General features: G+C 39.9%; 3 protein-coding genes and 1 non-coding gene across 12 annotated transcripts; 2 read left to right on the top strand and 2 right to left on the bottom strand.

Annotated features, from left to right (window-relative positions):
* The first annotated feature begins 27,007 nt into the window (after positions 1-27,007).
* LOC104249787 (uncharacterized) lies at positions 27,008-28,111 on the top strand. The gene is made up of 2 exons (XM_009806306.1): positions 27,008-27,610; positions 27,731-28,111. The coding sequence occupies exons 1-2, from the start codon at positions 27,008-27,010 to the stop codon at positions 28,109-28,111; spliced, it is 984 nt and encodes a 327-aa protein (XP_009804608.1).
* A 5,275-nt stretch (positions 28,112-33,386) lies between these two features.
* Positions 33,387-49,283, bottom strand: LOC104249307 (uncharacterized). Of its 9 annotated transcripts, none has more exons than XM_070174647.1 (12): positions 49,111-49,283; positions 48,868-48,999; positions 48,464-48,536; positions 46,542-46,660; positions 46,325-46,437; positions 44,959-46,004; positions 44,676-44,881; positions 44,414-44,497; positions 43,936-44,285; positions 43,730-43,856; positions 33,855-34,056; positions 33,387-33,753 (listed from the first exon to the last, which is right to left on the bottom strand). In XM_070174647.1, exons 6-9 carry the CDS (start codon positions 44,973-44,975, stop codon positions 44,161-44,163), a joined length of 432 nt encoding a protein of 143 aa, XP_070030748.1. In that variant the 5' UTR covers positions 44,976-46,004; positions 46,325-46,437; positions 46,542-46,660; positions 48,464-48,536; positions 48,868-48,999; positions 49,111-49,283; the 3' UTR covers positions 33,387-33,753; positions 33,855-34,056; positions 43,730-43,856; positions 43,936-44,160. The 9 variants fall into 9 exon arrangements, 3 of the variants coding, with proteins under 3 accessions (XP_070030748.1, XP_070030749.1, XP_070030750.1); XM_070174648.1 differs by having other exon boundaries at positions 33,855-33,981; XM_070174649.1 differs by having other exon boundaries at positions 45,947-46,004.
* Positions 49,284-65,391: 16,108 nt separating this feature from the next.
* On the bottom strand, positions 65,392-65,498 carry LOC138869816 (small nucleolar RNA R71). Its single transcript, XR_011400069.1, has one exon. It is a non-coding gene; the product is annotated as a small nucleolar RNA R71 (small nucleolar RNA).
* A 2,682-nt stretch (positions 65,499-68,180) lies between these two features.
* Positions 68,181-71,562, top strand: LOC138869384 (uncharacterized). Its single transcript, XM_070146997.1, has 6 exons — positions 68,181-68,872; positions 69,245-69,351; positions 69,577-69,724; positions 69,839-70,177; positions 70,997-71,061; positions 71,270-71,562. Exons 1-6 carry the CDS (start codon positions 68,181-68,183, stop codon positions 71,560-71,562), a joined length of 1,644 nt encoding a protein of 547 aa, XP_070003098.1.
* The last annotated feature ends 527 nt before the right edge of the window (positions 71,563-72,089 follow it).

The raw sequence follows: 72,089 nt of genomic DNA, 5'->3' as shown, positions 1-72,089 counted from the left end.
ATAAAATGCACACCCGAGTTTAGGAAGGTAATTTAAAATTACGCGCCTAAAGCAAGTACGTGCTTTCAAGTTGGTGAGGGCCATGGACAATTCAACTAATGGCACACCTCGATTCTAATTTTAAAGGAAGTTTCGAACTAAGCTTTTGAGGGCCATAAACTATATCTTATTTAATATGACACGCCTCAACTAATTAAAAAAAAGTCATGCTTAATTAAAGAGGTCTAAAGGAGTTTAAATTCTTATTTAAATTAACTTTATACAACACCACTACAAGCCACCTATGTGAAGTGCCATACTAACTTAACGTTTGGAGGGGAAACGAGTTCCAGGCTTGCAATAACAACAGACGACATATAAAGGGAAATTGGGCTCAAGATAAGGCCCAAGACCAAAGGGATCAACAAAGGCATTTGGGCATAACTGGGCCAACTACAAGGCCCAGCTGTGAGACTTGCTGCAATAGCTTGAAACAAGATGACGACATGAACATCTTGAACTCAGGTGGTGCCTTAAACGAAACTTCATAAAGGAAAACGAATCAACTACACCCAAAACTGAAGGACCCAGCTTGAGACTGGGTTGCTCGATTTGGACCTATGTTAAGTACCATTCGAGACCCAACAGCCACCCAAAAAACAGATATCAACCAATCAAACGAGATAGGCATCCCAGAAAGAAATACGTATAACTTAGCAGAGTACTGAAATAATATAACCACTTAAATCAATTCAAGCTGACTAAATGAAATCAATCATTAAAAGTGCTATACCAAATGACTACACTGATGATAGCACATAAGAGATGAAGAACTACCATCCGAACACTTAGCATCAACAGAAACGTATAAACCAAAGAACAACCCAAGTATTGTTAGTTGTTACCAGTTCCAAACCAAAGCAGAAGTTTCTCGCAACAAACACAAAAATAAGAACAAAACCATATGATTTTCTAAACACGACTTCAATGTTGAGCTTGATAACAAACATCATGAATAATACTTCCGAACGGAACAATCAGAGGCAAAAAAACTGACCAACAGTAAACAGAACCAGCACGAGAGTTACGAACGTTAACCTCGACAAATTGCAGACCTCGCCGAAAAACTTCTACCTCGACCAATCACTACTGAACCGATGAAGCAGCAGTAAAACTCAACAAAACTCCACAAACGGACTTGAGTCAATTTCTATTAAAATTAGAAAGGAACGAAACTCTGAAATTCACATAGACTCCATAACAAATCTGAAAATCGACATGACTGAAGCAATTGTATCTCCGTGTGCTTTCGCGTGTATGTGTGTGTGGAGGTCAATGGTCTTCATGGATTCTCGCCGGTTTTCATGGTGTTTCCAGTGAGTTTTTGGCCAGGTTCTCTTCTGACCTTTGGATTCTAAAGTCTAGCATCTCTTTTCTCTGAAAAAATCATGGAAACAGTGGATTTATTTTTGTGTATATAGGTCTTAGAGTAATTAGGCTCTTAAGAAGATGAGATTTTGCCTACGTATCTCACATCCGGTGAGAATCAGACCCGCGTAGTTCGCCCAGTTTTGACGGAACAAAAGAAAATATGACTTATTTTGAAATGACTTTTCTTTTGTTTTTCAAAATTTCAACAGAATTTCAGGGTAATTCAAATACCTACCTCTCACTCTCTTTTCTTTTCTCTTTTTTTTCGATTTTCATTTTTTTTCATTTTCTTTCCCTATTCTAGAAGCCAGTCAGCATGCAAGCCGAAATAGACAGATACGCAAGTAGCACGTAAGATGTATCAGGATGGTCTTTTAATTTGGGTGCACCTGTCCTAGACAGACCCAACCCCTATGTTGAGTCTCCAAAGTCAAATGCACATGATACAAGCAAACGTTCCTACTAGGGATCCGACATGAGGTCTTGTTATACTAGATTAAAACCTGAGTTTATTGTTCTAGACCTGGCTTACCCGAGCGGACAACTCGAGCCGAGGGGGGCAGCGTACCGGAAATACAGAAGCTTCACCGGCTTTGCAACTTGTCTGAACCTCGTTCTATTTAGGATATGACACTAACAGAAAGAAGTCACGCCAGTGTGCACTCCTTAGAAGAGAGAAGATAGGGGTTTCGTAGCAGTTTATATACAGTTCAAATAATATCAAAGCGGTAAAAAGCAACATTTAGCACATTAGGCTCAAACATGTAATAAAATCAGATAATAAATATAGCCAAATATAATAATTATTCTAAGCTCGAATTCTTGAACACTGAACCAGAGATTCTGGGTTCTTATCCCCAGCAGAGTCGCCAGAGCTGTCACACCTCCTTTTCACTACCCCCGAAGGGATATAAGGGAGTTTTTCCAATTTACGTGACAATCAAAACGGGATTATTTATATTAAATCAGAGTCTCCACTTGGGATAATTTATGGTGTCCCAAGTCACCGGTTGAAATCCCGAATCGAGGAAGTTTGACTCTGTTCTACAGTCCGCGAATACAGAAATTCGGGTAAGGAATTCTGTTAACCCGGGAGAAGGTGTTAGGCATTCCCGAGTTCTGTGGTTCTAGCACGGTCGCTCAACCGTTATTATTGGCCTAATTATTCTGATTTTAAAACACTTTTGAACCTATGTGCATTTTAACTTTAAACCGCTTTTAGTTATTTCAAGGAAGATTTCAGCGTCATCTAAAATACGTCTTTGGACCACGCCACATGAAATGCACCCACAGTCCGAGACACATTTTATTTAACATTGTCAAGATTTGGATTTGGGTCACATAAAATGCACACCCGAGTTTAGGAAGGTAATTTAAAATTACGCGCCTAAAGCAAGTACGTGTTTTCAAGTTGGTGAGGGCCATGGACAATTCAACTAATGGCACACCTCCATTCTAATTTTAAAGGAAGTTTCGAACTAAGCTTTTGAGGGCCATACACTATATCTTATTTAATATGACACGCCTCAACTAATTAAAAAGAAGTCATGCTTAATTAAAGAGGTCTAAAGGAGTTTAAATTCTTATTTAAATTAACTTTATACAACACCACTACAAGCCACCTATGTGAAGTGCCATACTAACTTAACGTTTGGAGGGGAAACGAGTTCCAGGCTTGCAATAACAACAGACGACATATAAAGGGAAATTGGGCTCAAGATAAGGCCCAAGACCAAAGGGATCAACAAAGGCATTTGGGCATAACTGGGCCAACTACAAGGCCCAGCTGTGCGACTTGCTGCAATAGCTTGAAACAAGATGACGACATGAACATCTTGAACTCAGGTGGTGCCTTAAACGAAACTTCATAAAGGAAAACGAATCAACTACACCCAAAACTGAAGGACCCAGCTTGAGACTGGGTTGCTCGATTTGGACCTATGTTAAGTACCATTCGAGACCCAACAGCCACCCAAAAAACAGATATCAACCAATCAAACGAGATAGGCATCCCAGAAAGAAATACGTATAACTTAGCAGAGTACTGAAATAATATAACCACTTAAATCAATTCAAGCTGACTAAATGAAATCAATCATTAAAAGTGCTATACCAAATGACTACACTGATGATAGCACATAAGAGATGAAGAACTACCATCCGAACACTTAGCATCAACAGAAACGTATAAACCAAAGAACAACCCAAGTATTGTTAGTTGTTACCAGTTCCAAACCAAAGCAGAAGTTTCTCGCAACAAACACAAAAATAAGAACAAAACCATATGATTTTCTAAACACGACTTCAATGTTGAGCTTGATAACAAACATCATGAATAATACTTCCGAACGGAACAATCAGAGGCAAAAAAACTGACCAACAGTAAACAGAACCAGCACGAGAGTTACGAACGTTAACCTCGACAAATTGCAGACCTCGCCGAAAAACTTCTACCTCGACCAATCACTACCGAACCGATGAAGCAGCAGTAAAACTCAACAAAACTCCACGAACGGACTTGAGTCAATTTCTATTAAAATTAGAAAGGAACGAAACTCTGAAATTCACATAGACTCCATAACAAATCTGAAAATCGACATGACTGAAGCAATTGTATCTCCGTGTGCTTTCGCGTGTGTGTGTGTGTGGAGGTCAATGGTCTTCATGGATTCTCGCCGGTTTTCATGGTGTTTCCAGTGAGTTTTTGGCCAGGTTCTCTTCTGACCTTTGGATTCTAAAGTCTAGCATCTCTTTTCTCTGAAAAAATCATGGAAACAGTGGATTCATTTTTGTGTATATAGGTCTTAGAGTAATTAGGCTCTTAAGAAGATGAGATTTTGTTGGGGGGGGGGTCTATCCCTTTGTGAATTGCCGCCGATCTCTATTTTTGTCTAGGGATCTCCCTCTCTATTTAGGCATTAGGTACTATTATATAGGGGTAGGGATTAGGTTAGGGGTATGGGCCTAGAAATCATGGGCTTGGGAATTATGGGATAAGTCCAAAATTAGGCCTAAAAATGGGTTGCTCGAGCTCAAGTTTTATTCTTTCCTCGCGAACGAGATTAAAATACGACCTCATTTATTAATTAGTCCTACTTAAATAAAATAACTGTTAAAATAAGACTAACCATTAAAATAGATTTTTTTTTTTGTATTTTCAAAATATTGTACTAAACGATAAAAAAAAATAGAAAAATCATTATAAAATTAAGATAACATTCCTAGAATTATTTTTGTATTTTTGAATATAGTAGACAAATTAAAAGTAACTAGATAAAAATATTAACTAGCTAAATAAGAGAAAATATTTTTTTGTAATATTTATTTCTTTTGTGATAAAATAAAGCAAATAGAGTCAAAATTAGTTGAAATAACTATAGTAGGCCTAAACAAAATATTTACACGCTAAAATACATAAAATCTTGGAGAGGGTCAAAAATCACATGTCTACATATATAACGCCGCAACCTTTTCCCATATCCCATATACATATATTTACATATAAATACGCATATATAACGCCATCTGGTCATGAGTCAATTTACATGTATAAATGAATGACATGCATGAAAATATGTAATAATCTCAATATTCTTTCCGGTTAACCTTTTTCAACTGCGTATTATTCTGAGACCCATGAACAGGAGATATAATAATATATCACATGGGGAATCAAGAACAAAGAAACTCCCAGTATTTCTATGAATAGAGTCGTTTATGAAAACCGTGTGTTTGCTCGTTTCTTCTGTATAACTTGGATCATGCCAAAAAGAAAGAAGGGATGGCGTTAACATACCTGGAGTAAGGAAAACTCCGTATAATATTCTTGAAGATTGCACCGTACTCTTTTGAAATCACAAAATTTTGATGGAATTATGCTTGTTCCTTGAATTATTTGAACGAAATGACGTTCTGCTTCTGTGAAATATGTTGAACGAAAAGAATGAAGCTTCTGCTTCTTTGAATGTTGAATGAAATTTTGCTTGGATTTTTTTTTGAAATTTAAAATGAATTTTGCTTCTGATGCTAACGTTTTCCTTGAACTAGAATGGATATATCCAGAATGAGTTATCAATCTCTTATCCTAATTACAAGTCTTATTTGGTTATATATTCAATGAGCTCTTACATAGCCACATGGCATAATGATTAATGAGTCATTTTTTGTCATGGTGGCCTTTTGCCACATTTTAGATGGGTATAATTTATAAATTTTTATCCATTTATTAATTAACTGGGTAATGTCCTGTTACCCGGTAATTAATTAATTACCCGCATAATTTAAAAATTATCTCGAATTACTTAAAATTCTATTTATTTTTAATATACTTTATACATCGTACTACTGTGGTCATATAGTACCTTATATGGTACTAGTCTATAATTATCAGGTATTATCGCTCGACTCGTATTTTATCCCAAATTGGCAACTTTCAACGAAACTCATTTTCTTTAATTCGTGTACCCTTTATCTTTTATGACACTTATTTATCGCTTGTTATAAATAGCGTAGATACGTTAATCTCAAGATAATCTCATCCCCAATTCTATGTTAATTAACTGAAGACGAAACTTTTAACGTACGAAAATGCGAGGTGTAATAATCTTCCCCCCTTAGAAACATTCGTCCTCAAATGTTCAACTCTCCGTGATCTATATAACTTTGGCAGGGTCGCCTTTGTTACAACACCACTACCAACTCTCCATGTAGAAGCTTAATAATCCAACACCACACAGGACCACAATTATCAACAACGACAATGGCCTCATACGACCAACGACAATAACCAACAAAAGAATTTGTACACGTACCTTATTGTTATGATGCCTCAGTCGGACCCTTCTTTGGAGGATAAAATAAGTAGGAATATCCAGACTTCATGTCTTCCTCGGCCTCCCAAGTCAGTTCTTCCATATTGTTGTTCCTCCAAAGTACGTTTACGGAGGCTACCTCCTTATTCCGCAACTTGCGGATTTGTCGGTCTAGGATGGCAACCGGAATTTCTTCGTATCACAAGTCCTCTGTAATCTGTACATCATCCGTGGGAACCACGCAGGTAGGATCGTCAATGTACTTTCATAAGATAGAAATATAAAAACCCGGATGGACGGACTTCAATTTCGAGGGCAATTCGAACTCATAAGCTACTTGGTCCACTCTCTGAATGATCCTATAAGGCCCAATACACCGGGGGCTAAGTTTGCCTTTCTTGCCAAACCTCATCACACCCTTCATAAGTGACACCTTTAAGAATACCCAATCATCATCAACCCTGAACTCTAAATCTCGTCGCCGCACGTCAGAATATGACTTCTGACGAGCTGTCAACAGTCGATCCTGGATAAGCTTTAATTTTTCTATGGCTTGCTGAACCAGGTCTGGCCCATGTAACCTAGATTCTCCAACATCAAACCACCTATAGGTGACCTGCACTTCTGTCCGTAGAGGGCTTCGTATGGAGCCATCTGAATACTAGAATGGTAGCTATTATTATATGCGAACTCAATAAGCGGCAGATGATCATCCCAGCTACCTTTGAAGTCTATTACACAAGCTCATAACATATCCTACAATGTCTGAATAGTACGCTCAGCATGTCCGTCTGTTTGGGGATGAAATATTTACTAAGACTTACTTGAGTCCCCAATCCCTTTTGGAAGGACCTCCAGAAGTTAGCTGTAAATTGAGCTCCTCTATCTGAGATAATAGATACATGGACACCATGTAGCCATTCTATCTCCTTAATATAATGCCTTGCATAATCCTATGAGGAACATGTAGTTCTAACGGGCAGAAAATGCGATGACTTTGTAAGCCTATCAATAACCAACCATATCAAATCAAACTTACGTTGGGTACGAGGTAAACCTACGATAAAGTCCATATTAATTACTTCCCATTTTCAAGTCGGAATTTCCATAGCTTGCAATAACCTACCAGGTTTTTGATGCTCAATCTTAACCTGCTGACAGTTAGGACACTGAGCAACAAACTCCGCTATATCCTTTTTCATTCCGTCTCACTAATCCACTTCCCTGATATCATGATACATCTTTGCCGCTCCTGGATGGACAGAATAATGAGAATAGTGAGTTTCTCCCATCACCTGCTGATGCAGCCCTGCAACGTTAGGCACGTATAATCGCGCTCGATATCTGAGGACCCCATCTTCTGTAATTCCAAATGGTGTCTTCTCCTTCTGAAGGGTGGTATCCCTATAATGAACTAACACAAGATTCTCGTACTGGCATTTTTTTACTTCAGTTACTAAAGAGGATGTTGTCATATCCTGAATAGTAATTCCAATATCACCTGAGTCCAGTAACCGAACTCCAAGACTAGCTAGCTGATAAACCTCATGGGCTATTCTCCTCTTTTCTGGATATAATTACGACGGGCTACCCATATATCTACGGCTGAGGGAATCGGCTACTACGTTCGCCTTCCCCGGATGGTATAAAATATCAACGTCATAGTCTTTATGTAGCTCCAACCATCTTCTTTGATGTAGATTCAATTCCTTTTCTTGAAGATGTACTGGAGTCTCTTATGATCCGTATAGATATCAACATGAATGCCATACAAGTAGTGCCTCCATATCATTAGTGCATGAATCACCGCAGCTAACTCTAAATCGTGGGTGAGGTAGTTCTTCTTGTGCTTTCTTATTTGTCTAGAAGCATAAGACACAACCTTACCATGCTACATCAGCACACAACCCAACCCAATGCCTGAAGCGTCACAATAAATAACGTCACCATCGGTCCCTTCTGGAAGCGTTAGAACCAGTGCTGATGTTAATCTGTCCTTTAATGCCTGGAAACTCTGTTCGTAAGCATCAGTCCATTGAAACTTTGCTCCCTTCTGAGTCAACTTTGTCAAAGGTGCTAAAAGGGAAGAAAATCCCTCTACAAATCTCCTGTAATAACCTGCCAAACCAAGAAAGTTACGAACCTCCGTCAGTGTTGTGGGTCTAGGCCAAGTCTTCATTGCCTCAATATTTTGTGTATCCACCCGGATGCCTTCACCCGAAATGATATGCCAAAGGAAAGCTACAGAGTTTAACCAGAATTCACATTTAGAGAATTTTGCATACAACTTCCCTTCTTGTAGAGCTTTGAGCACAGTACGCAAATGATCTGCATGTTCAGCCTCTGAACGAGAATACACCAATATATCGTCGATAAATACAATTACGAACAGATCTAAAAAGGTCCTAAACACACGGTTCATCAAATCCATGAATACTGATGGGGCATTGGTTAAACCAAACGACATAACCTGAAACACAAAGTGCCCATATCTAGTCCTAAATGCTATCTTCGAAATATCTTCATCCTTAACCCTTATCTGACGGCACCTGGACCTCAAGTCTATTTTTGAAAAACACTAGGCACCTTGTAACTGATCAAATAAATCATCAATCCTTGGGAATGGGTACTTATTCTTTATCATTACCTTATTCAACTTTCTATAATCAATACACATCCGTAAGGAACCATCTTTCTTCCTTACAAATAACACAGGTGATCCCCACGGGGATGTACTAGGTCTGATAAAGCCTTTTTCAAGCAAGTCCCTTAGTTGTTCCTTTAACTCTTTCAGCTCCGCGGGGGCCATTCTATAGGGAGGAATAGATACTGGATGAGTATCTGGTAGTAGGTCAATGGCAAACTTAATTTCTCACTCTAGAGGAAGACCTGGAAGCTCATCGAGAAAAACATCGGGAAACTCATTAACCATAAGGATGGACTGAACGGTTGGTGACTCCACTTCCACATCCTGAACCCGAACTAAGTGATAAATACAACCCTTTCTGATCAACTTCTTTGCCTTGAGATAGGAATTGAATCTACCTCTCGGCGACGCTGTATTACCTTTCCACTCCAAAATGGGCTCCCCTAGAAATTGAAATCGGACTATCTTTGCTCTACAATCAACGTTGGCATGACAAGAAGCCAACCAATTCATACCCATTATATATCAAGTTCTACCATATCTAACTCGATTAAGTTTGCTATGGTAGATCGACCATGAATTACTATTATACAACCCCTATATACTTGCTTAGCTATCATCGAGTTCCCAACATGTGCAAACACCTCAAAAGGTTTAACCAATTCAGGTTTTATTTCAAACTTACTAGCAACCAATAGGGTAACGTATGATAAGGTATAACCTGGGTCAATCAGTGCATATACCTCATAGGAGGACACTGATAATATACCTGTAATAACATCAGGCGATGACTCCTGGTCCTATCGTCCCGCCAACACATAAATGTGGTTCTGAGGATTGCTCGAGCTAGATGCTCCGCCTCTGCCTCTACCATGACTCATTGGTGCTTGTGGACCTTTCCCAAGGGGCATACTGATGATGACGAGCTAGCTACAGATCCCACTGGCTGAGCTACGCTTGCATCACCTCTCATCGGAAAATCCCTCATAATGTGGCCCGGATAACCACAAGTACAACAAACACCTAATCCCATACGACACTGCCCAGTATGCTGCTTACCACATTGAGCACATCGTGGCAAGGGCAGACTCATCTGATTTGACTCACCCTTATACTGAGAACCTGAGGCCCTCAAATTCTGACCAGACCCTGAATATGAGGAATGATCAAATATCTTACCACCAAACTGATGGAGCACGCTAGCCGATGGTTGAGTTGGATACCTCGGGTACTACTGCCTTTGGCCGCCTTGAAACTTACCAGAAGGACCCAAAGACGTCACTTTCTTATTCTGGGCCCTATCATGCTCACGATCGGCCCTCTATTTCTGTTTACGCTCCTCTACACCCTGAGTGTATGCCTGAATATGAGAGATATCCATGTCTGGTTGAAGTTACCCGTAACATCCTCTGCATTCTATCAATAAATACCTGAGGGTCCTCATTCGGATCTACCCCAGTAAATACCGGAGGGTCTAAATTAATGAAGCTACGAACCCTCGCACTCACGGGCCTATCTGTATGATCAATACCTACTTCCTGATGTCGAACCTGTGCGGCTACTAATCAGGTCAATAACTGAATATCATCTCTCATCTCCTAACCCGGTGTATCTAGCCGAGGTGCTGAATGCACAGGGGCAGGCGCTGGAGCTGGTGCCCCTCGGAGCTCTTCTGGAAAGGGCGGGAAATGTGAGGTTTGAGATGGAACCTCACTATGAGACTTTTCCCCGACCCTTAGTAACTCATGGCGCTCGACTAGTAGTCTCACCGGCCACGGACTTTCCCTTCTGGGCGGCCATATTCTTTGTAGGCATCGCTGAAAATATAACATATTGTTAGGAACATGAAATCGTGTATCGCACGATCTAAGATAAGAAGAGGGGATAACATCCTATATGTCCTGTAGTCTCTTGTTTATAAGTGTGGTGCAAAACACACCCATAAACAAGACTCTACTAGATACGGTCTGTAGACAACCCTAGGACAAAACGGCTATGATACCACTTTTGTCACGACCTAAACCGATGGGCCGCGACGGGTGTCGAGTCGTACATGTCAAACACCCCTAAGCATGCGTCTAGGATATGAACCTATATAACATCTGTTGAATTACGAAGATAACATACATGAAGGAAACCGGTCAACAAGGCATATGTACGTATACATGCAGAATACAGTAGGCGAGTCGTCAAGGCTGCTATAGACAACTATACATCCAATAACTGAAAGCCGACAAGGCCACATACAATCCAACTAGACATACTATCTACAGACCTCTAATGGAAACATAACTGTACAAAGACGGGACTGAGCCATGTCATATATATATATATATATACATATAAATAAACATATCGTACCAAAATCAAAAGCAGCTCCGGATCAAGTGGAGCTCGCCAACTCTCGCTAATCAGGGATCCTAAGAAGGGGGACCGTCAGCTTGCCTACCTGCACTTGCGGGCATGAAACGCAGGCCTTGTGAAATAGGGCGTCAGTACGAAAAATGTTATCACGACCCCAAACCCGAACCGGGTCATGATGGCACCTCTCATGAAGACAAGGCCAGCCGACACATTTCCGATTCAGTTTTAAGTAATTAAACAATAAGCATTTAGTCTTAAACATGATATAAATCCAAAAGTAAGCAGTGACAATACAAAACAATTTGCGGAATACAACCCAACACAGCCCGATACTAGGGTATCTCTAGTCACAAGCAACTACCAAATCTGGATAAATACAAGAAAGGTCTATAAAGCTACTACAGAGTCACTAATTAGAGAAAGGAAATGAGATAAGGGGGGTAAACACGGGACTGCGGACTCCAAGCAGCTACCTCGTGGACTCCGAAGTCTGCCAGGAGCTCTCAACTCGCGCTAGCAGGATCAGCAATGCCTGAATCTGCACACGGGGTGCAGGGAGTAAAGTGAGTACTCCAACTCAGTGGGTAATAACCATAAATAAACGACTAAGAGATATGAAAACACGTAAGGTACATTACAGGCTATAATGAAGCAGTAAAACTAGTAAAAATAGTGAATTAGTAAAGATATGTAAAATCATTTAAGTTTAGTCTAAGCTTCATGAAATGCCTATTCAACAATTAAATAGGTAAACATCAGACAAATAAGAAAGATAAACACATAAAGGTTCGCCCCTCGGGCACAATATCAACAAATCCCCCCCCCCCGAGCAACATCTCAGAACAAAACCATCCCCTCAGGCTATATCTCACATCACAATGGGTAACTGCACTCACTAGGGTGTGCAGACTCCTGGAGGGGCTCCTTACGGCCCAAACGCAATATCAAGTCATCTCGTGGCATCATCACTAGGCTCTCGGCCTCATATCAATCAAGCCACCTCGTGGCGTACATACCTCAGGCCCTTGGCCTCATAATCAATATCAAATGTTTCCTCACAACATAGGCTCTCGGCCTTACACAGTCAAAATCCTCACAAGCCACTCGGGTAATAGTAAAACATGATTCTCAGCCCAAAATATCATTTAAAAGATCATTTAAGTGTTAAAACAAAGTAAACATGGTTGAGTACGAAAACAGTGAAATATAACATGACTGAGTTCAAGTATAAAGTCAAAACAGTGAGGAAATATCAATAAAAGTCCTCTAAGGGTTCAAATAGTTGGCACGAAGCCCAAATATGGTATCCGGCCCAAATAATGATGATACCAAATAGATTTCAGTCAAATACGCGGTAAAATAGTCATTAGAGATGGACTAAGTCACAATACCCAATAGTGCATGACCCCATGCTCGTCATCTAGCGTGTGCGTTGCTTCAATATAGCTCAACGATGTGCAATCCGGGGTTTCATACCCTCAGAACATCATTTACAATCATTACTCACCTCTATCTGGTCAAATCTCTAGCTCGCGACGCCTTTGCCACTCGAATCGGCCTCCACTCGCATCAAATCTATCCAAAATCAGAACGAGGACGTCAAAATATGCTAAGGGAATGAAGCCCAAGCGAAAATAATCAATTTACAACATAAATCCCGAAATTACCAAAACCCAACCATCGGGCCCACGTCTCGGATTCCGATAAAAATCACATCAATGGATTCCTTATCACTCCCCGAGTTCATTCATACCAAAAGCATCAAAATCCAACCACAAATGACCCCTCAAATCCCAAATTCTAGGTCTCCAATTTCAAGCCCTAGTTCTTCAATTTTAGGCTTAAATTCCATGATTAATTAGGTAAATTTTACATTAGAATTGAGTTTTAAGTCCATGAATCTTACCTCCAAGTGATTCTCCTTGAATCCCTCTTCAATCCTCTTCAAAAAGCTCCAAAAATGCTCAACAATGGTGAAAATAAACCCCAAAATCGCGGACAAGACGACTATTTAAACATTCTGCCCAGGTCTGAAATCCTTCTTCGCGAATACAGTCAACGCCTCGCGTTCGCGAAGCACAAAATAACATTGACCAAAAATTCCTCTTCGCGATCGCGACCTGCCCATTGCGAACGCGATGCTTCCTCAGACAACTCTTCGCGAACGCACCCCTTCACTCACAAACGCAATGAACAACTTGACCTCGAACCCAACTGACCACTTTCCTCTACGCGATCGCAGAGCTTCACTCGCGAACGCGATGTTCAATCCCTCATCCCTTCGCGAACACGTAGCCTTCCTCGCGAACGCGAAGGCTAAAATTCCATCCTTCACCAGCTAACACTTTGCGAACACAAGGGCCTACTCGCGAACGCGAAGGCCATTTTCTCTGCAACATTCATCAGCAATTTCTGCAATTCCAAACATCATGGAATGGTCCGATTGATCACCCAAAACTCACCCGAGGCCCTCGGGACCTCAACCAAGAATGCAAACATATCACATAACCTCATTGAAACTTGTTCCAACCTTCGGAATGCTCAAAAAAACATCAAAACACCAATTTGCATCGGATTCAAGCCTAAGAATTCCAAAATCTTCTAAATTACGCTTTTTATCAAAAACCCAACCAAACCATGTCTGAATGACCTAAAATTTTGCACACACATCCCAAATGACACAACGGAACTACTGCAACTCTCGAAATTCCATTTCGACTCCTATATCAAAATCTCACCTATCAACCGGGAATCGCCAAAAAATTCAATTTTGCCAATTCAAGCCTAAATCTACTCCGGACCTCCAAAACTCATTCCGATCACGCTCTTAACTCCCAAATCACCTCCCGAAGCTAACCAAACCATCATAACTCACATCTGATCCCTCTAACATATAAGTCAACATTTGGTTGACTTTTCCAACTTAAGCTTAGAGACTAAGTGTCTCAAACCTTACCAAATCCTTTCCGAACCCGAGCCAACCAACCCGATCACATATAGAACCAATAGACAAAGAAATAAGAAGCAGAAATGGGGGAAACAGAGCGGTAACTCATGAGACGACTGGCTGGGTCGTCACATCCTCCCAACTTAAACAAATGTTCGTCCTCGAACAAGTCAAGAAACATACATGAAGCCTCGAACTGGTGAAGATATCTGCTCTGCATCTCCCGCTCGATCTCCCAGGTAGCCTCCTCCACGGGCCGACCTCTCCACTGCACTGTCACTGAAGCTATATCCTTTGAACTCAACTTTCGAACATGATGACCCAAAATAGCAACTGGCTCCATATCATAGGTCAAATCATCATCCAACTAAACCGTGCTGAAATCTAGAACATGAGATAGATTCCCAATATACTTCCGGAGCATAGAAACATGAAATACCGGATGCACACTCAACAAGTTGGGTGGCAAAGCAAGCTTATAAGCCACCTCCCCAATCCTCCGAAGCACCTCAAAAATCCCAATGAACCGAGGGCTCAATATACCTTTCTTCCCAAATCTCATAACACCCTTCATGGGCGAAACCTTCAACAGAACCTTCTCACCAACCATGTAGGACACATCCTGAACCTTCCTGTCGGTATAACTCTTTTGCCTCGACTGTTGTACGAAGCCTCTTCTGAATTACCTTCACCTTTTTCTAAAGCATACTGCACCAAGTTTGTCCCCAATAGCCTAGTCTCACCCGGTTCAAACCAACCAACTGGAGATCTACACAGCCTCCCATACAAAGCCTCATATGGAGCCATCTGAATACTCGACTGGTAGCTGTTGTTATAAGAAAACTCTGCAAGCGGTAGAAACTGATCCCATGACCCTCCGAGATCAATGACACAAGCACGCAACATGTCCTCCAATATCTGAATAGTGAGCTCAGACTGCCCGTCCATCAGGGTGAAAAGTTGTGCTCAACTCAACCTGAGTACCCAACTCTCGCTGCACAGTCCTCCAAAACTGCGAAGTAAACTGAGTGCCCCTATCTAAAATGATGGAAACTGGGACATCATGCAAACGAACAATCTCCCGGATACAAATCTCTGCCAATCGCTCTACAAAATAGGTAGTACACAAAGAATGAAGTCCGCGGACTTGGTCAGCCGATCCACAATCACCCAAATAGCATCGAACTTCTTCAAAGTACGTGGAAGTTCAACTATAAAGTCCATAGTGATCCTCTCCCACTTCCACTCTGGAATATCCATCCGCTGAAGCAAGCCACCCGGTCTCTGATGCTCATATTCATCTGCTGACAATTGAGACACCGATCTACAAATCCCACAATGTATTTCTTCATTCTCCTCCACCAATAGTGCTGCCTCAAATCCTGATACATCTTCGCGGCACCTGGATGAATGGAATATCACGAGCTATGGGCCTCCTCCAGAATCAACTCCCGAAGCCCATCCACATTGGGTACACAAATCAGGCCCTGCATCCTCAACACCCCATCATCACCAATGGTCACATCTCTGGCATCATCGTGCTAAACTCTGTCCTTAAGGACAAGTAAATACGGATCATTATACTGGCACTCTCTGATGCGATCATATAAGGAAGACCAAGAAACCACACAAGCCAATACCTGACTGGGCTCCGAAATATCTAACCTCACGAACTGATTGGCCAAGGCCTGAACATCAACTACAAAGGGTCTCTCCCCAACTGGATATATGTCAAACTCCCCATACTCACCGCCTTTCGGATCAAGGCATCGGCCACCATATTGGTCTTTCCCAGATGGTACACTATAGTGATATTATAATCTTTAAGCAACTCCAACCACCTCCGCCGCCTCAAATTAAGATCCTTCTGTTTGAATAAGTGTTGGAGGCTATGATGATTAGTAAACACCTCACAAGACACACCATACAAGTAATGCCTCCAAATCTTCAACACGTGAAATATGACAGCCAACTCCAAATCATGAACGGGGTAGTTCTTCTCATGGGGCTTTAACTGACGGGAAGCATAAGCAATAACTCTACCCTCCTACATCAAAACACAACCAATACCAACTCTTGAAGCATCACAATACATGGTATATGAACCTGAAACTGATGGCAGAACCAACATTGGATCTGTGGTCAAGGCTGTCTTGAGCTTCTGAAAGCTCTCCTCATACTCGTCCGACCATACAAATGAAGCACCCTTCTGAGTCAACTTGGTCAAGGGCGATGTGATAGATGAGAATCACTGAACAAACCGACGATAATAGCCTGCCAAACCAAGAAAGCTACGAATCTTTGTGGTTGAGGATGGTCTAGTCAAACTCTGAACTACCTCTATCTTCTTCGGATCAACCCAAATACCCTCGCTGGACACCACATTCCCCAAGAAAGCCACTGAACTGAGCCAAAACTCACACTTGGAGAATTTTGCATAAAGCTTCTCCTCCCTCAATCTCTACAACACAGCTCTCAAATGCTCAGCGTACTCCACCTGACTACGCGAATACACCATAATATCATCAATGAAGATTATGACAAACGAGTCAAGATAAGGCCGAAACACACTGTTCATCAAATGCATAAACGTTGTTGGGGCATTGGTCAGCCCAAAAGACATCACCAAGAACTCATAATGACCATATCGGGTCCTGAAAGCTGTCTTAAGAATATCCGAGTCCCTGATCTTCAACTAGTGATAACCTGAACGGAGATCAATCTTGGAGAACACTCTCGCTCCCTGAAGCTGGTCGAATAAATCATCAATGTGAGGCAAAGGACACTTGTTCTTAACTGTTACTTTGTTCAACTGCCCATAATCAATGCACATCCTCATTGTGCCATCCTTCTTCTTCACAAATAGAATTGGCGCACCCCAAGGTGACACACTAGGCCGAATGAACCCTTTATCAAGGAGTTCCTGAAGCTGCTCCTTTAATTCTTTCAACTCCGCTGGTGTCATACGATATGGCAGAATAGAAATGGGCTGAGTGCCCGGCAACAGGTCATACCAAAATCAATATCCCTATTCGGTGGCATGCTCGGCAGGTCTGCAGGAAACACATCAGAAAAATCCCTCACAACTGGAACATAATAAATACTGGGAGTCTCAGCACCGACATCCCTCACAAAGGCTAGATACGAAAGACAACCCTTCCCAACCATAAGCTGGGCTTTCAAGAATGAGATCACTCTACTAGGAACATAATCAGTCACACCTCTCCACTCAAACTGTGGCACACCCGATATAGCCAATATAACTGTCTTAGCATGACAGTCTATAATAGCACGACACGGAGATAGCCAATACATGCCCAAAATGACATTGAAATCCACCATACACAATAATAAAAGATCCACATGGGTCTCCAGACCCCCAATAGTCACCACACACGACCAGTACACACGGTCTACAACAACAGTATCGCCCATCGAGGTAGATACATGAACATGTGAAGCAAGAAACTCACGGGGAATACCCAAATAACGAGCAAAGTATGATGACACATAAGAAAAGGTGGATCAAAAAATACAAAGGCATCTCTGTAGCAGACTGAAACAATACCTGTAATAATAGCATCTGAAGCAATAGCATTGGGTCTTCCTGGAAGTGCGTAGAAACGGGCCTGACCGCCACCTGATCGACCTCCCCCTCTGGGGCGACCCCTAGCTGGCTGGGCGGGTAGTGGTAAAGTAACTAGTGCTAAAGCCGATGACTGACCCCTTTGCTGAGATGAACTTGCAAGATAATGAGTGCACTGCCTCCACATATGACCCATCTCACCATACTCATAATAACTCCCAGGTACTGGAGAAGGGGATTGAAGGGAACCCCTCGCACCGGAGTGATTAGTAGATGCACCTAGCATAGAAGAGCCCTGAACTGATGGAGCACAAGAAGAACTCTAAGCTGGAAGGGCACTAAGTGATGACTGGCCCTGATGAGAACTATGAGAACCATGACCTGATGACACCCCACGATAACTTGGGCGAGCTGGCTGAGCATGCCTGAATGGACGGCCTCTGCCATGCTGAAACTGACCTCTCGAAGGAATACCACTGTAACTACCAGATCATCGAGGCCTCTTGGCCTCCCTCTCCTCATGCTCCTGGCAATGAACAAACTCAATCTCCCGGGCAATGTCTACAACCTCCTTAAAGGTAGCACCAATCACCCTCTCCCTAGTCATGAGAATATGAAGCTGATAAGTGAGGCCACTAACAAACCTCATAATCCTCTCTCTATCTGTCGGAACCAACCAAATAGCATGACGATCTAACTCGGAGAACCTCATCTCATACTGCGTCACAATCATCTCTCCTTGACGTAACTGCTCAAACTCTCTACACAGCTCCTCTCTACAGGACTATGGCACATACTTCTCTAGAAAGAGAACGGAGAACTGCTGCCAGGTAAGGGGTGCTGCACCAACAGGACTACGCCTCTCAAAAGCCTCCTACTAAGTGAAGGAATCTCCAGAAAACTGATAAGTAGTGAAAGCGACCCCGCTAGTCTCCAGAATACCCACTGTACGATGCATCCTCTGACACTTATCCAAGAAGTCTTGGGCATCCTCGCCCTCTTCACCACTGAAGGTCGGAGGCTGAAGTCTACCAAACCTCTCCAACCTACGATGCTCGTCCTCTAGCATGGAAGGAACTACATAGTCCTAAGCAGCTACAACCGGCTGGGCTGGATGTGCTCCCAGCATCTGAAGTTCCTGCACGACCTACTCAGGTGTGCGAGCGGCGGGAGTCTGATTGCCTCCCCCGGCCTGAGAAGTAGCTGCGACTGTAGTGGCTAAAACCGCTTGATCTAGGCCAGTGCAAACTGATAGGATCTGAGCCAAGGCCTCCTGAAGACCCGGAATCACAATGGGCATAGCTGGTGCCTGAGCTGGTGCTGCTGGAGCATCCACAACTGGGACCCAATCCTTACTAGGGCAGTTGGTAGATCTGCAGGTGCTGCCCTAGCTACTGTGTGCGCCACACCTCTGCCCCTACCGCGACCATGAATGCGTCCTCGGCCTCTAGTGGCCACAGCTGGTGGTACTGGTGGTCGTCCATCCTAATCAGTAGCACGTGTACTCACCATCTGTGAGAGAATAGAATAATAGAAGTTTAGTACTCAGATCCACAAATTCGCACGACAAGAATTTCCAGAATATAAAGTTTTTCCTAAAGGTTCTACAGCCTATCGAGGATAAATACAGACGTCTCCGTACTGATCTGTGAGACTCTACTAAACCTGCTCATAACTCGTGAAACCTATGTAACCTAGGCTCTAATACCAACTTGTCACAACCCCAAACCTGGACCCGGTCGTGATGGTGCCTTTCGTGAAGACAAGGCCAGCCAACACATTTCTGATTCAGTTTTAAGCAATTAAACAATAAGCATTTAGTCTTAAACATGATATAAATCCAAAAGTAAGCAGTGACAATACAAAATAATTTGCGGAATACAACCCAACACAGCCCGATACCGGGGTGTCACTAGTCATGAGCAATTACCAAATCCAGATAAATACAAGAAAGGTCTATAAAGCTACTACAGAGTCACTAATCAGAGAAAGGAAATGAGATAAAGGGGGAGAAACACGGGACTGTGGATGCCAAGCAGCTACCTCGTGGACTCCGAAGTCTGATGGGAGCTCTCAACTCACGCTAGCAGGATCAGCAATGCCTGAATCTGCACACGGGGTGCACGGAGTAAAGTGAGTACTCCAACTCAGTGAGTAATAACCATAAATAAACGACGGAGAGATATGAAAATACGTAAGGCAATTACAGGCTATAATGAAGCAGTAAAACTAGTAAAAACAGTGAATCGGTAAAGATATGTAAAATCATTTAAGTTCAGTCTAAACTTCATGAAATGCTTATTCAACAATTAAACAGGTAAATGATAGAAAAATAAGAAAGATAAACACATAAAGGTTCGCCCCTCAGGCACAATATCAACAAATCTACCCCTCGGGTAACATCTCAGAACAAAACCAGCCCCTCGGGCTATATCTCACATCATAATGGATATCTGTGCTCACTAGGGGTGTGCAGACTCCTAGAGAGGCCCCTTACGGCCCAAGCACAATATCAAGCCATCTCGTGGCATCATCACTAGGCTCTCGGCCTCATATCAATCAAGCCACCTCATGGCGTACATACCTCAAGCTCTCGGCCTCATAATCAATATCAAATGTTTCCTCACAACATAGGCCCTCGACCTGTTATACCCTATGTTTTTGTACGTAAGAGTACATCATAAGTCAATTAATGTAAGCTCGGAAATGGAATCATCTTTGAAAAGTTTACAAAGTTAGTTCATTATGATAACGTGGAGGTTACAAATATTTAAGATCATTGATACCAAGTAGCAAGAGGGTTTGAAGGCTTAGAATCTAAACGAATTGAAGAAAATAAGTTTCATCGAAAGTCGACAAGTTGGAATGTTTTACCATGTACTTTTGGGGTGAAACTAGGGTTATTAACATTATAAGGAGATTATAATATGAGTTATTTTAGTCGTATGATAGTTGGTGTTATGTTTTGAAGTCAAGCGAGTTATGGAACAAAAGTTGGAAAAGGTCATCACAAGTTCCATTCATAATTGTGCTGAAAATTAGGCCAAATGTAACTGAGCTTTTCTTCCAATATACTTAGAATTAGGGGATGATCTACCTACAAAATTAAAGATCTATGAGTCTAGTTTCTAAACCATTAAATCATTTTTCAATAGGATATCGTAGTATAGAGATATTCTCAGTTTTGCGAGACTATGCAGATTGGTAGTGACAAGTAGGTGCATCACCTACTTGCCGAAATGAGAGGACAAAATTAAAAGCCCCAAAGTCGGCCAAGAGGAGACCTTTAAGGGACTATCAACTAAGTTATTTCACCTATCTTTCAGACCAAGAAAACCTAATTGAACCCCTGCAACTACTCCCCAAAAATCCCACACAAACCCTAGGGTATTTCGGGTGTTACGACGCGATTCTAGTGCTGAAAAGTCCGGACAGCTTGCTAGTTTCTCTTTCTCCTTCTTGTAACCATGTTGAGGAACTTATTTTTGATGAAAAAGGACCAGGTTTTGTGGGTTATACTCAGTACAAGGTAAGTTTATGCTTCTCCTTCCATTATCTATGCGTTTGCGAGTTGTAACTCGATCGTAAAGAATAGACCTAGCTAGTTTCGAAAGAATGGTATGTTGTTTGTTCTTGTGTAATGGTTGGATGGTTGTGAACTTATTTCTAAGTTGAATTCATGGCTGGTTTATTGGATAAGAGTTATAATGATGTACTTTTGTTTGTATTTCTCAATTTGAAAGAAAAGATAAGTCGAAACGTGTTTAAGTAAACTGAAAAATTATTTTAGGTTGATGAACTTGTGGGATATTTTTGGGATGTTTTGTGTTGGTATTGGGTTGTCTCTTTTACTAATGTTTTAATGGAGTTGAGAGGAGGAAGGTTGTGTAGAAACACCACATAATGGCAAGGTTGTTTGTTGGTCGTTCGTCGTAATATTTTCGGATTGTTTGACACTATTATGGCTGTCGTGTTGTGTATGAAGTGACAGGGGTATGTTGGGCTGTTTATGATTGTTTTGACTAGTGTGAAGTCGTATATATAGGGGAGGTACTGTCCGTTTCATTATAAAATAGGTTGTGGTCGATACATAATAGTTACGACGCTTAAACAATAACGAGAGTGTCATTTCTTTTATTGTAAACTAAGGAGCCGTGAAATTGCATAGCTTGAGGTTGGGAAGAATATACAAGGTATGTTAAGGCACTTATTTCTTTCTTTTGGCATGATCTAAAGTGACATGAACATAAACGGTACGCTAATTCATAGCAGATCTACTCCTAGAAACTAAGGTTGTCCATGTTGTTCTTTCCTTATAAAGTTATTCTAAACAAGTGTGTATGATCCTTAAATCCTACTAAGGTTTATATTGATGGTAGGGATGTCCATAATGTTCTTAAGTCACTCCAAAAGGTTTAGAACGTGATTCCATGAGTCGAGCATGCATTATATATATGTATCTATTTTAGTCTATCGAGCCGCGCTATACTCGGCCGGGTACGGCACCTATTGTGCAACCACTGATCAGTTGGGTTTACCGAGCTCCACGTGGCCGGGTACGATTCTACCGAGCCTTATAATGGTCGGGTACGTTTTTACCGAGTCCTCTTTGAGGCTAGGTACGATATGATGATGATGATGCCCACAGAGGCATATGCTTTTTAAAAGTTTATATATATATATGTATTATGCATTTCATGTCAGTAGCTCCTAGAGGCACTCAGATGTTACAAGTTGTATCTTCTCTATCTTTCTTTACATTACTGTTCTTGTTTATACTTTCCTACCTTACATACTCGATACTTCATTCATACTGACGTCCCTTTTGCTAGGGGACGCTGTGTTTCATGTCTGCATGTGCTGATAGACAGGTTGACATTCCTCAAAGTAGGCTATCAGCTCACCGGAAGATGCTGGTGCACTCCACTTGCTCCGAAGTTGCCTATTTGGTCAGTATGCTTTGGATATGTATTGATTGGTATGGCGGGGACCTGTCCCGACCTTTATGATATTATGTACTCTTATAGGCTTGTAGATAGATGTCAGGTGTATGGATACTTGTATGGCCTTGTCGGCTTATGTTTTGAGTTTACAAATGGTCATGTCGGCCTTATAGGCCCGTATGTCACATGTATAAGTTTGCATATCATGTTGGGTCGTCATATGTTAAGTATTCCCTTATGTTTCATTCTTGTTATCTCATGACGAGTTTTCTGGATCATTTACCCATGATAGTATGATAAGAAAGATATGTTACATTGGTACTCGATCGAGTAAGGCACCTGGTCCGTCGCGGCCCTTCGGTTTGTGCCGTGACACGACCTTACTTAGTCAAAATCCTCACAAGCCACTCGAGCAATAGTAAAATATGATTCTCAGCCCAAAATATCATTTAAAAGATTATTTAAGTGTTAAAACAGAGTAAACATGGCTGAGTACGAAACAATGAAATATAACATGATTGAATTCAAGTATAAAGTCAAAACAGTGAGGAAATATCAATAAAAGTCCCCTAAGGGTTCAAATAGTTGGCACAAAGCCCAAATATGACATTCAACCCAAATAATGATGATAAAAAATAGATTTTAGTCACATACGCGGTAAAATAGTCATTCAGGACGGACTAAGTCACAATCCCCAACAGTGCACGACCCCACGCTCATCATCTAGCGTGTGCGTCACTTCAATATAGCTCAACGATGTGCAATCCGGGGTTTCATACCCTCAGAACATCATTTACAATTATTACTTACCTCAATCGGTCAAATCTCTAGCTCGCGACACCTTTTCCCCTCGAATCGGCCTCCACTCGCGTCGAATCTATCCAAAATCAGAACGAGAACGTCAAAATATGCTAAGGGAATGAAGCCCGAGCGAAAATAATCAATTTACAACATAAATTCCGAAATTACCAAAACCTGACCCCCGGGCCCACATCTCGGATTCCAATAAAATTCACATCAATGGATTCCTTATCACTCCCCAAGTTCATTCATACCAAAAGCATCAAAATCCAACCACAAATGGCCCCTCAAATCCCAAATTCTAGGTCTCCAATTTCAAGCCCTAGTTCTTCAATTTTAGGCTTAAATTCCATGATTAATTAGCTAGATTTCACATTAGAATCAAGTTTTAAGTCCATGAATCTTACCTCCAAGTGATTCCCCTTGAATCCCTCTTCAATCCTCTTCAAAAAGCTCCAAAAATGCTCAACTATGGTGAAAATAAACCCCAAAATCGCAGACAAGACAACTATTTAAACATTCTGCCCAGGTCTGAAATTCTTCTTCGCGAACGCAGTCAACGCCTCCCGTTCGCGAAGCACAAAATAACATTGACCAAAAATTCCTCTTCGTGATCGCGACCTTCCCATCGCGAACGCGATGTTCCTCAGACAACTCTTCGCGAACGCATCCCTTTACGAACGCGATGAACAACTTGACCTCGAACCCAGCTGACCACTTTCCTCTACGCGATCGCGAAGCTTCACTCGCGAACGCGATGCTCAATCCCTCAGCCCTTCGCGAACGCGTAGCCTTCCTCGCGAACACGAAGGCTAAAATTCCATCCTTCACCAGCTAACCCTTCGCGAACGCAAGGGCCTACTCGCAAACACGAAGGCCATTTTCTCTTCAACACTGACCAGCAATTTCTGCAATTCCAAACATCATGGAATGGTCCGATTGACTACCCAAAACTCACCCGAGGCCCCCGGGGACCTCAAACAAACATGCCAACATATCCCATAACCTCATTCAAACTTGTTCCAACCTTCGGAATGCTCAAAACAACATCAAAACACCAAATTCGCATCGGATTCAAGCCTAAGAATTCCAAAATCTTCTAAATTACGCTTTTGATCAAAAACCCAACCAAACCACGTCCGAATGACCTGTAATTTTGCACACAAATCCCAAATGACATACCAGGACTACTGTAACTCTCGGAATTCCATTCCGACCCCTATATCAAAATCTCACCTATCAACCGGAAATCGCTAAAAAATTCAATTTCGCCAATTCAAGCCTAAATCTACTCCGGACCTCCAAAATTCATTCTGATCACGCTCCTAAGTCCCAAATCACCTCCCGAAGCTAAACAAACCATCGGAACTCACATCCGATCCCTTTAACACATAAGTCAGTATCCAGTTGACTTTCCAACTTAAGCTTCCTCAAAAGAGACTAAGTGTCTCAAACCTTACCAAATCCTATTCGAACCCCAGCCAACCAACCCGATCGCATATAGAACCGATAGACAAAGCAATAAGAAGTAAAAATGGGGAAAATAGAGCGGTAACTCATGAGACGACTGGTCGGGTCGTCACAAATAATGAGTATGTAAGGCATGAAAATTAGTACGTAAAAGACATAGATGAAACATGGAATATAGAAACACGTCTTTAAATCTGAATAACTTTATAAATTCTAAAACATTTATAATGTCATGCACGTGCGTATAAATGTCATGCCATGCATAGGTATGGGTGTATATTATATCATCAAGCCACTGAGGGCATCCTATCATATCATCTCGGTCACTGTGGGCAACATCATCAACATATACCAGCTGATCAGGTGGTGGTGCGTATATAACGCCGTAACCTTTTCTCATATCCCATATACATATATTTACATATAAATATGTGTATATAACATCATCTGGTCATGGGTCAATGTACATGTATAAATGAATGGCATGCATGAAAATATGTAAAAATCTCAATATTCTTTCCAGATAACCTTTTTCAACTGTGTATTATTCTGAAACCCATGAACAGGAGATATAATAATATATTACATGGGGAATCAAGAACAAAGAGACTCCTAGTATTTCTATGAATAGAGTCGTTTATGAAAACCGTGCGTTTGCTCGTTTCTTTTGTATAACTTGGACCATGCCAAAAAGAAAGAAGGACTATGCCAAAAAGAAAGAAGGGATGGCCTTAACATACCTGGAGTAAGGAAAACTCCATATAATATTTTTGAAGATTGCACCGTACTCTTTTGAAACCGCAAAATTTTGATGGAATTATGCTTGTTCCTTAAATTATTTGAACGAAATGAAGTTTTGCTTCTGTGAAATATGTTGAACGTAAAGAATGAAGCTTCTACTTCTTTGAATGTTGAACGAAATTTTGCTTGGATTTTTTTGAAATTTGAAACGAATTTTAAAAGATGCTAACGTTTCCCTTGAACTAGAATGGATGTATCCAGAATGAGTTATCAATCTCTTATCATAATTACAAGTCTTATTTGGTTATATATTCAATGAGCTCTTACATAGCCACATGGCATAATGACTAATGAGTCATTTTTTGTCATGGTGGCTTTTTGCCATATTTTATATGGGTATATTTTATAAATTTTTATCCACTTATTAATTAACTGGGTAATGTCTTGTTACCCGGTAATTAATTAATTACCCGCATAATTTAAAAATTATCTCGAATTACTTAAAATTCTATTTATTTTTAATATACTTTATAAATCGTACTACCGCGGTCATATATTACCTTGCATGGTGTTAGTCCATAATTATCGGGTATTATCGATCGACTCGTATTTTACCCCAAATTGGCCACTTTCAACGAAACTCATTTTCTTTAATTTGTGTACCTTTTATCCTTCGTGACACTTATTTATTGCTTGTTATAAATACCTTAGATACGTTAATCTCAATATAATCTCATCCCCGATTCTATGTCAATTAACTGAAGACAAAACTTTTAACGTACAAAAACGTGAGGTGTAACATATACGTCGGGTTCCGTAGCATCAGGAGTATAGCAAGTCGAGAGTTCCAGGTTTTATTCGTGGGAATTGGTACCTCCCGCCTCCTGCTTCTCTGTCTCCTATATTAATTACTTTGTTGCCGTAGTTTTTCGTACTAGTCTAGTCAGGCTAGTGGGCTTGTAGCTACTATTTGCTCCATTTGTTGTTCTGTGTGGTATTGTTTTCTCCTTTTCATTTTTAGACCTTCGTAGGTATAGAGATTGTGGTTTGTAATGGCAGAGTAGGGTCATGTCCTCGGGGAGGTCGGGTGGAGAGGGGGTAGGGCAAGGGTCAGGGGGTGGGACGGGGCCCAAAGGGGGTAAAGGGAACAAGGTAGCATGTAGGTTGAGAATTGGATCGTGGAATCATTGACGGGTAAGTCTATAGAGCTGGCGAAGATTCTCTAGAAGAGGAGGGTCAATATAGCGTGTGTGCAGGAGACTAGGTGGGTAGGATCGAAGGCGAGACATGTATAAATTGTGGTTCTCCGGAGTCGTGAAGGTTAACGGAGTGGGCATTTTGGTGGATAGAGAGCTTAGAGAGTCGGTGGTAGAGGTTAGATGGGTGAATGACAGGTTGATGATGATTAAGGTAGTAGTTGGAAGGAGCACTCTGAATGTCATTAGCGCTTACGCGGCGCAAACGGTCTTGGACGAAGAGGTTAAAAGGCATTTCTGGGAGGCACTGGATGAGGTGGTGCGGGGTATTCTGCCAGAGAAGCTATTCATAGGAGGGGATTTCAATGGTCATATTGGGTCATCTGCTGGTGACTATGGTGAGGTGCACGGTGGCTTCGGCTTTGGTGATAGTAACAGGGGTGATTCCTCACTGTTGGATTTTACTAGAGCTTTTGAGTTGGTGATCGTTAACTCGATGTTTCCGAAGAGGGAGGAACATTTGGTTACTTTTCGGAGTATGGTGGCGAAGACTCAGATTGACTATCTCTACCTCAGGAGGTGTGATAGGGGATTGTGCAAGGATTGCAAGGTGGCCCCGAGTGAGAACCTCGCAACTCAACATAGGCTCCTAATGATGGATGCCGGTATCTTGATGAAGAGGAAGAAGAGGTTTGTACTGGGTCAGTCGAGGATCGGGTAGGGAGCTTTGTCTAAGGATGATGCGCAGGAGTTGGTGGGGTGGCTGACAAATATAGGTGCCTGAATGAGTGGTGGGGACGCTAGCGCTATGTAGACGGCGACGACGGACTGTATAAGGGAGGCAGCAAGAGATGTGTTGGGAGTTTTGAAAGGTTACTCTGGAAGGCACCAAGGCAAATGGTGGTGGAATGATGTTGTCCAAGGTAAAGTGGAAGCCAATAAAGCGGCTTACATTAAGTTAGTAGAGAGCACCAACGAGGATCAGAGGAGCGATAGAGAAAGATATAAGGAGGCTAGGAAGGAGGCGAAATTAGCGGTCACAAAGGCTAAGACTACTACTTTTGGTCGGCTTTATGAGGAACTTGGGGGCAAAGCTGGGGACAAGAAGTTATTTTGGTTGGCCAAAGCGAGAGAGAAGAAGGATCGCGACCTGGATCAAGTGAGGTGCATCAAAGATGAGGATGGTCGAGATTGATGGAAGAGGACCAGATTAGGCAAAGATAACAGTCGTACTTTCATAAACTTCTGAATGAAGATGGGGATGGAAACATCATGTTTGGGCAATTGGATCACTCTGAGAGTCACCGAGACTTTAGGTATTGTAGGCGCATTAAGGTTGAGGAGGTCATGGGTGGGATGGGTAAGATGAGTCGGGGCAAAGTTATCGGACCAGACGATATTCCGATAGAGTTTTGGAGATATGCGGGTAGAGCAGGCTTAAAGTGGTTGACTGGGTTGTTTAATGTTATCTTTAGGACAAAGAGGATGCCTGAAGAGTGGCGGTGGAGTACAATGGTTCCGATATACATGAACAAAGGGGATATCCAGAATTGTAACAACTATAGGGGTATCAAATTACTAAGTCATACCATGAAAGTTTGGGAGAGGGTGGTGGAAGTGAAGATAAAGAGGACGATGTCTATATCAAAAAACCAATTCGAGTTCATGTAGGGTCGTTCTACTACGGAAGCTATCCACCTTATCAGGAGGTTGGTGGAACTATACAGGGATAGGAAGAGGGATTTGCATATGGTGTTTATTGACCTAGAGAAGGCGTATGACAAGGTCCCTAGGGACATCCTTTGAAGGTGTCTGGAAGTGAAAGGTGTGTCGGTGGCTTACATTAGGGCAATAAAGGATATGTATGATGGAGCTATGACTCGGGTTAGGACTGTGGGAGGTGACTCAGAGCCGTTTTCGGTAGTTATGGGGTTACACCAAGGATCTGTGCTCAGCCCGTTCTTATTTGCTCTGGTGATGGTCGCACTGACGTACCATATCCAAGGAGAGGTGCCATGGTGTATGTTGTTTGCTGATGATATAGTTTTGATCGATGAGTCGCGAGGCAGCGTTAATGGGAGACTGGAGGTATGGAGGCAGGCCTTAGAGTCTAAAGGTTTCAAGTTGAGTAGGACTAAGACGGAATATGTGGAATGTAAGTTCAGCGACGTGACGGGGGAAGCGGATGTGGAAGTCAGGCTTGACTCACAGGTCATCCTCAAGAGAGAAAGTTTTAAGTACTTAGGGTCAATTATCCAAGAAGATGTGGAGATCGACGGGGATGTTACGCACCGTATTGGGGTGAGGTGGATGAAATGGAGGTTAGCGTCTGGAGTCCTGTGTGACAAGAATGTGCCACCGAAACTCAAAGGTAAGTTCTATAGAGCGGTGGTTAGACCGACCATGTTATATGGAGCTGAGTGTCGGCCAGTCAAGAATTCACATACCCAGAAGATGAAAGTAACAGAAATGAGGATATTGAGATGGATGTGTGGGAACACTAGGCTGGATAAGATTAGAAATGAACATATACGGGAGAGGGTGGGCGTGGCTCCCATGGATGATAAGATGTGGGAAGTGCGGATTAGATAGCTCGGTCACGTACGAAGGAGAATCCTAGAGGCACCGGTTAGGAGGTGTGAGCAGTTGACTTTGGCAGGTACAAGAAGAGGCAGAGGGTGGCCTAAGAAGTATTGAGGCAAAGTGATCATGCAGGACATGGCGCAGCTTCAGTTTCGGAGGACATGGCTCTTGATAGGAACAAGTGGAGGTCGAGAATTAGGATGGTATGCTAGGGGATAGTCGAGAGTTCTTTCCCTCTTTGTACCGGATAGTCTGATAGAGTTTTGGTTAGGTTTGCTAGCGGTCTATGTTGTGTTCACATTGTTATTTTACATAGTTTTGTGTTATTGTCCTTTCACTTATTCGTTATTGTTATTTTCTTTCTGGCATCTTTTGTTGTTATATGCCTTTTCTGTTGTTTCTTTTATGATATTATTATCTCTACTGTTGAGCCGAGAGTCTGCCGAAAATAGCCTCCCTACCTTTTTCGGGGTAGGGGTAAGGTCTGCGTACACTCTACTCTCCCCAGATCCCATTAGTAGAATTTTACTGGGTATGTTGTTGTAAACGGAGCTGCATAAAATCTAAATAAAATAGATTAAATCGGTATTCTACTACATCTGATGAACAAAATTAGTCTGGAGAAGAAAAGCTCTGTCACTGTGATACAATTTTGAAGTTTGACATCGAGTCTAATTCAAAGCCTGATAGAGATTCAAATGGTGACTATGTCAATCATGCTTCAACACTCAGGCTGATGGGATATTACTGGCTGATATGTATATTTCAATGTTAATGGAGTTGTAATCAACATAGGGTCAAGCTATGATGAGTTAATTTCAATCATTGCTCGGCAATTATCTATAGATACCTCTGTTAAAATAATAGAGATCAAATATATAGTCAGTGACAGGTACCCTCCCATGAAAATTCACAATGACATGGGGCTATGAGTGTATATAGAGACGAAAAGGAACTGCAAGGAGTTCGGAATATATCCATTATGTATAACATTGAAGGAATTCGCGTTGGACTGGAATACGATAGGCGATAATATCATTGCAGAGTCCTTCGAAAATGCACAAAATAGCCTGATACAATTACCATACAATGGTGATACGTTCAGCAGTGTTTCTGACAAAGTAAATTTTCTTGAGGTGGATCCATGCGATGACAATGGTGGTTGTGAGTGTTAAATAATAGTAGACACACTACCTAAAAGTATTGAGGTTGGTCAGATTTACCTAGACAAATATACGATTGTCAGTGCGATGAAGCATTATGCAGTTGTGAACAAATTCCAATTCAGGGTAAAAAGGTCATGTGAAAACAGGTAATTACTTTTGACAAATATACAAATATAATATTAACATTCAAAGAAATGTATGTATTCCTGGTTATTGTATTTAATTTTTGTATTGTTAGTGGATTAATTTCGCTTGATGCTTAAGTAAGTGGGTTTGTGTCAATTATTCAGTGCGACAAAAGGCTTTACTTTTGTATTACAATTGTATAACTTTTGTATGGTCATATTTCATCGTTTTTGACTTCCCAGCTACTGCCTCGAGTGCCTTAGCAAGCATTGTGCATGGAAATTTAGGTCTACAAGCCTTAACAAATCAACCATATTTAAGGTAAGGGAATTCAACAGTGTACACACATACTCATTGATGGATAATACTTATACACGTCGGCAAGCAACTGCCAAGGTCATTGGGAGTATTATCAAACCAAATATGCAAATCCTAAAACTATATACACACCGAAGGACATACAATTCGACATGCTGAAGGAATATGGTGTGAACTTAACATACATGCAGGTCTGGAGAGCACAACAAAATACTTTTCAAATATTGAGAGGTGATCCAAGTGAATCCTACAACCGACTACCTAGCTATTTATATATTTTGGAGAAGACTTACCTCGGATCAGTTATGAGGCTAGAAAAAACAGATGAGGGGTGCTTTTTGTATGCATTTGTAGCTTTATACACATCAATAAGGGGTTGGAAGTATTGTAGGCCAATTATAGTTGTGGATGGTAGCTTTCTCAAATCCGCATACAGGGGGACCATACTAACTGCAAGTACATTGGATGCAGCAGGTAACTTTTGTACATTTAGTTGATTTTTTAAAGAGTATTTTAACTATATGAACATACTGTGATATCATAATTCCATTTAGTTTTATTTATTGTGATATGTATTGTATTGTATGTTTTATGTAAATTATGTGTGAGTAGAAACAAAACATATAATTATATATCATAAAAATATGTTGTTAGTAGGTACATTGTATAAACATACGAAGAATGTTTAAGTTATTAGTTGTAGCTATCTATATTATTAGTACTTTCTGTGTATATAATAAATATTTTATTCGAATATTGGGCGGTCAATTTATATATATCATAAAGTGAAATGAATTTTGTCTATGGACAGGAAGTATATTACCACTTGCATACGTTGTTGATGGGAAAAATGACGCCTCGTGGAGGTGGTTCTTCGAGAGGTTCAGAGAGGCTTTTAGTGAAAAACCACAAATGTGTGTCGCGTCGGATAGGCAAGAGGGTATCATTAAGGCTACGTCCATAGTGTATGACAACGTCCCACATTTTGCGTGTATATGGTATATGTGGAACAACGTAAAGACAATTCAAAAAAGGCTCATGAACAACTGAGTTCGTTGTACTTTGCGTTGGCAAGAGCGTACACTATAGACGAGTTTAACGAACTAATGTCAAAGGTTGACGAGATAGACCCACGAGTAAAAAGTTACTTGTATCAAATTGGCTACGAAAAGTGGTCTTGTGTGTATGCAACGGTGAATAGAACTTGGACGATGACATTAAATATTGCAGAATTGGTGAATGCAGCTAATAAAGACGCAAGAGAACTGCTAGTAATTGCTTTGTTAGAATTCATGAGGGCACTTATTGAAAGGTGGAATAGCACCAACATGGAAAATGCTACGGGGTCCCTCACATTCCTCGGGAAAAAATACCACAAGATGCTGGAGGATAACAAAGTTTTATCATAGTGCACGCGAGTAAGTATCGTCTTAACTATATGTATTTATATTGTATGGGTAATATATTGTACTCTGTATTTTTTCCTTATTGTTTTGATAATTAGGTAAATTGTTATTTCAATCTAGCTACAATAAATATTGAAAGTAGGCAGTATTAATTTTATTTTTTGTTTTGTCATACATTTTTGTATGATAAATGTATGTTTATTGTATAACTAGGTGTACTGATTACATCTTATTCATTAAACGTGTGCTTTTGTTAATCTTTATATGTGCGGAGTTCCACAGAGTATGTGCATACAGTCACAGATGGTTGTAAGAATTCATAGTTTGCCTACGGAAAAGGAATTGCACCTGTGGACGTTTTCAATTGGATCAACTGCCATGTGGACATGCATTGGCTGTTTTGCGATAAAAAAAAACCTAAGTGACGAGTATTGCTCCGTCTACTACACAAGGGCAAACCTTCTTAAGACATATGTAATTCCGGTGGACCCTCTACCAAATGAAAGCAAATGGGATATTCCTTTGACATTGCGGAGGAGGAGGTATTACCTCCTACTGTGAAAAGGGCTCCGGGAAAGCCTCATAAAACAAGATACAAAACTTTTAACGAAGTGAAAGCTAAAAAGTATAATGTCGTGCAACAATTGTGGAGGGTTAGGACAGAATAAGAAGACATGTCGCAATGTTCCTAAGAGAAAATAGAATAGTTAATTCTTCCAATAAAGTACTTTTTATGTGATGCAGAATTTTATAGAATAATAACAACCCAGTCAAAATGATTCATGTGCATTCTGCATTCATCATTGAAATCCAGTATTAACTGGATAGCTCTACTATACCAGTGTATATTAAATGTATTAAACCACTACCATGAGTAATTAAAATTAAAACGCTTAAATTGTAACGTAAGAATCATTATAAAAACATCAAGTACGTAGCATCCAAAATATGGCGCACAATCCAAATTCCCAAAAGACATCTTCTCCAAATTTCTTATAACCTATTTGTTGCGAACTCTTAATCTTTGTTTCTTTGGTGGACCACCTCTCCTCCTTGCAGTCCTGCATGTGACCTTACTATCACTAATAGCCCCCAATTCTTGTTTTCTTCCTGCGTAATCCCAAAGGAGAGCTCCAAAGCGTCTACGGTGCTCTTCTACATTAAAGTTGACATTTGGAATTGAAAACTCCCCGATACTGACATACTCTGCAAATATTGCAACATAAAACCCACAGTCCCTGCAAGCATTAAAGTAACAGATAAACACATGCTAAAATGTACACAATTGTATGGCAGAGAATACCATTAGTATTGAAACTAATGGTTTAAATATACATACAATGAGCCAAACTTCTGCTGTGGAACCTCGGTAACTAACCACTGAACTTTCAAAGGTTCTGAAATACTTTTTCCAATATAGGCTGGAGTGGTATTGAAATTTATGCCATTCTGCTTCCCGTAGAAGTCTAAGCATTGGAGGAAAAGAGGTATAACAACTGAAAACTTGTTAATAAGCTGATGAACTGCATTATTATTCCCAGCTGCAATAAATGAGTCATACACTATTAGGATCCTTTTGCATATGTCGAATACACCCAACACCCAATGGAATTTATCCTTGACATTAATGGGTATTATCACATAATCAACTTCTGACCAAGCAATATTGACAAGTAACCAATAGACTAGAATGTAATAAGCTACAGTGTCGTTCACCTTTACCACCCTACTGTGACGATCCGGCCAGTCGTCTCATGAGTTACCACTCTGTTTTCTCTATTTCTGCTTTTTTATGCCTTGTTTATCCACGTTTTGTGGTATTGGGTTGGTCAGATCGAGTTCGGAAATGATTTGGTATGGTTTGAGACACTTAGTCTCTTTAGAGTGAGCTTAAGTTGGAAGAGTCAACTGGATGTTGACTTATGTGTTAGAAGGCTCGGATATGAGTTCTGATGGTTCGGTTAGCTTCGGGAGGTGGTTTGTAACTGAGGAGTGTGATCAGAATGAGTCTTGGAGGTTCGGAGTAGATTTAGGCTTGAATTGGTGAAGTTGATATTTTGGCAATTTCGGGTTGGTAGGCGAGATTTTGATATAAGGGTCGGAATGGAATTTCGAGAGATGCAGTAGTTTCGTTGTGTCATTTGGGATGTGCGTGCAAAATTTTAGGTCATTCGGACGTGGTTTGGTTGGATTTTTGATCAAAAGTGAAATTTAGAAGATTTTAGAAAATTTGGCTTGAATCCGATGTGTTTTGATTGATTTGATGTTGTTTGAGGTGTTTTGAAGATTGGTACAAGTTTGAATAAGGTATTAGGATATGTTTGTGCTTTTGGTTGAGGTCCCGGGGGCCTCGGGTGATTTCGGATGGTTAACGGAGAAGTTTGGACTTTATTGCAGCTGCTGAAGTTGTTGCTTCTGGTATTTCCGCACCTGCGGATTGGGGACCGCAGGTGCGGCGCCGCATAAGCGCAGGAACTGATCGCAGAAGCGAAAATGGCCTGATGAGCAGCGACCGCAGAAGCGGATAGGGCGACCGCATCTGTGATGTTGCAGATGCAAAAGTGTGATCGCAGATGCGATATTTGACCGGATAAGTGATTTCCGCAGAAGCGGATGATGAACCACAAATGCGGTACCGCAGAAGCGGTTAAAGGGCCGGAAATGCGAAAATGACTGGGCAGAAGGTATAAATTGTGGCCTTCGCGAATTTTGAGCTATTTCACCATTTTTATCTCGGCTTCTGAGCTTTTTAGACGATTTGAAAGAGGGATTTCAAGGGAACTTTATTGAGGTAAGGAATTTGGACTTAAAACTCGTTCCTATGCTATTATTTCACGTATTAGAGCTAGAAATTATGGAAATTTAGGGTGAAAATTGGGAAAACTAGGGCTTGGAAACTTAGACCTTTGCTTGAGGATTTGAAGGACCATTTGAGGTCGGAATTCAGAACTTTTGATATGTATGAACTCGTGGGGAGATAAGGAACCTATTGATGTAAAAATTATTGAATTCCGAGACGTGGGCCCCGGGTTCGGGTTGTGGTAAATTCGGGATTTGTGTCGTATTTTGATTGTTTTCGGTTGGGCTTCGTTCCCTTAGCATATTTTGACTTCCTCATTCTGATTTTGGATAGATTTGACACGAGTGGAGGCCGATTCAAGGGGCAAAGGCATCACGAGCTAGAGATTTGACCGGTTCGAGGTGAGTAATGATTGTAAATGATGTTCTGAGGGTTCGAAACCCCAGATTGCACATCGTAGTGCTATATTGAGGTGAGGCACACACTTGATGACGAGCGTGGGGTCGTGCACTATTGGGGATTGTGACTTAGTCCGTCCCGGATGACTATTTTACCGCGTATTTGACTGAAATCTATTTGCTATCATCATGATCTGGGCTGAACGTTATATTTGGGCCTTGTGCCAACTATTTGGACCCTTCGGGGATTTTTACTAGTATTTCCTCATTATTTTTGACTTTATACTTGAACTCAGTCATGTTATATTTCACTGTTTTTCGTACTTAGCCATATTTACTCTGTTTTAATACTTATGTGATCTTTTAAATGATTTCTTGGGCTGAGAAACATGTTTTACTACTGCCCGAGTGGCTTGTGAGGATTTTGACTGAGTAAGGCCGAGGGCTTATGTTGTGAGGAAACATTTGATACTGATTATGAGGCCGAGAGCCTGAGATATGTACGCCACGAGGTGGCTTGATTGATATGAGGCCGAGGGCCTAGTGATGATGCCACGAGGTGGCTTGATATTGCGCTTTGGCCGTAAGGGGCCCCTCCAGGAGTTTGTACACCCTCAGTGAGCGCGGGTACCCATTGTGATGTGAGATTGAGCCCAAAGGGCTGGTATTGTTCTATGTGATTGCCCGAGGGGCTGGTACTGTTCTGAGATATTGCCCGAGGGGCGGATTTATTGATACTATGCCCGAGGGGCGAACCTTTATGTGTTTACTTTTCATAATTGACTGTCAATTACCTACTTAATTATTGAAAAAGGCTTTTCATGAAACTACATTTGAGATAAAGGATTTTACTTATCTTTCACCGATTTATTGATTTTAAATGGTTTTATTGCTTCATTATAGAATGATTTGTGCCTTACGTGATTTCTTGCTTTCAGTTTTTATTTACATTTGTTACTCACTAAGGTGGAGCACTCACTTTACTCCCTGCACCCCTGTGTGCAGATTCAAGCATTGCGGATCCTGCCAGTGCGAGTTCAGAGCTCCCGGCAGATATCGGAGTCCACGAGGTAGCTGCTTGTCGTCCACATTCCTGTGTTTCTCCCTCTTTGTCATTTCTATCTCTTTTCAGATATTTGTAATAGTTATAGACTTATCGGACTTGTAATAGGATTTATAGATGCTCATGACTAGTGACACCCCGGCTTCGGGCTGTGTTGGGTTGTCCTTCCGCATATTTATGATATTATCTGCTACTTAGTATTATTAAATCATGTTTTAGACTGTTTTCTTGTTGTTTAACTATTTAACATCGAATTGGGAATAGTTGGCTGGCCTTGTCTTCACGAGAGGCGTCATCACGACTGGGCTTGGGTTTAGGGTCGTGACAAGTTGGTATCAGAGCCTAGGTTACATAGGTCTCACGAGTCATGAGCACGTTTAGTAGAGCCCCGTGGATCGGTACGGAGACGTCTGTATTTATCCTCGATAGGCTGCAGAACCTTTACGAAAAACTTCATATTCTTGAAATTCTTGTCGTGCGAACTTGTTGATCCAAATACTAAACTTCTGTTATTTCACTCTCACAGATGGTGAGGACACGTGCTACCGGGCAGGGTGGACGACCACCAGTTCCACCAGCTGTGGCCATCAGAGGTCGAGGACGCAGCCGTGGTTGTGGTAGGGGCAGAGCAGCTAGGGCAGCACCTGCAGATCCATCAGCTGCCCCAGTTCAGGATCAGGTCCCAGTTATGGACGCTCCTACAGCACCAGCTCAGGCACCAGCTGTGCCCATTGTGATTCCGGGTCTTCAGGAAGCCTTGGCTCAGATCTTATCAGTTTGTACTGGCCTAGCTCAGGTAGTTTCAGCCACTACAGCCGCAGATACTTCTCAGGCTGGAGGAGGCAATCAGAAGTCCCAGTATTGATTCGGTTCCAGTTGTGAGGGATTTTCCCGATGTGTTTCTTGCAGACCTGCCGGGCATGCCACCGGACATGGATATTGATTTTGGTATTGACCTGGTGTCGGGCACTCAGCCCATTTCTATTCCGCCGTATTGTATGGCACCAGCGGAGTTGAAGGAATTAAAGGAGCAGCTTCAGGAACTCCTTGATAAGGGGTTCATTCTGCCTAGTGTGTCACCTTGGGGTGCGTCGGTTCTATTTCTGAAGAAGAAGGATGGCATTATGAGGATGTGCATTGATTATAGGCAATTGAACAAGGAGACAATTAAGAACAAGTATCCTTTGCCTCGCATTGATGATTTATTCGATCAACTTCAGGGAGCGAGAGTGTTCTCCAAGATTGATCTCCGTTCAGGTTATCACCAGTTGAAGATCAAGGACTCGGATATTCTTAAGACAGCTTTCAGGACCCGATATGGTCATTATGAGTTCTTGGTGATGTCTTTGGGGCTGACCAATGCCCCAGTAGCGTTCATGCATTTGATGAACAGTGTGTTTCGGCCTTATCACTCGTTTGTTATAGTCTTCATTGATGATATTATGGTATATTCGTGTAGTCAGGAGGAGCACGCAGAGCATTTGAGAGTTGTGTTGCAGAGATTGAGGGAGGAGAAGCTTTATGCAAAATTCTCCAAGTGTGAGTTTTGGCTCAGTTCAGTGGCTTTCTTGGGGCACGTGGTGTCCAACAAGGGTATTCAGGTTGATCCGAAGAAGATAGAGGCGGTTCAGAGTTGGCCCAGACTGTCCTCAGCCACAGAGATTCACAACTCTTTTGGTTTGGCAAGCTATTATCGCCGGTTTGTTCAGGGATTCTCATCTATCGCATCACCCTTGACCAAGTTGACTCAGAAGGGTGCTTTATTTGTATGGTCGGACGAGTGCGAGGAGAGCTTCTAGAAGCTCAAGACAGCTTTGACCACAGCTCCAGTGTTAGTTTTGCCATCAGCTTCAGGTTCATATACCGTGTATTGTGATGCTTCGAGAGTTGGTATTGATTGTGTTTTGATGCAGGAGGGTAGAGTTATTGCTTATGCTTCTCATCAGTTGAAGCCTCATGAGAAGAACTACCCCGTTCATGATTTGGAGTTGGCTGCCATAGTTCACGCGTTAAAGATTTGGAGACATTACTTATATGGTGTCTTGTGAGGTGTTTACTGATCATCGTAGCCTCCAGCACTTGTTCAAACAAAAGGATCTTAATTTGAGGCAGCGGAGATGATTGGAGTTGCTTAAGGATTATGATATCACTATATTGTACCATCGGGGAAAGGCCAATGTGGTGGCCGATGCCTTGAGCCGAAAGGCGGTGAGTATGGGCAGTTTGGTATATATTCCAGTTGGGGAGAGACCTCTTGCAGTTAATGTTCAGGCCTTGGCCAATCGATTCGTGAGGTTGGATATTTCGGAGCCCAGTCGGGTATTGGCTTGTGTGGTTTCTCGGTCTTCCTTATACGATCACATTAGAGAGCGCCAGTATGATGATCCGCATTTGCTTGTCCTTAAGGACAGAGTTCAGCACGATGATGCCAGAGATGTGACCATTGGTGATGATGGGGTGTTGATGATGCAGGGCCGGATTTGTGTGCCCAATGTAGATGGGCTTCGGGAGTTGATTCTGGATGAGGCCCATAGCTCGCGGTATTTCATTCATCCGGGTGCCGTGAAGATGTATCAGGATTTGAGGTACCATTATTGGTGGAGAAGAATGAAGAATGATATTGTGGGATTTGTAGCTCGGTGTCTCAATTGTCAGCAGGTAAAATATGAGCATCAAACCGGGCGGCTTGCTTCAGCGGATAGATATTCCCGAGTGAAAGTGGGAGAGGATCACTATGGACTTTGTTGTTGGACTTCCATTGACTTTGAGAAAGTTCAATGCTATTTCGGTGATTGTGGATCGGCTGACCAAGTCCGCGCACTTCATTCCTGTGTGTACTACCTATTCTTCGAGCGGTTGGCAGAGATCTATATCCGGGAGATTGTTCGTTTGCATGGTGTCCCAGTTTCCATCATTTCAGATAGGGGCACTCAGTTTACTTCGCAGTTTTGGAGATTTGTGCAGCGAGAGTTGGGTACTCAGGTTGAGTTGAGCATAACTTTTCACCCTCAGACGGACGGGCAGTCCGAGCGCACTATTCAGATATTGGAGGACATGTTGCGTGTTTGTGTCATTGATTTTGGAGGGTCATGGGATCAGCTTCTATCGCTTGCGGAGTTTGCTTATAACAACAACTACCATTCGAGCATTCAGATGGCTCTATATGAGGCTTTGTATGAGAGGCGGTGTAGATCTCCAGTTAGTTGGTTTGAGCCCGGTGAGGCTAGGCTATTGGGGACAGACTTGGTGCAGGATGCCTTAGAAAAGGTGAAGGTGATTCAGGAGAGGCTTTGTACAGCGTAGTCAAGGCAAAAGAGCTATGCTGATAGGAAGGTTCGAGATGTGTCCTACATGGTTGGTGAAAAGGTTCTGTTAAAGGTTTCGCCCATGAAGGGTGTTATGAGATTTGGAAAGAAAGGGAAATTGAGTCTGTGGTTCATTGGGTCTTTTGTGAGGTGCTTCGGAGGATTGGGGAGGTGGCGTATGAGCTTGCTTTGCCACCCAGCTTGTCAAGTGTGCATCCGGTATTCCATGTTTCTATGCTCCGAAAGTATATTGGGGATCCGTCTCATGTTTTGGATTATTCCATGTTTCTATGCTCCGAAAGTATATTGGGGATCCGTCTCATGTTTTGGATTTTAGCACGGTTCAGTTGGATGATGATTTGACTTATGATGTGGAGCTAGTAGCTATTTTGGGTCGTCAGGTTCGGAAGTTGAGGTCAAAGGATATAGCTTCAGTGAAAGTGCAGTGGGGAGGTCAGCCCATGGAGGAGGCTACCTAGGAGACCGAGCGGGGGTTGCAGAGTAGATATCCTCACCTGTTTGAGGCTTCAGGTATGCTTCTTGACTCGTTCACGGACGAACGTTTGTTTAAGTTGGGGAGGATGTGACGACCCGGCCAGTCGTCTCATGAGTTACTGCTCCATTTTCCCTATTTTTGCTTCTTTATGCCTTGTTTATCCGTGTTATGTGGTATCAGGTTGGTCAAATCGAATTCGGAAAGGATTTGGTAAGGTTTGAGACACTTAGTCTCTTTAGAGTGAGTTTAAGTTGGAAGAGTCAACCGGATGTTGACTTATGTGTTAGAGGGCTCGGATGTGAGTTCCGATTGTTCGGTTAGCTTCGGGAGGTGGTTTTTGACTTAGGAGTGTGATCAGAATAAGTTTTGGAGAATCGGAGTAGATTTAGGCTTGAATTGACGAAGTTGATATTTTGGTTATTTCCGATTGGTAGGCGAGATTTTGATATAAGGGTCGGAATGGAATTCCGAGAGATGCAGTAGTTTTGTTGTGTCATTTGGGATGTGCGTGCAAAATTTCAGGTCACTCGGACGTGGTTTGGTTGGGTTTTGATCAAAAGCGAAATTTGGAAGATTTTAGAAAATTTGGTTTGAATCCGATGTGTTTTGGCTGATTTGAAGTTGTTTGAGGTGTTTTGAAGATTGGTACAAGTTTGAATAAGGTATTAGGATATGTTTGTGCTTTTGGTTGATGTCCCGGGGGCCTCGGGGTGATTTCGGATGGTTAACGGAGAAGTTTGGACTTTGTTGCAGCTGCTGAAGTTGCTGCTTCTGGTATTTCCGCAGTTGCGGTGCCGCATAAGCGGAGGAATGAAGCAAAAATGGCCTGATGAGCAGCGACCGCAGAAGCGGCTTGGGTGACCACATCTGCGATGTCGCAGATGCGAAAGTGTGATCGCAGATGCGGTATTTGACCGGATAAGTGATTTTCGCAGAAGCGGATGATGAACCGCAGAAGCGGTTAAAGGGCCGCAGATGCGAAAATGACTGGGCAGAAGGTATAAATTGTCGCCTTCACGAATTTTGCGCCATTTCGCCATTTTTATCTCGGCTTTGGAGCTTTTTGGACGATTTGAAAGAGGAATTTCAAGGGAACTTCATTGAGGTAAGGAATTTGGACCTAAAACTTGTTCCTATGCTATTACTTCACGGATTAAATTTAGGGTGAAAATTAGGGAAAACTAGGGCTTGGAAACTTAGACCTTTGCTTGAGGATTTGAAGGACCATTTGAGGTCGAATTTCAGAACATTTGATATGTATGAACTCGTGGGGAGATAAGGAACCTATTGATATAAAAGTTATTGAATTCCGAGACGTGGGCCCGGAGTTCGGGTTTTGGTAAATTCGGGATTTGTGTCGTATTTTGATTGTTTTCGCTCGGGCTTCGTTCCCTTAGCATATTTTGACGTCCTCGTTCTGATTTTGGATAGATTCGACGTGAGTGGAGGGCGATTCGAGGGGCAAAGGCATCGCGAGCTAAAAATTTGACCGATTCGAGGTGAGTAATGATTGTAAATGATGTTCTAAGGGTTTGAAACCCCGGATTGTACATCGTAGTGCTATATTGAGGTGAGGCACATGCTTGATGACGAGCGTGGGGTCGTGCACTGTTGGAGATTGTGACTTAGTCCATTCCGAATGATTATTTTACCGCGTATTTGACTGAAATCTATTTGTTATCATCATGATCTAGGCTGAACACCATATTTGGGTCTTGTGCCAACTATTTGAACCCTTTGGGAATTTTTAATAGTATTTTCTCACTATTTTTGACTTTATACTTGAACTCAGTCATGTTATATTTCACTGTTTTTCGTACTCAGCCATGTTTACTCTGTTTTAATACTTATGTGATCTTTTAAATGATTTTTTGGGCTGAGAAACATGTTTTACTACTACCCGAGTGGCTTGTGAGGATTTTGACTGAGTAAGGCCGAGGACCTATGTTGTGAGGAAACATTTGATACTGATTATGAGGCCGAAGGCCTGAGATATGTACGCCACGAGGTAGCTTGATTGATATGAGGCCAAGGGCCTAGTGATGATTCCATGAGGTGGCTTGATATTGCGCTTGGGCCGTAAGGGGCCCCTTCAGGAGTTTGTACACCCCTAGTGATCGCGGGTACCCATTGTGATGTGAGATTGAGCCCGAGGGGCTAGTATTGTTCTATGTGATTGCCCAAGGGGCTGGTACTGTTCTGGATGTTGCCCGAGGGACAGATTTATTGATACTGTGCCCGAGGGGCGAACCTTTATGTGTTTACTTTTCATAATTGACCGTCAATTACCTGCTTAATTATTGAAAAAGGCTTTTCATGAAACTACATTTGAGATAAAGGATTTTACCTATCTTTCACCGATTTACTGATTTTAAATGGTTTTACTGCTTCATTATAGAATGTTTTGTGTCTTACGTGAGCTTTCAGTCTTTATTTACATTTGTTACTCACTGAGTTGGAGTACTCACTTTACTCCCTATACCCCTGTGTGCAAATTCGGGCGTTGCGAATCCTGCCAGTGCGAGTTGAGAGCTCCCAGCAGATATCGGAGTCCACGAGGTAGCTGCTTGCCGTCCGCAGTCCCGTGTTTCTCCCTCTTTGCCATTTCTATCTCTTTTCAGACATCTGTAATAGTTATAGACTTATCGGACTTGTAGTAGGATTTATATCTGCTCATGACTACTGACACCCCGGTTTCGGGCTATGTTGGCTTGTCTTTTCGCATATTTATGATATTATCTACTGCTTAGTATTATTAAATTATGTTTTAGACTGTTTTTTTGTTGTTTAACTGTTTAACATCGAATTGGGAATAGTTGGCTGGCCTTGTCTTCACGAGAGGCATCATCACGACCGGGTTCGGGTTTAGGATCGTGGCACCTACTATCCTGTTGAGTAGTCACATACAAATCATATACTTGTTCGACCCTTGTCTTGAAACAACAATCAATAGTTGTGAACCTGACGTTATTGGATGGGCCATACTTATATCTCTTCCTTAGATAGTAAAGAATAACATCAATAGGCTGAACATAAGATAAAATTTTAAAAAACAAGAATGGTTTAGTTATTTACTAAGCAAATAAACTGAAATTATAGTTGCATACATTTATTATATAAAAGCTAAGAGTGATCGATAAATATCAACGCACCGTGTCATTCAATACTTGCCCTGCGTGTGCCAAATTGTAAAACCATTCTTTCTTGTCTACCCTTGCAACACCCAAATCAAATGGCCTCTCAAGCTTGTTAACTTCCACCGGATAAGGAGATTTTCGCCTATACAAGTTATAAAAAAAAGCTTGTGAAACTTGTAATATAGTTGGGTATGAATAAGCAATCATATATGAATTGGAACCTGGATGATCTCTTATGTGTCCCATTGTATAACCATTCTCTAAATTCTTCTATCAAATTGGGGTCAACAACTATTCCAATAACATGTGCGAATGGATGTTTGATTGGAAAAATAGGAGGACCTACGGAGCTGCTACAACCGGAGTCGAAATCTTGTGTATGTGGGGACTTTGCATTCTTTCTAGGAATCTTCAATCTTCCCTTTTTCTCAGGGGTTAAATGCTCTTCAAATTGTAAGAATAATTTGAGAAGGGGTCGCAGGCAACTCAAAATCATCAAGAATAACAACTATTTTTTCAATTTGGGCATCAAAGCCCGAAGTATCCACATCCACGACAGAGTCACCAGCATCTGGATATTGGAAAAACAGATAGAGTAAAAGCTAAAACAAAGACACTTGTATGAATATTGTATGACATTTGTATTTATAATATATTAAAAATATAAATTAGTGTAATGAATAATCATTCTACGATTACCTGTATTTTCTACATTTCCAACCTCTGGGGGTGGAGCAATGTCTCCGCTTGGCTTATTTACTTGTGCAACATTGACGTCAACATCTTTATATACGCAAATAAAAGTTATAAAACTAAAAAGTGTATTATAGTTGATAAGGAATTATATGGTACTTGTATGATGCTTTATGTTTATTGTACTGAAAGAGGGTGCTTAGTTAATGAAATAGTATAATAACCTTATTATTTTATAATGTCATTGACTGTTACGTACTCAACCTACTCTTCATTGTGGTCTGGAAAACAAGCATTGTTGTATCGGTTGTGGTGGCGGCGATCATTACTCGATGGTCTAATAACTGTATACATTGGTGAAATAGAAACATCAACTTTTTTGGATTGACGGGATTCAAATGTCCTAATTTCATCCAAGACTTTGTTGATTGATTGTGTGAAAAATTCCTTAATCGATACAAAGTCGCCTGCAACCTGAGAAACAAGCACAATACTACAAAATATTAAACATCAATAAAAGTTACTGTAATACATTTCTAGAGAATTACTACCTTTGTCTTGAATGCATCTAAATCACTTTAAACATTTGCAATTGCAGTTCTCAACCGTTGTACTTCCCACAATATAGCTTGGTCCGGCTTATTCTTCACTACTCCAGAATTTTCAGGTATAAACGGGAGATTACGACGATGCAATGCACTGTCTCCTCGTTCTTCCATTTCATAATCCCTTTTTTCCGGTAATTTTATGAGTTCCAACTCTTCAGATGTTGCAGCAATATTTTTGAAAACTCCAACAAAAGGTACAATAACATAATCCACTTTGTATAATAACGGTATGACAATCGTATAAGTTTTATATGTCATACTAGAGGGATGATGCCCGTGCAAGTTGCACGGGCCTGACACCGACGCGACCAACATTAACATTTAAGTATCTATTGTTGATAATAAACACAACGCTTTGTATTATAATCAAAATAAATATTTATAATCAAAATACTTTTTTATGCAGCATGGGCATAATGTTGTTGTTTTCTTTACAATATATGTGCCAACAAGGCAAATAAGGAATTAAGGACGGTGCCTCTCGAACAACCAGAGACTCAAGTTACTTCATCTTTTTTACAATACTTCTGGTTATTACAAGCTTGTCCCACTATCTACATTATGTTATTAAGTAGGCATGATTAACCTACTGTCCATTAAAACAATAAATGATTTGATATGGACACCGAGAAGATGTAAATGGATCGATCTACAAGGGCCATTAACCCCTGTTCAAATTTCTCTTCAGGATTTAGGATGATTAGAAGAAAAGACGGAAGCTCAACCCTCTGCCTTTGAGATGGTTCCACCATATTGAATCAACATCAAACCAGAGACAGCTAGAGTATTCCTAGAAACACAGAATTCCCATTGATCTTTTTATTTATTGAAAACCAACCATGCATACAATATCCTGGAGACCTAGGTACTAATAGTTCTTTCCATAATATAACATGAACAAAGGAACAAGATAAGCAAGAGGCATTCTTACACTGAATGAACACCTGATTATCCTCCGCCGTCTTCGATGAAAATCGCTTTCCATCAAGCTGTAAAACCATTGATATAAAGAATGCAATTAAAAGCAAGCATACTTCAAAGCTCACTACATAGAAGACATACTATTCTTCTGAGGTTCATACTAAAGCCTAGAATCATGTAAGGAACAACTTCAGTAATATGGCACTATAAATTTATATTTATGGGGTAAATGTAGTTCCCAGGTCAATTTAAAAAGGAAAATTGTCAAATACTTGGATAAGGAATGTTGTTACTGCAACCAAGAAATTAAAGACATCATGTTTTACCAAAACATAATAGATTCCAGAATACAACCAATAGCAAATAATTACTCAAAGGAGATGCTTACCGTAACTCCAAGAATTATAAATGGTCATGTCATTGTCAACAGAATCCTTGAGCGAAGAGTAAACTCCATGCGAAGAGAACGTGTAGCTCTCATAAACTGTGCAGACAAAAGTTCTGCCAGTAAACAAAAACAGTTACAAATCTGTAATGGAACTTGGTTGAAAGGAACAAAGATAGAAAAATTTAATACCAAGAGGCAGGCACAAAGAGATTCTTACAGATTCAACCAGAATCATCTCTAGGAAACATCACTTAGCAGATTTGCAGCTTTTACAAAAGATTACTAAATTTAGTATCAGAACCATATGGTGTAGGATGAAAGTGTAGTTCTTGCATCCTACAAAGCATATGAAAATGTTAATATAACATCTTGAAAGATGTTTAACAAACTACAGATATCAATATTGCATTGTGAAATACATTGAACATGCCTTTATTCCTGGCATATGTAAATCACAGTAGCTAAGAAATTCCCATTCTGCTTGCATTAAATTTGGAACTGAGAATTTTGCTTTTCATAAAGTCAATATGAAGCTAAGTCTTATTTAGCTTTATTTTACCTTTCAGGATGATCAAAAGTAAGAATTTAAAATGATGTGAGTGCGCCAAAAATCACAGACTTGAATTTATATCGGCAGATGCACCACTTCAATCACTATCATCCAAGAATAAGATGTCACGGATGGAACAGATAAATGTTCCGGACGCTGTAAGTATTAGAAATCATTCCATTAAAGTAATCTTGTGGGAAATATCTTTAATGTATTGCAATCTCATTGTTCCAAAACATTGAAAGACGTGCACATACTCAACGTGGTTAGATGTCCACAAAAGACGTGGATATAATTTTTTCTTGATTTTCAATAACAAATGAACTTCAGCCACAAAAGTAAAATATTGGAAGCAGATGGAAAGGTGCATGCAAGGGAGCAGGTGGATACTCCACTTAGAATAGATAATTGTCAGTAGAATAGAATAGTATTTACTCGGCTCCTAACGATTTAAGAAATTAGCATGCCCCTCAAAATCACAAATTGCAAATAGTGAAGAACATCTATGGCTCCCAATGGAGATAAGAATTCTCTTGGCTAAAGCATTTTTGAAGAAAATTACTTATAAGATATGAACTGTTAAAAAGTTCCAATATATCGCATTATCAGACTAATCAAAGAGTAGAAGGATGACAATTCACCTAATCTTTGTACTGATGGTTTCCTCTTTCTTTCTTTCTTTCTTTCAAAACCCAAAGAATGGAATAACTAGTCTGACCACAAAAATCTTCCTCAGAAGTTATTTTAGCAATTTCGGAGTATGAAGTGAAGAACATAGCACTCAGAGTAAATGTGCTCTCTTATATAGCAATTGTCTTTTTCTTTTATTTCTAAGTAATATAAGCTAATATATCCCTCAAGTGTTGCATAATTTTCTCCAAACATATTCTAATATTCATAGACTTAAATCATATAGGAGGTGAAATATATCCCAGCCTATGTAGCAGAGTGCATTGTGCAGAATTTGATACACTTTTTAACACTTTTTGGTATAGAAGACAATACTGGGCATCGATTACAGGTAACATTTGAGGGATGATTCGGAGCTTATGCACATTCAAATAGCATGTGTGAAAACTTAAAATGGAGTTCATATCATTGAACTATCTAACTTTTGTCCATTTGTCCCTTTACAAGATTATGAGATGGGCATGCTCTAAAGGAATACATGATGACGTAGGCGATAAGTTCTTCCTCAACATAAAGCACCAGTTCTACTAAGTTGATGGCGTGATACAAATATATGTAGAATATATGTTACTTGTACTTGTACTAAAGGAAGAAAATAATATTTTGATCAGAAAAGAAAGATGATTTTTCTTTATCTACTTTATGAACATAACTTATTTTTCACTACAACAATGAAAACTATTTTTAAAACATAGAAAGAGAACTAACAACTGCGACGACTTGTTAAATGACAAACTCATTGTCATACTCCTGAATTAGCAAAGTGAGAATCCAAAGAAACCTTAAATACATCTTTGATATAATCAAGAGATAAATTTATGATCAAGATCACACACATGAGTGTGAAGAAAAGGCAATTAAGAGAACTTACCAAGCGAATGGGCTCTAAAAGGTCATACCTTATATAGTCGCGAGCAAGGTCATCAGAGCTTCTTTCTATGCTAGTATCACCTTGTCCAGAAGTCCTTTCCCCTTACATGAATACAAACCAAGTGTCAAATGTGATAGCATGGAAGAAGCAAAACCAGAGCAACCAAACCGTATGACTTGTAGATGGAAGGACCTTTAGACACAGAAATGTTTTTTTTTATAAAAAAAAAAGTACCATCGCTAGCAATAGACCACTTTAGATAAATAGAAGCAGAAATATTTTCCTCAAACAAAGTATAATGCTAATGTCTATTCAAAGAAAAAGCAGAAGAGCAAGATAAACACTCAAAGCAAAAACGAGATAGCAATAAACAATACCCAAGGTTACATTGTTGACCAAAATAAAGCAAAAGAAAGTAATTCATAATCATACCTTGCATCCTTAGTGTGTGGATGACAATAATACCCAACATAATTATCCAAGTCTTGAACAGTGGCCTCAAAATCACCAAAGTAAAGACTTTCTTCTCGAAAAGCCTTTGCTCAGCCGATACAAATTTTTCTGCTGCAGCCCAAAAAGGTAAATGGCAACATAAAACTTCAAATAAGTTGAGTGAGGAAATTCAACAAACAATTTGGGTGCACAATCCACTTTAAGTTTCAGTCATTTCGATACCTTAAATTTTCCATAAAAGGGTTTAATTCTGCACTAATTAGCCATGATACATGTGCAAATCTGAGGAGTATATTGATACTGAAGATAGGAATGTAAGTGAGAGGAAGGCAGAGAAACTGAAAGAACCATAGACTAAGAACGGTGAAGGAGAATGGAATTAGAAGTGAAGTAAAAGCCAGATGTCTTACATAATTAAAAAGGCAGACAGGTGTCACTATAAAAAAGAAAATTCCTGATGCTGCAATTGAAGTAAATACACGTGTAGGTAATAGATCCAATAACTAAAGTCCATTGTCCGTTACAATTGAAGTAACTTTTTGTACAATGGTTTAGTGTTGTGTTCGTCCACTCTCTTCTCGCTTATATATAGTAGAAATTAATGTGCTATCAAAAATTCTATTTTACATATATGCATATAGTGTACTCAATATGAATTAGTATAATTGTATCATAATTGTGTTATTTTTGCATGCTATAATATTGTATTATACAATTTTGACTTGACAGATATATATATATTGTATATATTAAAAATTTAACTATTACATTAAAAAACAATCAGTTTTTTACCTTGATCCAAGTTGGAGTGAATATAAGATTCTCTATGATTTTTTGTCAAAGTTGGGATTTGACCTTTGTCCATCTCAGAATACGAGGTATTTTATTGCTGGGGAGACGGACGACAATTTGTTTATCAATCATAGAATAACACTCGTATATCCAAACTTGAAGCGCAAGAGGCAGTCCACCAAGTCTATAGTAATGCACATTTGTACTAAGCACATGCCGTACCAAAAGAAGCAATGCCTTGTAAACATCTATTCCCCAATTGGTAATAGTTGAACTGTCCACTGTCTACTATATGAAACCTGTAGATGTCAACTGCAATATTGTCTCTCAGTGGAAAACAAGAACTCTATAAAGTACAAGATCGCAAGCTTGAATGCATATTCATCACATTTTCAGGACTTGGTCAAGAAGCAATTTCGAAGAAGCTTCTTCTCTATTTTGTCCTTGTTTGGGAAGTAACTGTCCATTAAGTTTGGTCTTACCTGTGGATCAAACCCAAGATCTCCCTCCAATGCAACACATTTTAGAACAGTAACTATACCAAATTCACACAAACCAAAATTCAATCTCTGACTGTTGATCTCTACAGAGAAAATGTCAGCATAGTAGTCATTCAACTCCCTTCTCTTCAATACATTAATCACTTTATGTTGTGTACATATATTAGGGGGCAAATCGAGGAAGTATCCAAAAAATGACTCCCTAAAGAAATTTAATTGTTCACTTGACAAATTTTCCTTTGTGTGTTCTAGTACTTCAAGATCTGTATATGATTGCCAATGAGTCACACCAAATTTCGCACCCTCCTTGACAAAGAACTTTTATCTCTGAATTAGCAAACAAAAAAGTTTTTTTTAATCGATAGTATTATTTTCTAAAATTGCGTAAACATATGAAATTTATGAAACTAATTCATTTGTAATACATCAAACATACAAAAAACATACAATACTGATAATAAAAAAATTGTGAAGTTAATTTTTTCGGAGGACTCATACAATCAGTATACAAAAAATATACGAGAATAAACAAATTATCTCATATAAACATATAAAATACAATACAAAACATATAATCTAATGTACAAATAATATATAAATAAATAATTATCAAACGAACAATAGCACTATGCTACAAAGGCGGATATATTCAAAAAATAGCGTACATACAAAAAATATACAGAAAAATACAAAAAAGAAATATAATTTTTGGAAAACTCAAACAATCAGTACACAAAAAACATACAAAAAAAGAAACAAATTACCTAAAAAACCCACATAAAACATAAAGGAAATACTTTTAAAGTTGTACAGTACCTTGTGATCAGATTCATCTTTACGAGAGCCGTAATCCGGATCAACCTTATTGTTCTTTTTTGTTTTAGTATCGTGATTAACTTTACTCCTCTTTCTTGCTTTTAATACTACTTTTTCCTCTTCAAAATCATCATCTCTAATTGCCTTACCATTCCTCTTAGAAACCGAACCTTCATCAATCACTACAGGTATTGCATGCCTAGAATTTGATTTTTTCTTCTTGTGAAAATACACCTAAGTCAAAACTAGGTGTTTCACCCACAACTTTTTCCCAATGTTTCCGGGATGATCTTCGAACTGTTGTGTTAGCTGTTAGTGTATCAATAGCAGATTTTCCAGAATATTTTCTCACAGATTCATGCAAAATTGTCTTACCCATTGTTAGTTTTGAAATGGTGGAATAAAAAAGAATATTAAAGAGACATTTTTAAAATGGATAAAAAATTAATAAGAACAAAATACAGAGAAATTAGAAAATAGACATTGTTAATGTAGAGTGAAGCTTGCCCACAACTTGATTGAAGAGCAAATCTTCGAATTTCTTCTGTATTGTATAAATAAGAAAGAGATTTTGGACGATTAAACAGAGAAATCGTATATCAACAGCTTAGGAAGAGGAAAGATAATCTGCAATTTTGGGGGGATAACAGTGCAAGAAGAGCGAGTAAGCGAGATTTTTGGGTTAGAAAGATTATGGGTATCAATGGGTTTCTTACTGTGGGTAAGTACAAAGAGAGGTGATGATTTTGGGCTTCAGTGGGTTTCTTACGGTGATGATTTTGGGTAAGTACAAAGAGAGGTGATGATTTTGGGTAGTACAAAGACATATATGTTTTACTTGGAAAAAGGAAGAGTATCTTAAATGTAGGTGATTATGTGTAATTGATACCCAATATTTAAGGTATGTTTTATTTTCTCCTTTTTATGGTTTTGTATAAAACTAGTAAATATAGGTATGTAGAGTAATTAATAAGGAACCTAAATAAAGATAGTAAATAGATTTTTATTATAGTATAACTAGGTAAAAATCCCTTAAAATTCCTTACAGGGGAAAAGCCCAGAACTGCCAAGACCCTTTTTTTCGGAAGACTATGCAACTCTTGTGATGGGGAGATTTATTTCTTCGTGGCGGTCAAGTCATGTAAATTCATCTGTTTGTGTTATGATGTCATGAAAAAAAAAGTTGGAGATATTTTGTAATTCAAGGGCTTTCAAAAAAGAGTTTGATCAACGGGATTTACTATTATGGTGAAAGCCTCTTCCCAGGGGGAAAACATTTGCAATAGTTAAACTGCACGACTTGCAATACTTGTTATTACATTTTGGCAATTGTGCTCTTTACACTTTTCTCAGTTAAGGAACATTCTTCTTTTTTTAATTTTGTCGCCCCATCACAAGAATTATATGCTGGTTTGTTTCTGTATGATGTTTCCATATATCTGAAATATTTGGCATGCAGTCTGTCAATCTCGTTTTCTGTTAGTAGTAGGTTCTTTTATGATTAACTATTGTTTTCTTTCATGGTTGATTACCTTACTTGTTATTTGTGACTTGAATTATTTCCTTGTATTTTTAGGAAACCCATAGTCCGTATAGGTTTAGGAAAACCCATTGTCCTAATAGATTTGGGAAAGGAAAACCTATAGTTCTTGTCAAATTGGGAAACCTTTCTCATATATGTTTGGGATCTTTTGGGATCTATATATAGGGGTTGTATTTGGGGATTCTATAGATTGTATTGTGCTTTTCTTCTCATTCATAGTGAAAAACTCTCTCTTCTTTTGCCACGAGGATTAGGCTTAGCCGAACCTCGTTAAATCCTTGTGTTGATTTTTCTTCTCTATTTGCTTTGTGTGAGATTGTGTGCTAGTTAACCCACGATATTCCGCAACAATTGGTATCAGAGCAAGGTTCGGGTTTCTACACATAATTTAGGGTTAAGATGTCTTCATCATCTTCAAGAAAGTACGAAGTAGAGAAATTTGACGGAGGTTCTAGTTTCAGTCTATGGAAGATTAGGATGAAATCGTCCCTGATGTTACAAGGTTTATGGAAAGCAATTGATGAGGATTTTCCTGAAAATATGAAAGAGACAAAAAAGGAAGACCTGAAGGAGAGGGTTTTGAGTGCGATCTTGATGAGCTTACAGATAGCGTTCTTCGGGAAATTGCTGAAGAAACTTCTGCAGCAACGGCATGGAAGAAGTTGGAAGATCTGTATTCTAAGAAATCGTTGACAAACCGCCTCTACCTGAAAAAGAGATTATACAATCTCCGTATGAATGAAGGTACACTTGTTAAAACTCACCTTGATGAGTTTAATTCAATTATAATGGACCTGAAGAATGTGGATATCAAAATTGAGAGTGAGGATCAGGCCTTCATTGTGTTATGTTCTTTACCACAATTTTATGATACTTTTGCTGATACATTGCTATATGGGAAAGATAGCATTTCACTAGAAGATGTTAGTAGTGCACTAAAATCTAAAGAGTTGAAAAAGAGCTTTCCAGACTACAGAATTGAGGGCGAGGGTCTTGTGATTAGAGGAAGAACACAACAAAAGGACTTTAACAGGAAAAAGTCAACCGCAAGATCAAAGTCTAGAGCAAGGAAGCAAAACTGTTATGAGTGCGGGGAGCAAGGTCACTACAAGAGAGATTGTCCTAAGCTGAAGGAGAAAAGAGGGAAGCAGAAAATAGATAATTCGACAAATATTGTTGACACTGGCAATAATTCTGATGATAGTGATTATGTAGGGGAAGTTTGTGCTGTGAGTTTTAGTCATGGGCAAAATTCTTGGGTTCTTGATTCTGGTGCTACTTTCCACATGTGTCCACACAAGAATTGGTTTGCAACTTACAAACAAATGGGTGGGACTGTCTATATGGGAGACGATAATCCATTACCAGTAGAGGGGGTTGGTAATATTAAATTGAGAATGTTCGACGGAACTATCAGAAACATTAAGTGTTGGCATGTTCCTCGGATAAAGAGAAATTTGACTTCTCTTTCGACTTTGGATGATCAAGGGTATAAATTTCACTTCGAGAATGGAATACTTAAAGTGTGTAAAGGCTCCATGGTACTTATGAAGGGTAAACTACATTCTAAATTGTATCATCTTTAGGCCAGTGTAGTTGAAGGGGAAGCTACTGTAGCTTCTGGGAAAAGTGATCTAAATCAGTCTCAGTTGTGGCACTTGCGACTTGGCCATATGAGTGATAATGGATTGTCTTTGTTGAGTAAGCAGAATTTGCTGAATGGTTACAAAAATCAAGTTTTGAATTTTTGTGAGCATTGTGTGTTTGGTAACAGACAAGGGTAAAGTTCATCAAGAAGTCCGAGCACAAGACCAACGACAAGTTAGATTATATACACTCTGACTTGTGAGGTCCAAATAGAATTCCCTCCAAGAGTGGTGCCAGGTATTTTATGACTTTGATTGATGATTACTCAGGGATGGTGTGGGTGTATTTTCTTAAAACAAAAGATGAGGCATTTTCGACATTTGTTAAATGGAAGACGATGGTTGAGAGGCAGATGGAAAGAAAAGTTAAGCGTCTTCGAACTGACAATGGGTTGGAATTTTGCAATTCTGAGTTCGATAATTTCTGCAGCAAGGAGGGCATAGTGAGTGAGACACCGCACTTGTGTCGGAACACCACAACAAAAATGGTGTTGCAGAACGTATGAATAGAACGCTTTGTGATAGGGCACGAAGCATGCTTTCACACTCATGTGTTAGCAAAGATTTTTGGGCTGAAGCAATCAATACAGCTTGTTATTTGGTCAATAGATCTTCATCCATAGCTATTGAGTTCAAAACTCCTTTTGAGGTATGGTCTGATTCGCCTGCTGATTATTCAAATTTAAGGATATTTGGTTGTCCTGCTTATGCTCATGTGAGGGATGGAAAACTTGAGCCGAGGGCAAAGAAGTGAATATTTCTAGGGTATGCAACTGGAGTGAAATGTTATAAGTGTGGTGCACAGATCAAAAGACTCCAGGGCTAATTATCAGTAGGGATGTAACATTTAATGAATTTGTCTCACTGGACAGTCAGAGGGAGAAGGCAATAGCAGAAACAAATCGTGGTGTCAGTGACCACATAGAGCTAGAAATTGAATCTCCACTAACTCAGCCCAATAGTTCTAAAGTAGAGGAAGTAGAGGAGGTGCAAAATATTGATCAAGACGATAATGTTGATGCACCTGCGCAACAACAACCATATAGCATTGCAACAGGCAGAGAAAAGAGAGTGATCAACCGACCGCAAAGGTTTGCAAACGTAGTTGATGGGAATCTTCTTGGATATACGAATCCAGTGGAATTTGCTTTGGCAGTTGCAGAGACCGTTGATGCGTTTGAGTGTTATAGCTATCTAGAAGCTATTCCAAGTATAGAACCAAATCAACAGATTAGTGCTATGAGTAAAGAGATTGAGTCTCTTAACAAGTTTAGGTGTTTCCTAGACTTGGTTGATGCGTGCGAAAATGGATAGAGCCCTTGCAAGGGCTGATGGCAAGGTAGAGAGACGTTGTTCCTATTGATGAAGAGAATTCAAGCCAAGGGGAAGGTTTGTTATTTGTGGCTTGAATTATTTCCTTGTATTTTTAGGAAACCCATAGTCCCTATAGGTTTAGGAAAACTCATTGTCCTAATAGATTTGGGAAAGGAAAACCTATAGTCCTTGTCAAATTGGGAAACCTTTCTCATATATGTTTGGGACCTTTTGGGATCTATATATAGGGGTTGTAGTTGGAGATTCTATAGATTGTATTGTGCTTTTCTTCTCATTCATAGTGGAAAACTCTCTCTTCTTTTGCCCCGAGGAATAGGCTTAGCCGAACCTCGTTAAATCCTTGTATTGATTTTTCTTCTCTATTTGCTTTATGTGAGATTGTGTGCTAGTTAACCCATGATATTCCGCAATATTACTGTCTTGGTGTTTCTATTCTACTTTTATATGGCTTTTTGGTATTGTCCCTTCTTGTCTATATTTTCATTAATGCGGTGCTTATGCTTTTCTGAGTCGATGGTCTATTGAAAACAACCACTCTATCCTCACAAGGTAGGGGTAAGGTCTGCGTACGCACTACTCTCCCCAGACCCCACGGTGTGGGATAATACTGGGCATGTTGTTGTTGTTATATGATTCTCTCATGAAATTAATGTATTGTGTATATTACTCGAAGTCTCCTTTAGTCATGCCGTAATTAGCTAGAGATATCTACTTCTCTTATTTGTAAATAGCATTGGGTTGTGCTACCTGAACACTGAACAAAGCTGAACCGTTGATTGTTAATTAAATTCATGGGTCTTCCTTCACGCAGCAAGTAAAATTTGTGTAGAATCAAGATATAGAGCTGAACCGTGAAAGAGAGAGATAATTGCATTCATAGAATTAAGTGTATTGAAAATAAAGAACAAAATAAACATACATACACACACATATTTCAGGTATTCATTCATATTCTGACGCCAAAGATGTAGTGAACAGGAATCATTATATATTCATGTTCAGTACTAAATCTTATAGGCAGCTATCTCCAAACTAATCCCTCAAACTCTAGTAGCTTCAATTGGATTTGGAGACAAAATGTTCCAAACAAGATCAAATACTTTATAATAGGAGGAGTTATCAGAAATTACAGTGGATGCATGCTCGGTTTTTATGGCACAGACAAACCACATCCAATCCATACTGAGCTCATTGCACTTTATCATGGACTCAAAGCTGCCACGCTACAAGATTATATCCTCTCAAGATTGAAACATACGCGACAAAGATATTACGCCATCGTTTGGCCATAGATTCCTAAATTTGTTTTGAAAAATCAGATTTGGGTGAAGTTGGTTTGAAGATGAAAATGTGTTTGGACATAAGTTTTCGAAACATGTTTCACTTTTTTTTTTAAAAAAAACATGAAATATGACTTATACGCACAAGTTCTAAAAATTATCACAATTACTCAACAGTACATTCATCAATAACATTCATTATCATTATCACAAACCATAGTCCTGAACATAATTAAATTTGGTACAAAATTATCATTTTTATAATGAACTACATAATACATTATCAGATGACCGAGAAGACGAAGCAGCATTGTTACAAAATAATAAATGGTGAGCTCTTTTATAAAGTACAAAAGTTTGGGGCAATTTTTAAAATTTTTAAAAAATGTAATAGTAAAATTTTGGGCCACTGGTTTTGGGATTTGGGAATTTGCCAAAATATGGATAAAATTTATGAACAAATATGTATTTGTCAAAAAGAATTTGGTAAAATTTATGACCAAACGGGTCCTACAAGTCGTATTATCACTACTACTTGTAATGACTTTATTTAGTTTTTAATATTAGGCTTTATTGAAACCAAAAAAAAAAACTTATTTAACCATAGGTGTTTAATCGGAAATCATTAAAAAATAAACTCGTATATTCATAGTATTTCCTTCTTTTTTTAACTCAAACAAAGACTTTTATTTAGGGGCGTGCATACTTTGGGCAAATCCGAAATCCAAACCGAAATCCGTTTTTTTTTGGATTTTTGGTTTGGATTTTCGAATTACGGATTTAATTATTAAAATTTTTGGATTTTGGATTGAAAATTGGATTTGGTGCTTCGGATTTTTTAGATATCCGTAAATCCGAAATTTTTATACTTTATATTTAGTTCATTATCCATATGCTAATAGTTATGGGATCCATTAGATATTATCTCATATATTCAATATTAATTAATAAGTTACTGTCAGAATATTTTCTATTTGGACATGATTTTACTATTGCTACTTCTTATCGGCCGTATTAATGTCTCTGTTGTATTTTTTTAAAAATAATAATTTCATTACTTGAATACTTTATTTGGATAATTGCGGCAAGAATGAGGAATTTTTAGGCAATTTAACTTGAATACTTCATTTGGATATTCATTTTTTGTAAAAGTAGAAACATCTCAACTAGGGGTGGGTAGATTTGGCCATGGTTTGGGCAAACCCGAAATACGAATTTTTTGGATTTTTGGTTTGGATTTTCGGATTATGAATTGGATTTAAGATTTAATTTTTAAAATTTTTGGGTTTATTTGGATTGGATTTGGATTGTCATTTCTTCGATCCAAAAACCTAAAATTTAGAATATCTAAACCAATTAATCTGAAACTGAACTTAAAAGATCCAATTCAATCCAAACTTATTTGGATTGGATTTGAATTGTCATTTCTTCGGTCTGAAAACCGAAATTCTCAAATTCAATATCCAATTCAAATTGCCTGAACGTCCACCCCTACTTTTATTTGATTGTATCAGCAACTAACAAGTTTACAATAAAACTAGGAGAAGTTTTCAAAGCAAATTAATTACTTATTGATTCCGAAAGTTCAATAGGAAAATTAGACATGACTAATTTAGTTTTCCCCGAAAGTTCAATAGGAAAATTAATTTTATCCTTTTCTGATTTTTCCTTTTCAGATAGTTTCACGTCAAGTCGTAATAGCTCTAGTCCACCTTTCATAGGAAAGCGAACAAAACAGGAAAAAAGCAGTTTTAGAAGAAAACGAAAATTTAATAGGCAAAAAACAAAATAGGCAAAAGAGTTGCGCTACTCTTTTATATTTTCATCAGTAGAGTTTGCCCTACTTGCTTTACCGTAATTTTTTCAATTTCCAGCACGGAGGAGAAGATGAAGCCTGGCACAAGAAAATCATCAATTCCCCAAGATATAATATTTCAAGTATTTTGGTGGCTTCCTGTCAAGTCTCTAATGCGTTTCAGGTGCGTTTCCAGATTTTGTAATTTCCTTGTATCAGAATCAGTTTTCGTGGATATACATCACTGTCGCTCTATGATTCGTACTGGTGGAACCAAATTCGATGTGTGCCGAAATTACCGATATGCACATTTATACACTATAGAGCAAAAGGAAGAAGGAAAAGCCTCCCATCTTCATATTGAATATAGTGGTATCGAATATCGATCTCTTCCGCGACCGTATAATGTGCGTTAATGGTTTGTTTTGCTGCTTCACGAGATTTACGGAGCCTGTTGCAATTTGTAATCCTAGTACAAGAGTAGCAAGATCTCTTCCGTCTGTTGAAATAAATTACCGTGCTAAGTATTTCTATTCATTAGGTTTTGATCCAGAAGATAAGACGTATAAAGTATTGATGATACTTAATAATGATGAATTAAGAAGAATGTCCACAAGAACCTGGGTTTTTACATTACGCATAGACAAATCATGCATGGAGAGAGATTAAAAGTGTCGCTAGTTATCTTTGGATTGATAATGGAATACACATTAATGGAGTATCTATATGTTGAATGCCGTCAGAACAGAGATATTCATAGTAGCATTTGATGTTAAAACCGAAAATTTAAGAATTATCACGTTGTGGGATAACTTATATCATTCACAGGTTGAATATTATTATAAACTAACAGAAATAAAAGGCAAATTAGCAATCCTTGATTGCGAGAAGAAATTGTATTATGGAGAAAAAGTGAATCTGTGGATTTTAGGGAAGACCGGAAAAGAAGAATGGGAGAAGCATATCATTAAAATACGTTTACAATGGAAAGGTCTAGAATCTGAACTGTCAAAATCATTTATTTTCGAAAAAATTCGCAGTTGTTGTGATGGGGAGATCTTCTCTTATGATGGGAAGAATATTTTATTTCCCATGGCGATCAAGTCAGGTAAAGTCATCTGTTTGTGTTATGATGTAACGAAAAAGAAGTGGCGACATTTTGAAATCCAAGGGCTTCCAACAAATAGTTTGATCCGTGGCATTATTAGTTGGGATGAAAGCCTCTTCCCAGTGGAAAAAAATTGCACTACTACTTGTCACCAAGAATAAACTGTGCGGATTTTTTTTTTTTTTTTTTATATACTTTTCTCAGTTGAAAACATACCATTTATCTTGTAAAGTTTCATGAACTTATGGAGTAATTTATATTCTTCTCTCATGTAATGTGTTGTATTATTATATAAATATTCGAATCCTTTTCCATCCCTTAGCTAGATATCTACTTGAGACTCTGATCTTCTTTTGTGATAATATTAGGCTATATATTTCCTGAACAAAGTAATTGATGATTCAATTCATGGATCTTCCAACTACAAGTTACTGTACAGAAAATTGAAGAACACAATTGTTGGGTTTTGTTCAGCTTGAAAAAAATTGTTGAAGAAGATAAAATGTGTATGTTAGTTTTTGAAGGACTTGCGGTTGAATCTGATAATTGTAAATTATTGGGAGTAATATTTAAACGTTGGATATCAAATTCAAAGTTATTTGGAGTTGATTTGCACCTGTTGAAGCAAAACCTGTTGGTAAAATTTTTGCACAGTACATTATGGTGATCTATCAGGATATGTGACAAAATTCTGGTGTTCTGTCAGGATTTAGCCACAAATCCTTTGTCACAAGGCAAGTTTTGCCGATTAACTTGAAACCCGACAAGATTTGTGGACAAATTCTGGCGATCCATCCTGTGATTCTTCGGACAAGCCATGTTTTGCCCTTTGATTTAAAATCCTGGTGATTCATTGAGATTTCACTACCTAATGCTGGCCGTGGATTTATTTTGCAACTTTCCTTAACGTGGTCAAAGATTAAACGGTGGTCCTCAAAATCCTAATAGTGCAAATTACCCATAAAATATATAGACGATAGAGAACTGTACCAAAAAGAACATATACACATTTTAATTTAACTGAAACTTGAAGACCCATTTAATTTGCATTATTGAGGTATTGATATTCTGAAGCCAAAAAATGTAACAGAACTCATTATTAAGAAATTTCTTTTCTTTCTCTAAATTATGAGAAGTCAATATCAACAAATCTTTAGATAAGCTATTCCGACATCTCGTACACAATTCTGAATATTCGAAGAAAATTAGTTCAAGGTTCCTACAAGAAGAAGAATTGTATCTCAGCTATATGGAGTTTATGATTGAAGGAACTAGAATATTTATCAAAAAGAAAAAAATACTTTTGACCAAACAAATTCTTTTGGTTAAAAAGAAGCTTGGCCAAACAAGCTATAAGCGTGAGCGCTATTGTTAATTAAAAGGGCATGATGTACTTATTTTACGTTTGTTTTAGCTTTTCTCATGGTATTTATATAAGAAATATTGACGGATTTTTGCTTGTTTTTTTCTTTTTTTGCTAAGAAGGCTTTATATTAAAAAACATAACTAGTGCAGTACAAGGCTGGAACTGAACTAGAGTTACAGTACCTATTACATCATTAGCTAAGAGCGGTAAAGCAAAAGAAAGTGGATTGTCAAAAAGGAGAACATCAGTAGTTTGAAAATTCTTGATTTTCTTCCCATGCTTGGCTAGTGCATCTGCCACAGTATTGCCTTCCGTAAATGTGTGTTGTAGCTGAATCACTTGGAGATTCTGGAGCATCGACCTGCATTCAAAAATGGTATGTGAGTGTTTTAGTGGAGTGGTAGATAGGATGTGAATGAGTACCTGAGAGCCCGTTTCCACTTGTAAGGGTCGTAAATTGAGATCATGTGCTAGTTGTAGTCCATGGTATAAGACAAGTAGTTCAGCTTGAATAATATCTGTGTGGCTCAGTGGTTTAGTGAAACCATACACCCAAGCACCAGAGGCATTACAAAAAACTCCAGCCCCCCCCCCCATGTGGTTATGTTTATTAAAAGCCCTATCAATATTTAACTTATAGAAGCCTTGGGGTGGGGGTTGCCATTTTATTGGACTAATAGTATTTACCTTTTGTTTTGGATTCACTAAAGTAGTTAGGTAATAATATTGGGCTGCCTGGTTGTATACATTAAGGGGATTAACGTTTGTAGTTGAGTGATTGAAGATATTATTATTACGATTGGTCCAAATATGCCAAAAAGTAATGGGAACTAGAATATAGGATGTAATTGTATTGGTAGGAGTGGTGGTTTGAAGGCACATTTGTTTGATCCAATTGAGAGTGATTTGTGGAGCCAGATGGAGATTTAGATAATGTCATATGTCGTATACTGTGGTGCAGTTGAAAAATATATGAAGAATATCTTCAGGCACTTGTCGGCATACTAGACAGGTGGGATCATTAGTAAAATTTCGATTAAAAAGAAATGTAAGGTTTGGTAATTTGTGTTGTAGCATGAGCCATAGAAAATGTTTAATTTTGTTGGTAGTATGTATTTTTCATATCCAAGTTAGGGTTTTGAGGATGTTCCTTAGGTGGAGTAAGAGTTATGAAAGCATAAGCAGTGGAAGTGGAGAAATCCCCGGTGGATGTTGGGTTCAAGTTATAGGGTTTTGAGGGGTGCCAAAAGTATTGGTCATGGCTGTTGGGTTCAGTGAAATATGATGAATGAGTGAGAGTAGATGGTGTGGCAGTTCAAAGGATAATGTTTGGGGATTCCACAAGCCATTTTGAATAATTGAGCTTAGTGAAAGGTTTTCCTCATTGTGATTAAGTGGACCATGTATGACATGGCGTTAAGTTTGGTGCGTAGGTAACCAATAGTCAAGACCATATTTCAATTTGGTTACCAGCGACGATATTCCATCTTAGTCCTTGTTTGAAGTAAGGGCAAGTTTTGACTATGCTTTTCCAAATGTAGGAAACAGAGTTTATTTTAGGGTGAGGGAAATGAGGGTGAGGTTGATTGAGATAAGATTGCTATTTATAATGTAGAGTAGTTGTCGAAGGAGTGTTAGCATTTTGGTAATAACGCAAAAGGAGGGCCATTATTAAAGAGAGGTTTTTGGGATACAGTTTTTGGATTCCTAACACCCCCATAAGATTTTGGTGTAGTAATTTTGTCCCAATTAAGAAGGTGAATCTTTCATTTAGCAGGAGAAGAGCCCCTGAGAAAGTTTCTTTGAATGCGATCTAAATCTTTTATTGTCTTAATGGGGAGAATATTTATTTGCATAGCATACGTAGGGATAATATTTAGAACTGATTTGATGAGGGTGGTTCTGCCAACAAATGTGAGGAAATTTTGTTTCCATCCTGTTAGTTTCCTAGTTAACCGATCTATTAAATATTGATAATCAGTGGAAGTTGGTGTTGTGTTGGTTATAGGCAGGCCTAGATATTTTCCAAAGTTAGTGGTGAGTTGGATATTTAGTAGTGTTGAAATTTTATTTTGAGTGTAGGTAGGAACATTATTAGAAAAAAGAATTTTTGATTTTGCGAAGTCAATACGTTGTCCTGAATGAAGGTGTAATTGGTTGAAAATGTTGTTGATTGTGTGTACATTTTTCAGTAGCTTTGGCAAATAATACAAGGTCGCCTGCAAAGAGTAGATGTGAAAGGGGTGCTGATTTTTGTGATAGTTTAACAGGTGACCATTGTAATAAATCAACAACGTGGTCAATCAGACGGGAGAGTGATTCCATGCAAATGATAAAAAGATAGAGGCTTAATGGATCTTGATATTAGGCTATATAGATGATATTTACACCTTAATATTATCATGCTTTATTGTTGTTTTATAGGCAAATTGCCAACAAAATGCTCTAAATGGTGTTCTTTTGTTTCGCAGGGAATATTCTAAGTGAGGAAGCACCACGGAGTATTTTGGAGGCAATAATGTGAAGAAAACGCTCACCCAAGAAGTACCCGAGCACAAAGAAGCAAGAAAATGGACTGAGCAAATTCCACCGTGACCGTGGTGGAACCGCGACGGATCAAGCGTTAAGGCAGAATGCTCAGCGTTCACCGCGGTCTTTCCGCGACCGCAGTGCACTGTTCACTCGCCAGGAATTTGGGGACCAAAGTGTAAATTTGGGAAAACTTGTTCCAAACACTTATAAGCTATAGAAACTCGGCCAAGATTGTGTTAAGCTTGTTTTTAGACTACTTTGGAGGCAAGAACAAGTGTGACAAGAGTAACAAAACATTAGAATTCTTCTGTCTTCTTTTGATTATTTCAATTACCCATTATGAATAATTTCATAGTTTTATCGTGTTTTGTCATGAGTAGTTAATTTCCTAGTCTAGGGTTTTGATGGAACCTATTGAAGGATGAACTTCTTGTTATGTTAATATAGTTTGCCCAGTTTAATCTCTATTTGTTCTACTATGTGCTTGTTGTAGTTAATTGACAGGATCCTCAATTAGCTGTGCCTATTTAGTGTATATAACTCGGGAGAGTGCATATTTAGGTAATTGTTTAACAACACCACTCCCAAAGTATATGAAAGATCAATAACTGAGGATTTAAAGGCGAGATTGGGGATAACGAAGCCTTGGGTGCAATCTAAAGTGAGCTGTAATAAACAAAGCTAGCTAGCGTAGCTCGGGAGAGTGCGTCTAGTAAATTATCATGATTAATCGGGAGAGATTTACGGTAATAATAGTGCTCATGATTGATAGAGACAATTATTGGATGAATCTATGTGAAACATAACCGGAAGGGATTCCATCAATAGGGGAAATCATAACCTTAGATCCTTCTCTTAATTGTTTATAACTTAATTATAGTTAGTTTTCAGATGCTTATTTACATTTGTTCTTAGTTAGTAGAAATACCTCCAATTGTTATTTACAACGTTTGGGAAGTTGATTCCGTGGAATTTAGTAAGTCTAACGAAAGTAATTGATAGGCTAATTCCTTGTGGGTTCGACTCTGGGCTAAATACTCAGATTATATTTGCAACGTCCGCGTGTCCTTTTAATAAGGCATAGTTGGGCGTGATCAAATTATGGTGTCGTTGCCGGGTAATTAACGGTGTTATCAATTATAATTGAAAGAAGTACAAAAATTCTTAGTGTAGTCAGTTTCTCTATATCCAATCTTTACATTGAAATTTTAACGTTTGTTGACTTGGTTGTACAGGTGCATGCCTAGAAACTCATTGAGAACTGGTGAAGTATTTGAAGCATTATCAGATCCCGAGAGAGTTTTCAAGGCCTTGAATCGGGCCAACGAGAAAAACAAACAACTGAACAATTCGAAATAGACATGGGAGATCACGAAGAAGACCTAGTTGTACCAATAGCGCCAGTGGCACCTCTTGTGCCAGAGGCTGCTCTCTATTACTGGGCATAACCCACAACTAAAAATCTGGCCACAACGATTGTAGTCCCGCAGATACAGGCTGAATCATTCCAAATCACGAATAACATGTTGCACTTGTTGCAAAACAAGGGACTATTTTCGGGGTCACAAGTCGAAGATCCTCAACGACACTTCAAGAATTTCCTATCAATCTATAAAACCCAAAGGCAGCCCAACGTAACTCCGGAAGCAATCAAACTGTTATTGTTTCCATTCTCAGTGACAGGAGCTGCCCAGACCTGGCTAAACTCACTCCCCATAAATTCCATAACAACTTGGGAGGAGTTAGTCAAGCAATTCCATAACAAGTTCCACCCACCCAACAAGACTGCTTAACAAATTGATGAAATTTTGAGTTTTAAACAGAGACCAATGGAGACACTGCATGAAACATGGGAACGTTTCAAAGGGATACTGGTTATATGTCCGCACCATGGTATTCCAAATCTGATGTTGGGGCAGCGCTTTTACATGGGATTGTTAGATATCATGAAGAACATTGTTGATGCTTCAACTGGTGGAGCATTTTTTAGCAAAACATGGAGAGAAGGCCAGAGTTTGCTTGACAAGATGGCGCAGAATTCAGGATGGACAACCAGGAATGCACTTATCACTCTAGTGGTTCACTCAGTGCCCTTAGATCCATCCAACTCTATGGCTGAAAATATGGCCACCTTATTGACACAGATGAGTATACTCACCAAAAAGGTGGAAGAGTCAGGGCAGAAGCAGCAGGTACACATCGTAGATACTACCAATGGGGGCTTGTGCACATCTTGCATTAGTCAGCCAATTGGTAACTAGTGGAATGCAGAACATGATCATCATCACTACCCTGAAGACATGAACTATGTGTCTAATTATGGAGGCCAGAGACAGGGTGGTCAGAATTGGGGCCAGCAAAATCAGCCGTACAGGCCAGTCCAGCCATAGTTCAACAATGGGAACATGGGAGGTATGAGACCTCCTAACAATATGGCACTTTACCCAAAGCCACAGGGATATAACAATCAGAATCAGCAGCAGGGGTATCACCCTCCTCAGTAGCAGCATGGTGGACGGCAGGAAGATGGGCTTGCTAGACTTGAGGCAATGATGCAGCATGTTGTTGGGTCTAATGCAAAAATTAGTGAGAGAGTAGATGCACATGATTAAGCTATCAAGAATATTGAAGTGCAGATGGGCCAAATTTTGATGTCTCTAAACAATCGTCCTCATGGGACATTACTTGCAGACACTCAAATAAACCCCAAAGATCAAGGCCCGAAGCAGCTAATGGCAGTGAGTCTATGGAATGGCAGATATTTAGACGTAGAGCAAGAAAGGGCTCGATAGAGTAGACAAGTTGAGACTCTCATACTAGTGCCTATTGTGCTAGATGAGTCAACGAAACTGACAGAGGGGACAGTCCAGCCTGCTCAGGAAGAACACAACATTCAGATTGAGACTGAGAAAGAAGCTGAGACAACCCAGGGACAAGTAGTTGAGGTGGTAGCTGATAAAGAGCAATCCCAAATCATTGGGAAGAAAAGACCTCCTGCACCATTCCCTCATAGGCTGGCTAAGCACTAAAAAGAGGAGCAGTACAAGAAATTCTTGGAGATGCTGAAACAAATCCAGGTAAATATTCCATTGATAGATGCTTTGAAAGAGATGATGGGGTATGCAAAAATAATGAAGGACTTAATGTCCCAAAAATTTGATTTCCAAGACTTGGCTACGGTGACTCTTACTCAGTGTAGTGGTGACTAGACCAATTGCGGAGAAGCTATCTGACCCAGGGAGCTTTACAATTCCCTGCACTATTGGTAATTTTGTCATTGCTAAGGCACTTTGTGATTTAGGGGCCAGCATTAATCTTATGCTCCTGGCGATTTATAAGAGGCTGGGGATTAGAAGAGCTAGACCAACCTCTATGTTGTTGTAGCTGGATGACAGGACTGTAAAAAGACCCTCTGGTATCCTGGATGATGTGTTGATTCGGGTGGGGAAATTTGTGTTCCCTGCAGATTTTGTGATCTTAGACTGCAAGGTGGATGGGGAAATTCCTATAACTTTGGGAAGGTTATTCTTGGTCACTGGGAGAGCTCTCATTGATTGTGAGACTAGGGAGCTTAAGATGAGATTGAACGACGAAGAGATAACATTCAATGTGCAGAAATCTATGAGGCGACCAAGTGAATTCGCCAATTGCTCTCTTATTGATGCCATGTATGTAATCATAGAAACTGATGATAAGATGCTGGCTATTGAGGACCCTCTTGCTGCATGTTTGATGAATTTAGATGAGGTGAATGGAGAAGAACTGGCAGAATGGGTGTTGGCGTTAGAGGGCAGAGGGTTCTGGAATAGAACTCTTGAATTTGAGCCCTTGCACTTAGAAAATAGAGAGACCCCTCCAGCCAAGCCATCCATCGAAGAACCACCAAAGCTAGAGTTGAAGCCACTGCCCACCCATCTCGGGTATGAGTTCCTTGGACCTGACTCCACATTACCTGTTATTATCTCATCTAGTTTGTTAGATGTGCAGGCACAATAACTCTTGCAGGTACTCAAGGAGTGTAAGACTGCCATTGGATGGACCATGACAAACATTAACGGGATCAGCCCCACCTATTGTATGCATAAAATTCTGCTGGAAGAGGGACACAAACCTTCTAGGGAACACCAAAGAAGGCTGAACCCAAACATGAAGAAAGTGGTGAAGAAAGAAGTGATAAAGTGGTTAGATGCGGGAATCATTTTCCCAATCTCTGACAGCAGCTGGGTTAGCCTAGTGCAATGTGTGCCTAAGAAGGGTGGCATGATGGTGATCAAAAATGATAACAATGAACTGATTTCAACAAGAACCGTCACGGGCTGGAGAATTTGCATGGACTATAGAAAGTTAAATCTAGCAACCCGAAAGACCACTTCCCACTTCCCTTCATTGATCAGACACTAGATAGATTTGCAGGGAGGTCACACTTCTATTTTCTGGATGGGTACTCAGGGTACAATCAGATCTCCATTGCACCGGAGGACAGAGAAAAACCTCATTCACTTGCCCATATGGCATTTATGCCTTTCGAAGGATGCCCTTTGTCCTATGCAATGCACCCGCCACATTCTAAAGGTGCATGATGGCCATATTCACTGACATGATAGAGGACATAATGGAGGTATTCATGGATGATTTCTCAGTGGTGGGGAACTCATTTGATGAGTGCCTTAGAAATCTGACTCGTGTGCTGAAATGGTGCCTGGTTCTTAATTGGGAGAAGTGCCATTTCATGGTACAAAAAGGCATAGTCTTGGGGCACCAGGTGTCAAGTAAAGGAATTGAGGGGGATCGTGCTAAAGTTGACGTGATAGCAAAGCTGCCACCTCCCACTTCAGTCAAGGCAATCAGAAGCTTACTTGGGCATGCCGGTTTCTACCGGAGATTCATAAGAGATTTTTCAAAAATTGCCAACCCTATGTGTAAGTTGTTAGAAAAAGATCACCCTTTCTTGTTTTCTAATTATTGCAGGGTAGCATTCAAGGAGCTTAAAAAGAGGCTGGTCACAACACCTATCATTGTTGCCCCCGACTGGGAGCAACCATTCGAACTCATGTGTGATGCCAGTGACTACGCAGTAGGGGCAGTGTTGGGACAACGGAAAGACAAGCTAATGCATCCAATCTACTATGCCAGTAGAACGCTGAGTGGAGCCCAGTTGAACTACACTGTGACTGTGAAGGAGATGTTGATTGTGGTGTTTGCTTTCGACATATTCAGATCATACCTGATTGGCTCTAAGGTAATTGTATACACTGATCATGCAGCTCTCAGGTATTTGATTGAGAAGAATGAGTCTAAGCCGCGCCTGATTCGTTGGGTGTTGCTACTGCAAGAATTCGACCTCGAAATTCGTGACTATAAGGGCACAGAAAACCAAGTCGCTGATCATCTATCACGACTTGAGGGAGATGAAAACTCAGTTGAGGTTGAGGACATTCTGGAAACCTTTCTAGACGAGCAGCTGCTCGCTACTAGTCTTGAGGAAGTGTCATGGTATGCAGACTTTGCAAATTACCTGGCTAGCAGTATAGTTCCCTATGACCTTTCCTCTGTACAAAAGAAAAAGTTTTATCGTGACTGCCGCATGTATTATTGGGATGAACCTTACCTATTTCGAATATGTGTTGATAATATGATTCGTAGGTGCATCCCCGAGATAGACCAATCTTCTGTGTTGCAGGCATGTCATGCATCAGCGTATGGAGGGCATTTTGGAGGAGTCAGGACAGATGCGAAAGTGCTAGAGGACGGTTTTTTTTGGCCAACAGTGTTTAAAGATGCGCACCAATGGGTGAAGGGCTGCAACAAATGTCAGCTAACAGGGAACATTTCCCGTCGCCATAAGATGCCCATGAACCTGATTCAAGAAGTGGAAGTGTTTAATGTCCGGGGGATTGACTTCATGGGACCCTTCGTCAGCTCCTTTGGCAATAAGTACATACTTGTTGTTTTGGATTACGTGTCCAAATGTGTAGAAGCTGCAGCGTTGCCCACTAATGATGCAAGAGTGGTGGTGGCTTTTTTGAAGAAGAACATATTCGCCCGTTTTGGGACCCCGAGAGCGATTATCAGTGATGGAGGCACCCACTTCTGTAATAGAGCCTTCGAGAAGTTGCTAGAAAAGTGTGATGTATGCCACAAAGTGGCAATCCCTTATCACCCGTAGACTAGTGGACAAGTGGAAGTGTCTAATAGAGAGATAAAAAGTGTATTTACTAAGACTGTAAACGCCACTAGAACTGATTGGGCGAAAAAGCTAGATGATGCACTCTGGGCTTATAGAACTGCTTTTAAAACACCAATTGGTATGTCACCATATAAGTTGGTATTCGGGAAGGCCTGCCACTTGCTAGTGGAACTTGAACATAAAGCTTGGTTGGCACTGAAACAGCTGAACCTAGACATTGAGGCTACGGTCAATACTAGAATCACTGAATTGCATGAGCTTGACGAGTTTCGATATCTGGATTTTGAGAGCACAAGGTTGTACAAGGAAAGAATGAAGAGGTTGCACGACCAGAACATTGTTGAGCGACATTTCAAACCTGGGGACATGGTATTGCTCTATAACTCAAGGTTATAGCTGTTCCCTGGTAAGCTTAAGTTAAGATGGTCTGGTCCATTTCGAGTGGTCGAAGTATTCCCTTCAGGGGCTGTAAAGATTGCCTCAGAGAAAGACTCTCTCACATTTAGAGCCAATGAGCAGAGAATGAAGCTATACATAGGCATGAAAGAACCAAAGGAAGTGTCAGAGATCCACCTAACGGAACCTAAGAGATCGAGCGAGCCTTAAATGCGCTTGTCTGTGTCGTGCTGTGACGTTAAATTAGGCACTGCGTGGGAGGCAACCCACGAACGTTGTTGTTAGTGTTTTTCTTATGTACCTTCCTATAAAAAAAAGAAGAAAATTTCTGGGTAGTACCGCGACCGCGGTAAGACCGCAGTGAGAGGCGAGTATTCTGTCTACCTCCGACTTTTAAACCCATCGCGGTGGGCACCATGTACGTTTTTGTTATTTTTTTGTCTTTTTCCTTCTTTTCTTCCTCTTCTATTTTATACTTATTAAAACTCCCCCCTTAATAAAACTACCAAAAACATCCGAACCCCCCTTCTTTATCTCTTAATCTCTCTCTCTCTAAACCCTAACTCCCAAAAATCCCCCCTTTCTTCTTCTTCTTCTTCTTCTTCACTCATACTACTCCCCCATCTCCATTCCTCTCACTCCTTCTTCCATTAAGGTATGCTACTCACCTCCCCCCCTCTCTTTTCTTTTTGTATTGTATGTAGTTATATGCTAGCCTAGTATTTGTAATTGTGTAGTAATTTTTATTTGATTTTTGTTAGTTTTCTTCTTGTTTTTCTTTTGAATTTCGTTTTTGGGACTGATTGGTGAAGGGGCTGTGTGTATAATGTGGTGGAAGGGGGTGTATGTTTGTGGGTGTTGAATGAAGTGTTGTGGGGTGTGATGGTGTAGTAGAATCTTTGATTTGGAGCGAGCTTTGATGTATCCATATGGGCTGAAGAAATTGTCTTGCCCATAAGGTGTTTGGGAAATTGCTCCAATGGAGTTATAAGGGGCTAATGTGACAGGGTTGTGGTGAAGCCTGAGTAACCACCCATAGTCACACATTTCACACACTCACTGATAGGCGTTTCTCTATTTGACAGGTAAAATGAGTTCAAGTTCATCTAGGAAGAGACGCAACACTGGGTCCTCCGCTAGTGGACCGGGGAGCTCCTCGAGAGCTAGGAGTCAGGCCAGTGCACCACAGTTTGACAGCACTAGGTTTGTCTCCAAACCGGCGGAGGACAGGTACAATGTAAAAGCAGCTAAGAAATTGCTACATGAGGTGCATATTGACCGACAAGCCTTAAAGGTGGAATGCCCGAATATCTTCAATGAGTTGAGAAGGTGTCAGCTGGACATCTTCTTCGAGGTACCGGAGGTGGCCAATGTTTAGATGGTCAGGGAGTTCTATGCGAACTACCCGGAGCATGAGAATGGGGTTGTTACTGTGTGCAATACTCCGGTAAATGCATCCATCGAGGCCATCCGTAGGGTATATCGGCTGCCAGTGTTCAGGGGAGAAGCTGATGATTATCGTACTTTTAGCTGGATAAGTGCCTTGTGGGGAACTCTTCTTGAAACTATCTGTGTGCCAGACAGAGAATACATATAGACAAAGCCCAGGATCACACTTAACTCCCAGTCTCTCAATTGGGAAGCTAAGTGTTGGCTAACTATTATCAACAGTCGACTGTTGCCTTCCAGCAACACGACTGATGCCAATATACCACGGGCGTCAGCAATCTATTGTTTCATGGCTCACAGGGATTTTGATGTGGCCCGGCTCCTCCATGACGAGATGCTCGTTAGATCTCCTGAGTTGCTCAAAGGTTTCTACTTCCCTTCTCTAGTCACCAGGTTGTGCCTTCTTGCTAGAGTTCCTGAAGACCTTAGAGTTGATTGGAAACTACCACTGAAAGC

Source organism: Nicotiana sylvestris, chromosome 5, assembly GCF_000393655.2.
Source record: "Nicotiana sylvestris chromosome 5, ASM39365v2, whole genome shotgun sequence".
In the NCBI taxonomy this organism is placed as follows: domain Eukaryota; kingdom Viridiplantae; phylum Streptophyta; class Magnoliopsida; order Solanales; family Solanaceae; genus Nicotiana; species Nicotiana sylvestris.
The sequence above is the reverse complement of the archived record's forward strand: the minus strand, read 5'-3'. Positions and strand labels throughout refer to the sequence as shown.

Excerpts from the sequence above, each read along its gene's own strand:
- LOC104249787 (XM_009806306.1), top strand. The coding sequence starts at position 27,008 with ATGTATAAATTGTGGTTCTCCGGAGTCGTGAAGGTTAACGGAGTGGGC. Across the intron at positions 27,611-27,730 it reads TGAAGAGGAAGAAGAGGTTT|ACGGCGACGACGGACTGTAT; the intron begins GTACTGGGTCAG and ends AGCGCTATGTAG.
- LOC104249307 (XM_070174647.1), bottom strand. Across the intron at positions 44,498-44,675 it reads TTTCCAGACCACAATGAAGA|ATGTTGACGTCAATGTTGCA; the intron begins GTAGGTTGAGTA and ends GCGTATATAAAG. Across the intron at positions 44,286-44,413 it reads TGGAAATGTAGAAAATACAG|ATGCTGGTGACTCTGTCGTG; the intron begins GTAATCGTAGAA and ends TCCAATATCCAG.
- LOC138869384 (XM_070146997.1), top strand. The coding sequence starts at position 68,181 with ATGGCCATATTCACTGACATGATAGAGGACATAATGGAGGTATTCATG. Across the intron at positions 69,352-69,576 it reads TGCGAAAGTGCTAGAGGACG|AAGCTGCAGCGTTGCCCACT; the intron begins GTTTTTTTTGGC and ends CCAAATGTGTAG. Across the intron at positions 70,178-70,996 it reads GTATTGCTCTATAACTCAAG|GGGCTGTGTGTATAATGTGG; the intron begins GTTATAGCTGTT and ends TGATTGGTGAAG.